The 72,089-nt window shown below is 47.0% G+C and overlaps 1 protein-coding gene across 1 annotated transcript; it reads right to left on the reverse strand.

The window, feature by feature from the left end:
- Positions 1 to 2,528: 2,528 nt before the first annotated feature.
- Positions 2,529 to 25,764, reverse strand: FAM76A (family with sequence similarity 76 member A). Its single transcript, XM_084815741.1, has 10 exons — positions 25,649 to 25,764; positions 23,635 to 23,699; positions 21,969 to 22,023; positions 20,482 to 20,634; positions 18,925 to 19,079; positions 16,690 to 16,776; positions 16,013 to 16,144; positions 9,649 to 9,784; positions 7,527 to 7,628; positions 2,529 to 5,495 (listed from the first exon to the last, which is right to left on the reverse strand). The coding sequence occupies exons 1-10, from the start codon at positions 25,727 to 25,729 to the stop codon at positions 5,409 to 5,411; spliced, it is 1,053 nt and encodes a 350-aa protein (XP_084671867.1). The 5' UTR covers positions 25,730 to 25,764; the 3' UTR covers positions 2,529 to 5,408.
- Between the last annotated feature and the right edge of the window lie 46,325 nt (positions 25,765 to 72,089).

A 72,089-nucleotide genomic window follows, 5' to 3' on the forward strand; every position in this document is an offset into this window, starting at 1 on the left:
CCACCCTGTGCTCTGAGGTCCCACGGCCAGACAACCAAAATTGGCTGTCTAGCCGTGAAAGCAGTGTGGCAGGAGCGTGGAAGAGATCTGCTCCTCACCGCTCCTCCCACCCTGCAGCGGATGGGCGGTTGCCTCCGAGTTTAGAGGTGGCTTTCCCACCCCCCGTAGGATTGCTCTCTAATTCTGTTGGTGCTGAGAAGTGCAGGTTCAAAGCAGGGATGTTCGGATTTCGTGAAATCTGTCCTGTGTGCATTTTGTGGATTGGGCAGTGTCATGTGTTCCAGCATCTGTTCACAGACAAATTTGATTTTGTTTGTTTGTTTTACGGAAAATATGGAAATAATTCCTTAAGAAGGTTCACAACAATTAGGAGAATTGTTGGAGTAGAGTAGTTTCAACAGGTGGAAGCTGAAGAAGGTATAACCCAGGGCAGGAACATCACAATGAGCAATGAAATTTGAACAAGTATTTCCAAACCAGTCCTACGTCTTACATCATGCATGAACTTGGCACTTGACCCAGCCTGAAGCTGGGGCCATGGGCTTCAGTTCTGTAGTTGGCGTCAGGGCAGAGCATTTGGGGTGGGTTAGGGTATTTTAGAAAATGTTTTTACTGTAGAATTTTATCGTTTTAAACTGTTTTATTATATACTTTGTACATCGCCCAGAGTGGCTGGGTGACTAGCCAGATGGGCGATTAATAAATTTAATAAACAAACAAACCATCTATGTAATTTATGTTAGTACGTAACATTTAGCATATTGTGCCCCATTCCATTCAACTTTTCCCCATGTATATTTACCAGTCTGAGCAGAAACGTGCATATTTTCCCACAAATAGATTTGCCTAAATTTTGGGAAAGTAAAAAAAAAGATCTGAAAGTCCATGGACTCCGTGTGGGCTGAGGAGGCCACTCTGCAGCAGATTGCACAGGTCGGATTTTTAGCAGTCCAAAGTCATTTTAGTCCATCTCAAATTACTCCAGCATCCCTAGTTCAAAGGAGCTGTTAAGAGTGTTGGGGCTCAGACCCCACCTCAGCCTTGTACTGTCTTTTGGGCAAGTTACTTGTCTTTTATGGCTAGCTACCCCTCCAATGGCAGCCATTTTGTGGTGGTACTCATGACAGTTTTTCAAATTGCCAAATGTGCCCACAACCCTAAACATGTTGCTTACCCATGCACTGGAATGACCAGCATGTGCTGCTATAAATATACCTCTGCTTCTGAGTGACTAGAGTTTAAGGGTTTGGTAGCAGGGGTGGGAACTTCCCCCATTCCTCACCTGAGATCCTGGAAAGCCACTGCGTACCTAGTGGCTCAAGACAATGGCCATTGTTTAAAAATCATTGGCAAGTCTTAATTGGAGACCAAACATTCCATCTTTATGGACAAACTGTGTGAAATGGGGAACTCCTCCCCAAAAGGCATCCCTTCCGCCCCCAAGCACTCTCAGGCTCAGGGTGAGGTGAATATTAAAGGGGGGGGGGTGGCTGCAGGAATCCAAGGGAAACTAGACCAGACTCCATTCACACAAGAATGAACAGTTGTGCGAACGCCTTCAAAGTAAGTAACAGGTGCAGGCAGTCTGATGTGGATTAAGACCTTTGGTGGGGTAGGGGAGCTTAAGCCCTTTGCTCCTGCTGGGGCCCCAATCCATAACAGCCCCTTTGTACATGTTTGCTTTAATAAAGCCATTCACACAATTGCTGTGTGAACAGCCTAGTGTCCCCTTTGGCCCTCACTCATACTGGTATTTAAGTATTAGAACGTGAGCCTCTGTACACCAGTTGCTGGGGAACATGGATGGGAGGGTGCTGTTGTGCTCATGCCCTGCTTGTGGGTTCCCGGTCGACAGCTGGTTGGCCACTGTGTGAACAGAACACTAGACTAGGTGAACCCTTGGTCTGATCCAGCAGGGCTCTTATGTTTTAATACATTGTTGTTGTTCAGTCGTGTCCAACTCTTCGTGACCCCATGGACCATAGCATGCCAGGCCTTCCTGTCCTCTTGCTCTCTCCCAGTTTTAATACATAAACGTCAATAAAAGGAGATGAAATATCTGTATATAGGTCCACTTGTGATTTTTTTTTAATTTTGTTTTTTTTTTAACTTACAATTAAACACTGATTTAAAAAACTCGTACCAGTGTTTTTTAATTGGGATTTGGAGGTGGGTTAGGTAACTTAAGCAGGGCTGCTTATATTTTGTACACATTTCCATTCTCCTCCCCCACCCCCACCATCTGCAAATTAGCACAGTAGGTACCTTTACCTTTATTCCGACTATCTGTGGTAAACACTGACGCAACTCTGACACATTGCAGTCTACAAATTAGCTCCTATATACATGTATGACTGCAAGTAACACTTTCTAAAAGTATATGTCAACTTTCACATGTGACTTTGGCTGAGAAGGTCAGACGAATTTTGTGAATGGCTGAAGACAGGTTTAGATGACAATCAACATTCACTAGCTTATCTCTGCATTTTCAAACACTCAAAGAAAGTTGGTCTAGGACTGTCAACGTTCACATTTCAGACATTTGCTTTAATGTATATGAGGATCATGTTGGCTGGCTTTACAGAGCTGTTGTAAGGGTTATTCAGATAATGTAGATTAATTACTCTGAAAACAGAAATGCAATATAATTATTTATGGGCTATTGCGAGGAAAAACAAGGCTAAGCAGCACACACTGGGTCCTGAATCACTATACTACATGTTAGATGGAAAGAGTAGCCACACCAGCAACCCATACCTACATCTGCCTGGTAATATACGGCACGGCATGTCATTGAAGAAAACACTGCAAGGGAGAGAACAGTGGGAGCAATGCATTTCTCATAATGTGTAGTTTGGGCCTGATAAAATAGTAAGTGGGGTGTTCCAAGTTAGTGGGAGTCAAGGATATTCCCAGCTTTGTTTTAGTTCATGAGATATTCTCACGTGGGAAAGAAAAGTGCAGTCTTATGCCATTTGTATGCTATTCTGGGAGCCTTTCCAGAAGATCGGGGTGCTGAACTTCTTTCGGTCCGAGGGCCGAATTCTATTTCAGAGACGCTCTTGGGGGCTGCGTTCCATGGTGGGTGGGGCCAAAGACAAAAGGACCAGGGCCAAAATGCAAAAAATCCAGCCTATTTTAACTTAAATCTCTTACTGCCAGTAACTCAGCCTTAGGAGAGGCATGCCAACCTTTTAGATTAGGGGAAAACTGCACAAAACCTGGGAAACCACCAAATAGTTGGTGGTTGGGAGAAAGAGGGTGAGGCCAGGTAAAGGGGCCATGGCTATCTGGGGAATTCTGGAGGGCTGGATTTGGCACTGGATTTAGCCCCTGTGCCTGAGGTGCTGCACCCTGCTTTAGATAGATAGGAGAAAATCCTGAGGGAGTAGATACCGTTTTTAAACAAATAACATAGCTGCAGTGATGTGGCACGACTGAAGCAGGCATATCAAACAAGAAACCTTCATTACAGAAAATACTGTTTAATCCTCTACATACATCAAATTCCACAATAGCACCAAAAGCTCTTTGTGCTTCACGCCAACGGCCTGTGGCTGGATCAGGCCCAAGCCAAGGGAAAAAATGGATTCTTTTTGCTGACTCAACCAAGAAAGGCATAGACAAAATATCAAAACGTGAAACCACTGAAAGATCCCCCCTCCCCCAAACCACATTTTTTTATTTTACATTTCTTTTTGTACAAATCAATGCATCTCTTCAAAATTGCCAATGTTACAAACGTAGGAAAAAAAACACATCACTATAAATCACCCACTTTAATGCATGATCAAATTGTCACAATTTAGGAAAAAAAACAATATTTACAGAAAAATCCTTCTCCTTGACTTTATTTTTTTGTAGACCGAGGAAGCTAACAACCAATCCCAGTTAAATTTCTTTGAATCGGTTGTTCCTAAAAACGTTTTAAGTATAAAAATTAGGTTTCTGCTGTTACACTCCTTCCAGTGCAATGCCAAGCCTTTGTTTTTAAAAGCAAAACAAGATAAAAATAAATAACCCACAGCAGTGTATTTCTTTCAATATTCTTTCTTCCACGTTCAAGGCTTGTAGGTCTTCAAAGTGCTATTGAAGAAAATCATCCCAGATGTCCCTTATCTTATAAAAAGGTGAAGTTCGCATCTCGGATTGCTGTGCTAAGTGTGTTTGTGCAGTAGGGGCTTTCTTCCCTGACCCATCTGTTCAAACTGGGCTCAGTACAAGGCAGTGATTTGGCCAGAGACCTACTTGCAGTGATCTCAGCTGCATCTGAAGGCTTGCTATTTTCCAAGAGATGCCTCTAAGGCAGTGCTCAAACAGTTGCAGAGTTCATCTCATCTCTCCACTAATTAGGATAGGGATTAGGAGTTTAGATTCTCTGTTGACCTTATGGGGCACTCCAAGCAGTCTCATTTTCCTGTAAAGTCAATACCATCATTTCAGGAAATATCCACCCTTCTTTCCCAGCATGCTCCAAACTCCTTTTGTATTGCTGCCAGGTTAACTGGAAAAGTGGTGCCCATTCTCTGCCCAGATCCCTAGAAACCCTGCATAGTTGTGCCTTGCTACCACTGAATTAACTCCACATTTCTTGGCAGTGCTTTCACCCCACCTCTGATCAGAGCAGAATACTTACTTTCTCTCCACCACCCCAAACAGAATGAAAGAAGAGAAGAAAGAGCAGCTAAATCTGGATCAGGGACAGAACCCTCAAGAACCCAACTCAGCACTATTCTCAAAAAAGAAAAAGCAATGCCACGTAAGTTAGCATAATAAAAACAAAGGATAAGTAAAATCCTAATTAGTGAACCATCATTCCTCCAAATTCATGTCCCCAATTATTTTGCCAAGAGACCTTTAAACCTCTAGAATCCAGATAGACAGTTGATGATCTATCCCCACCACCAATTCTGCAGAATGGAACTATTTGGGAAATATTTGAGAAATGGTCTCAAGGTGCTCTGAATACCAGGGCAACACATAAGCAATCTATAAATAAGCAGAGTTCGGTATTTCCCTTTAAAATGCTAGATGCAAATAAAGTATTAAAATTGGCTCCCATCAAAGAAAAAGCAACTCTATGGAGGATCCGATGCCAACACAATCCCTCTTTCGTTACCAATTCAATGATAGTGATAATAAAACCAAATGAGAAACTCTCTACACTGTAAGTGTTTTGTTCATGGGCTTGGAAGGAGGGGAATGGTGGAAGATATGCCACCAACCACCCTCGTTGTTGTATTATGACAGCAGAACAAGTTATTAAAACCCAACACTCAAGCATGCTATTGAATGGTCACACACAGAGGTTTCCATAGCAATAACAATCAAAGTGAGGTTCTGAAAAGGAACCAAATGGGTTTGTAGCTGAAAGAATCGTTAGTGTGGGAAGAGTTCCTGTATTGTATTTACGGGGAAGTTATCGCTCCTGACTTCTCAGGTTTTTTGCCCTTGGATAAAGCTGCAGCTTGTTTTAGGAGCTCTCTGTTCTTGGCCTGTTGGGGGGAAAATAAATAGAGAAAAATGAGTATTTGAATGCGCTGGACTGTAGTTAGAGTAACTGCTGGCAACTACACAGAATCCTGGATCGGAAAAGAAAGAATATAAGCAAGAAAGGCAGTGGACACTTTGCACTAAAATAAAGATAAAATAAAAAATTCTGCACTGAGAAAAACTCCGTTCTGTGACCTGAATAAATTATGCAAACTAATTTATCCTGAAATTGTATTATTCTGCATAATTTATTCTAATTTTGCCACTCAACATGGGGAAAGCACTGAAGCCTTGTCCCTAACCACTGTGGATCTTACCCATGTACCCTTCTGCCTTGGGAAATTTCCAGTAGACATTGCCCACATGTTTTCAACCCTATCTTTGCAGCCAATCAATGAAAGTGGATATTATCAGGAAGCTGAGTTCTATGTCTAGCACCACATCCGGCATGTTTCCTGCACTCCTACAGAACCATGGCATACACAACCCATCTTGCTCCCCACTGCAGCTCCCCGTGCACCCCCACCCCCCAAATCTGGAACACTGGGAGACGCTCTGGAGCAGACCTGGGACATGCACAGGAGAATGCAGGGGGGAGGAAAAGAAGGGGAAGTCCCATCACACAGCAGATTTCCAACCATGCAAGGGTTGGGTCCAACCCAATATGATCCAACACCATGACGTCCCACTGGCAGAACACATGCTTTGCATGCCAAAGGTCTCCCCAGTCTGAAATCCTGGAGACCAACTACTAGTCAATGTTGACAATATTGAGCTAAATGGACCAACGGCCTGACTTGATGCAAGTCAGCTTCCTATGCTCTGAGGTCTGGTGTCACAGTTGCATCAAATGGCAATAGAACACGTTTCAGAAAGATGTGAATACCCTTTCATCGAGTACTGCCTTGTGGGGTTAACAGAACCTACATGTCTACTCAGGAATAAATCCCACTGAGTTAAATGGGACTTAATGCATATTTGTAAACCACCCAGAGAGCTTCGGCTATGGGGTGGCATATAAATGTAAATAATGATGATGAAGAACAGGATTGCGGCCTGAAGGCCCCCCTGCACAGATTATTGTGCCTGGTTGGGAGACCAACATGGGCTGAATGGGATCTGAGAGTGCGCGTGTGTGCACATGTGTATCTCTGCATAAGACTTGAAGAGACTGGATGTGCTGAAAAAGCGCATTAGAAAAAGTGCTGAGTGCAGCTGTGTTGTAACTGGAGGGAAGGAAAGGAGATTAGGTTTACCAAAGACACTAAACAGCAAATTTCAACATTCAGTCACTGCAGGCCTGGACTGGATTCACACCAAGTAGCTTAGGATCAAATGACCTGTTATGTCAAATATGTAAAAATAGCAGCCACAGGGGTGCCAGGGGTGGGGGGAGAGGAGGAATCAGGAAGGAAGGGTTAATCCTTTCTCCCAGTACCACAGTCTTGACAAAAAATCCCCCTCCCCAAAGTTGGTGCCAACAGCAGCTTCCTACCTGCAAAAGAGGGAAATGGTTCACAGTTAACCCTCCTCCTGGCAGTACTGATCCTGCCCCCCAGTGATATTTTTTAAACTCCCAAACACATTACATATGATCACACATTTCACATAACAGGTACTTTGGTCGCTGGAGGTCAATGCATCTATGCATTCTAAAATCTGACAATACAGAAACACTAACAAATAGGTTCCAGGCCTGATGGACCAACTGCGGTAGATGTTTGCATGAAGAAGGTCCAGGTCTGATCCCCAGCATCTCCATGTAGGGCAAGAAAAACTGCCTGAAATCCTGGAGATCAGTGCTGACACTACTGGGCTGGATGGACCAATGGTCTGAATCAGTACAAGGCAGCTTCCTATGTTTATCAGAAAGATAGTATTAGTAGATACAACAATACGAATGCTTGTTAAACTGGCCCAATGCACATAATGTTTCAGCTACTGGGCGGTATAGAAATGAAATGAAATAAATACAATAATGTTCAGTCACTCTTGAGAATAACTCATGGATGGATCTAGTTAAATAAAGTTACCTGCAATTGTTCTGTGACTTCCTTGTGAGTCTTTTCCATTTGGTTCATTTTAACCCTCATTTGGGATTCCTGGTACTGCAGATCAGCCTTCAGTTCAGTTATCTGCAAAACAAAAGAAAATATAGTAGTTTAAATTCCTTTGCACTGAATATATGTCATACAATGGGATACATCCTTGCAGACATCCAGTCTGTTAAGTTTGTCATAGGGCTTCTCCTGGGAATAAGATAAGGTGCTTTATTAATTTAATATACGTTTAGCCTGAAAACTAAAGCAAGAACCTAGCTGACACTGGCCAATTTCCTTCTGGCTTGTCTTCCAGAACCATAGAACACAACTGGTTCCCATTCAACTTTCTACAACCGCAACATCTGAGTACAGCGAACTCAAAAATGAGCAAGAGTTTAGAGAGTATTCCATAACTTGGAATCTTAGCTCAAACAGATTTTTGAGCAAGAAGGAACATTGTACATCATATACAAATTACAGAAGCAATTAGAACTGAACTGCAAAGCCCCCAGGGGGAACCAACACTAAAGCAAGGGGTCATAAGCCAGAATCTAGTACTACTCTTCACCATCCCCTCACTGAAGAGGCCCAGTTCGCAGCTTTGGCCATTGTATATCAGCACTATATGTGCAATCTGCTGTCACTGATCTGGCTACTAGCCCTGATGGCTACGTGCTGCCTCCAGTAGCAGAGGCAGTGAGCCTATGTACACCAGTTGCTGGGGAACATGGGTGGGAGGGTGCTGTTGCACTCCTGTCCTGCTTGTGGGTTTCCTGTGGGCAGCTGGTTGGCCACTGTGTGAACAGAATGCTGGACTAGATGGACCCTTGGTCTGATCCAGCAGGGCTCTTCTTATGTTCTTCTGACTGAGCCAAACTCTGAAAATGACAAGTGATCAAGTAAGGGTAGCACTGAGGTATTTTGGTATATCAGCACTCTGTTATCAACTGTACTTTATTGCTTTTTTATTGTATGCTCACAGTTATGCAATACCTTTATTAGGACCAACCCAAATGCTACAAAAGGGTGTGCAAGCTTTCGAGTTCTCCAGAACTCTTCATCAGGCTAATGGTATAAAAAGCAGGGATGGGGTAGAGCATTAAACAAAACCATATAAAGGCCAAATGTTGTGGCCCTGAGGTCTGCAACTTAGACTCAGTCTTTCAAGTATGGAGACTGCAGACTGAATGAACTAGTCACTGGTCGGTGCTGCAGGTATCTGGCCTTTATGTTTTCGTAAGTGATGGTCAGCAGAGCAGGCTGCGGGATTCTGGGAGTTATAGTCCAACACATCTGGAGGGCACCAGGTTGGGGAAGGCTGAACTAGTTTGATGACAAATTCTGGAGAGCTTGAAAACCTGAACGCTCTTTGTGGCATTTTGGTTGGTCCTAATGGTCTTAACTGTGGATTTTGGATTTTTTTCTAATGGACCAACGCAGCCATCTTCACCTTTTTAAACAGTTGCAAGCAAACTTCCAGGCCTTGTTTTTGAAACACGAGGCAGACATTTCAAACAAACAATACTGCTACCACTTTTTATCTTAAATCAAAGATATAGTGAAACAGTAGTACTATTACTTTTATAAAAAGGTGGTAAGGGGAGGAGAAGACTCAGTGTGATAATGGAAAAAATCAAAGAGCGGATAAAGCAACAAAGGGAATAAGAATAAGAGAAACAAAGACATGAAACAAGGCCTTGGTCATGGGTAAAACTAATGTGCACACCAGCTGATTCTTTACCCTATAAAAAGACACAGTGACAGAAGGTGCAAGGGGTCCACATATCTATTCATGATGGTCATCACAGTGGGCATTCCTTTCCACCAGGTGAGCGTGAAGCTGAGTGCAACAGGGATGCTCCTCTCTGCCTCACTTACCAACATGGAGCTGGTAAGGAGGACATGGGTTCATTCCCACAGTTGTGCTGGGTTTCAGAGATGCCGCAAACCTGGTACAACGTCAGAGACGAGACTCTGACCCACCCTTCTCAGAGGGGAGCAGGGTGGATGGCGAGCAAACATTTCCTGACAACATCAATGCACATATGTCGGTGAGGCCTCTCCAAAACAAACTGGCCCATTGTCCCACAAAGGAGGCTCAAGGGAGCATTACCTTCTTCTCTTTTTCCAGTATCATCTGATCCTTCTGGTGCAACATTTTCTTGAGAGTAGCCACTTCCTCCTTCAGCTGGGCTATGATGACAAAGTGGTCAGTGCCAGGAGAGTCCAAGGCAAGGTCTGGAGAAAAACTACAAGAGACAAGAAGAGGGATCTCGTTATACACCACTGCGCTCCAACTCACAGGCGAGGTAAGCCGTGAACAAGAGAGGTCAGTCCCACAGAATAACAGGCCTGTAAAGCACCCCCCATGGCCATCTAGCTGCCATCATTCATTGAGATTTATTTCTTTAATTCAAACGATGTTTAAACCTCCCTTTATCCCATGATCTCAAGACGGTAAACAACATTTAAAATAGTAATACATGCTACATGCACAACACATTTATTGAAAACAAGTTGCTCCAACCACCAATTTAAATCGTTGCCCAACACATTTCTTTCCTTTATACAGCAACAGCAATGCAGACAATTCTACTCCTTCCTTGGCTATTGACATTGCAAAGTTCTTCCTAATCTTTAGTGTGTTTGCATTCCTGCAACAAAAATCCACACTTTGTGGCAAAGTGAACAACTGCTCAGACTTTGATAATGCAGTCCTATGCACGCTTACTTAAGCATAAGCACTGCTAAACTCCATGAGACTTAATTCCAAGTAAAATTGCATAGATTGGGCTGTATGCATCTAAAATATATCAAGGGATATCCTGGGAAGAAGGGAAAAGGTTATCTACCTTTTTAATCGCATTTTCCCTTTTTGCTGAAAACAAGCAAATAGCCAGCTCTCCTAAACTTCTGTCATCTCTTATTTATTTATGAGTATCTATAAGCTGCTTACATCTAAAGATTTCAAAACAATGTACATAGAAAGAAAAGTAAAGGCCAATACATAGAACGTACCATATCTACATAAGGTGGAATGCTGCACTACACAGGGAAGGTTTACATAAACAGATGGGTCTTCAACATCTGTCTAAAAATAAAGTGTTGGTGCATGTCTAATGTCAGGGGGAAGATTATTCCATATAGTGGGTGCCACTATTCTGAATACCCTGCTTCAAACAACTGCACAGCAAACCTCAGAAGTATGTGGTACCAACAGGAGGACATCACCAGATGACCTCGGGAATCGAATGGGTCTACAGAGGAGAAGGCGGTCTCTCAGATAATCAGACCTCAAGTTGTTTAGGGCTTTTATACACTAGCAAAGCCCTAAATATAGCTTGGGAGAAAATATGGCTTCTTCAGCACAGGTGTAATATGCCGCTGATAGGTTGCCCCACTCAGCGACTTAGATGGAGCATTCTGCACTAGTTGCACTACTAATGTAGACAGGGAAACCCAACTGGCGGCTTGCAGACCACAAAGTACCTTTCTGTGTCTTTACTGAATTTTAACCAAGATGTTGTACAAAATTTTGACCATGGTTTCACTTGTAAAGTAGAGCAGCCATAGGTCTCTGTGTGTACTTGGAGGTGCACTCCTTGCCCATGGAGAAGAGAACAGACAGCACCTTAAACAGTGTTGTGGATCCATTTTACATGTTCCCATTGAAGAATGTGATCAGTGTGTTAGAACACACCACGAGGGTGCTCAATCGCGTAGGGAAAAGCCATTGTGGCTTCTCTCCCCCACGTGTGGTGCATGCACGCCCTCCATTTGCATAATTTCCCATGATGCAGCGCGGGTTGGTATGCCGTCCGAACCCCTCGCGTGTGGCTTTGTACCCACCCTACAACCCCTATCCATTCCTTCTCCCTACATGATCAGCCGAACCCAAACCATGTGTATGGTTCGCACGATCAAAGCAAGCCATGGTGGTTTGTTTACATCAGTGAAGCATGCTGGGCGCCACTAGCCCAATTACTCACCCAGGCGGCTTGTCTGAACCCGGGCACATGGCTTGTTTGAGGGGGAAACAACTCTGAAAGAACAACAGGTCATAGGTTATTTGAGGTTTATTTCCCCCTCAAACAAGACACGCTGCCCGGGTTCAGACAACTTGACAAGCCGAGCTCGGGTGGATGATTAGGCTAATGGAGCCCAGCATCCGCCACCAATTTAAACAAGCCATAGTGGCTCTTTCTGATAGTGCAAACTGGGTTGCTATCTTATGCACATTTTGGAAAGGCAAAGGATTGCTGCCATCCTTGGTGTATATCTATCCTAAGTCACAGGGAGACTGCAGGAGCCAGGGAAGACAATGCGCTGATCGCACAATCACCAGGTGGTTAACAAGCAATAGTGGCTTGTTAAACATGCTGCGCGTGCCAGTCACATGCCGTCCAATTTGCTTCATTATCTTCGCCTGCGCGGCTTAGTGTGTTGTCCAAATCCAACAAGGGTGGGTTGCTGCCGTGGTTAACAAACCACCCCAGAACAGCCCATGCTTGGATCCAGACCAGACTGGGCATGCCTATTCCCACTGAAGGACAATGTGGGGAAAATAGCCCTTAATAACTTCAGTCCCATTAGTTTCAGAAGCAGCTGCAACTAACTTGGTCTGGATTCATTCGAACCTAAGAAGAGTCAGGCTGGATCAAACCAAGGGTCTACCTAGTCTAGCATTCTATTCAGGCAGTGGCCAACCGGCTGCTTGTGGGAATCCCACAAGGAGGACAGGGGTGCCGCTGCACCCTCCCTCCTATGTTCCCCAGCAACTGGCGTACAGAGGCACACCACCTCTAGCACTGAAGGTAGTATATAGCCGTCATGAATAGCAGCCACTGATGGCCTTAGATAACCCATTAAATGCAATGTATGTATCAACACTGGAGATAGAAACAACAGCCCAAGTGACAAAAGGAGAAACCCTATGTTCCATGTGAAAGTTTTCCTTGGGGGAGACAGAAAAAGACTGATTTCAACTCTGTTGACAGCAAATTCAGTTCTGAAACTTTAATTAAGACACAGAACAGAAAAGGAAATAGTATAAAAATGAGGGGGGGGGAGGTTTTTCTGCAATATTGCACACTTTCAAAAACTATGCCAGTTTATCTACTCTCCAGCCTTTTTGTCCACGGGTCAGTTCTGAGCAAGCACTGCCCCTTCTGGGCTACAGGCCATACCTGCAATCACATGTGAGCCAGGCTGCATGAAGATGCAGCGGTAGCCGTTCCCGCAATGACAGAACTATCTGTCTGCTGTTCTCCACGTACAGCCCAGTTCACGCCAAAGCTTCCCCCAAGCCATTGTGGACATGAGCGTGGGTGATGTTGCTCCTGAGCAGGAGAAACTGGCTCAACAGCCCAAGGAGCATTTCCCATCTGCTAATGTCATATTGCTCATTACCAGAAAACTACCAGAGTTTTCAGGGAGAGAGGGGCAGGCAGGACCTAGCAATTGCTTAGCAGGGCATAAACTCCCTTGAACTCTTCCTTTCCTTCTCTCTGCTGCCCAGTCTTCTTGGGGCAGGCAGCACAATGCTGCTGCAGGTTTCCACCTTCCCAATGACTGTGCAGTTATGACCTCTCCTCAGCTTATCGAGGACAGTGCTGAAGGCAGCCCATCAGCTCCACCACCCCTATTTTTCCAGTTCAAAGAAGGCATCAAAACCAGGAGGGATCTGTAACACAATGTTGCAGTCTACAGTGTTCCTGTTCAGGATTTCTGGCACTTTGCTCCATTTCCCTCTTCTGGGTTTTTTCCTGTCAGCAATTAGTAAGCAATCCATGACCACTAGACCCACCCCCACCCTGCAAAGAGGGGTTGTACTTCTGCAAACCTTGGGGGTTATCCTAGTCCTGTGGATAGCTCTCTTTTGCGGGTGGATAGTGCTGTTTTGGCTACATATGCAACAGCACTCATACCTTGAACATGGAAAGAAGGATATTGGGCCTCTGGTAGCCATGACCGACTTGGCAGGTCAGATGTTGTGCAGGTCTGTCGTAAATAGTCACTAAGCTCTAGTTCTCACTAATGAGGTTAACCTGGGTCTGGGCTGTCACATTTCATACTGCAGGTGAGCGTGTGTCGCATGACTGAATGCTCCTTCATACAAAACAATTCCCTGCACATAGAAAGCTAGCATACCAAGAAGAAGGCTAAGCTATAGACCTTCTCTCTGACATCCAGCTTTCTATGTGAAGGGAATCAGTTTGAATAGAGGAGCATTCGGCCACAGACAGACTAGAGACAAGTTAACCTCGGTGAGAATTATGTGGCCCAAAAGCATTACGAATCAGCCACAGAATGTTACTTCCTCTGTCTTTAGAACAAGATGTGCAAGCTTGTGTGCACCATCCTGGGTAGGAATAAAGCTAAATAACATCCATTGTGGAGAGACACGAAGGGTCTTCATTGACTACTCTGTTTATATCAAGCCCTGGATAACTTCAAGGCTCACCTAGGTGCAGATTTAGTGAAGCTTCCTGCTGTGTACCAGCCAGAATACAGCCTGTTACATCTGTGGCACTAGCCCTGCAGACCCAGTTCAAAGACAGCTCTGGTCAACTCCCTCAAAAACCAAAGTTCTTACTGAGCATCAGCCTGGAATTTCCTTGTGCTGGTTTATGCCTGCCCTCCAGTGGAACTGAACAGCCATGGCAAGAGACTGTGCTAATCAACTGAACTCAATTCCAAAGAAACCCTTTCAGAAATTGTGTGTGTGTACGTTCAAGTTGAGTAAGTTTATACAGTGCACAGGATATATAAGGTGACAGACAAACACACAATGGGTTGGATCCAGATTTAAGCTGGATCAAGTGTGCTGGCAGAAGAGGATTTCTCTGCCTCCTCCTTCCTATGGCAGCCCTTCCAGTCCCTTCAAAATGCTACACAGAAAGTCAGGAGACCCTGCTGAATGGAGTGAGCTGTGGTGTGTGTGGTGGGGGGCTCCTCCAAAATTAGGCAGAGGCACCTTCCATGAGCAGAGCCCTTCCTCTTGAGGAAGGCAGATCTTGGATCATATACAGCAATAATACACACACACACACACACACACACACACACACACTCTTAGCTCTAATCATCCTATACTTTGGGAACTTCCTACTTATTGGACCTTGATACAGATCTAGTAATACAACATCACATCACCAAATGATAATGGAAAGGGAAAATCTTGTGTGTGTAGGGAGGGGAAATATTTGTTATGTTGTTAAAAGCTAATCAGGCCTCAGCTACGTTTGAGCTTGGACAAGATATTTCCTCAGAGCTGTTTTTAATTTCCCAAAGGAAGAGGGAAATGTAAGTGCAACAAAGAAATAAAAGCAGAGAAGGGGCAAAGAGAGTTGGATAAGAATCTCAGAGCTGGTTTAGCTACACAGGGGAGCATAAGACAGATTTTTTTAATTAAGCTAAAGTTCTTGAAACAAGAAGCTAATAGGAGAGGAAATATAAACAATCAACCCAACTTGGCAAGGGCTCAAGCAGAACAGTGGCATATTATATGTAACAAAACTGAGTTAATAAATGGCATGGCCACTAGGTGAACACGATAGGGAGGAAGAGAGGTCATGCCAAGTGCCACAACAGCCTCATGGCGAAACCAGGCCATGATAGTGCGAGGGCAGGAAGGAGAGTGGAACGAATAAGAACAGGAATAAGTTCATCGTTTCATACAGAATCTTGCAGTGCTAACGTAGCAGTAGCACACAGGGAAATTTTCTGACTGAATCCAATGAGGAAAACAATCAGCTAAAGACCTTCTCATACTTTTGCCCATGCCACTCAGTAATGTTCTTGAAAAATTGTTTTAGGAAAGGTCCATCTAGTCCAATATTCTGTTTCCAGCAGCAGCACCTATCCAGATGGGTGTTCACAAGTACAGCACAAAAATTATGGTCTTCTCCTCTCATTTGACCCCCTGCATCTGACATTCAGAGGTACAACTGGGACCTGCAGCCAAATGTTGCAGTTCCAGCCAACCAGCCATGCCCTTTTTTAAGATACTCCATTCCACATTCCACAACAGCCAGTCAGCATTCTGTGCCCATTGGACATGCTCAGTCCTCATTAGGTTGCTTTTGGGCTCCTGCCCTCAGCCCCCATGGTTTTCTCTTTTATTTGTACTTTGCCAATTTTGGGCAAGCCTGTTGATGCCTCCCTCTTGTGCATGGATGGTGCCATTTTGGCTATATAAGGATCCACACTCAGAGGACTTCATTACTTGTATACAGGATAATATGGTCTCTGTACATCAACAAAGAAGTGACAGAGAGTTACACAGAAGTTAAACCAGAATGTCAAGCAAGTGATTACCAATTAAGACACACTTGGAAGTCCCAGCCTAAAATGTGGCTCACGCTCCTTGCCCGACGAGTATTAGGAGATAATCCCTCAGCATGGATTGCTTCCACAAATGAGACAATTCCCAGGGTTGGGAAAAAAACAGGGGAGAAAATGATAGGTGATCTCACTTCAGGATGTCAGTGCCTTGAGAAACAGGACAATCATGGGCACCGAGACTCTGTTGGGACGCAGCCCACTGCACCAACACGGACGGGGCACTCTGGATAGGGGGGCAAAGCATCTCGGGAGAGGAAGGAACGCTGAGAATTAGAGAGGAAAGGGAGGAATGAAAATATGCACATCAAGAGTGTCAATTATAACTATTTCCCCCTCATTCTTTCCCGGTAAGCATCAAGGGACCCTATCTTGCTACTTCACTCCTTCTGAAGGGAAAAATCCCAACACGTTTTGCACACAGTAATTGCAGAACAGACATTTCAGCCTTCAGAGATGGCTGAGGCTTTCCTTTTCCCAGAACAAAGGAAGATAAAACGGGGGATTTATTTATGCTCTTGCTTGACAATAGCTCTCTTTTATCTTAGATATATGTTTCTATTCTGAGCTGCCTAAACGAAGACTACAGCCTGGAATACTAGAACTGTATTGTATGGCCATTTAAAAAATACAATCTATCAAAAAGGTTCCTCATAAGGAGAAAGTGGGTCCACAAAATCCCTGCAACTCCAGAAAAGGAACTTTCCTTTTTGCCTCTAAGCACTGAGACTTGTACTCAATTATTATTCTTATGTTTAAGTAAAGACAGATCAGACCTCCCACCTGCACTTCCAAAATTTAACTGGCTCACCTGTCCCCATTGGCTGATATGGCATCAAACTTGGGTTTTTTCTTTGGGATTTCATTCTGAATAGAAGATGTAGATAATGTTTTCTGGCTGCAAAAGGAAACAAACAAAGGCACTGGTAAGAAGCTGGACGCTTGGTAATATAAGTCACGATCCTGGACTGTCATCTTGCTTTCAGTAGCTGCCGCAAAATCCTTGAGACGAGAGCCCTTTCCAGATAAAGCACCATTTCTTAAATAGAAGCAAACGTGAAATAACTGTTAGTGCACCCCCACTAAAAACCTTGCACATGCTCAGTGGCTACACATTTTATAAGAGGCTAACAAGAACGACACTCCACAGCCCAGACATTCCCCAGCTACTTACCCAGTACAGATGAGTATGTAGACTGTTTATCATGTCCAAATAATTGTTTTAGATTCTGCTGATTAGGGCAGAAGTTACTGTGCTTATTATTAACAGCATGGGGTCACATATATGGTTTCCCCCTCTATCTATCTAAAAATATTTCTAGACCGCCTTTAAGGGTGGAACCCTCTCCCCATTTTATAGCCACAACATGCTATGAAGTAGGTTAGGGAGGGAGGGAGGAAGAGAGAATGGGGGGACATGACACTCAGTGAATTTCATGAGGCTGAGTCACTTTGGAGAGCCATCTGGACTGAAAAAAGAAAAGTACAAGACACGTGCTCTTTTGCTCATCACTACTTCTCTATTCTAAATTCCCCACTCCCAAAGTGGCTTGGCAAAAAAGAGTAAGGAAACTATTACGTGTGCTAGCATGTAGTTAGCTCCCCTGAAAACGTAACCCTAGTTCTGTGGCACATGCTTTAATTAATTAATTAATTACATTTTTATACTGCCCAATAGCCGAAGCTCTCTGGGCAGCTCACAACCATTAAAACCATAAAACACAAGACAATGAAATACAGATGATAAAATACAATATAAAAGTTTAAAGGTTTAAAACTACAATACAAAAATAAAAATAACCAAACAGAAGCTGGCAGCAGTGCAAAAACGTAAAATGCAATACAGAAACTAAAAAACCGGGAGAATAAAAAGGTCTTTATGTGGCACTGAAATGAGCACTACGTTGGCACCAGGCAAACCTCTCTGGGAAGCTCATTCCACAAACGGGTGCCACAGCGAAAAAGGCCCTCTTCTTAGTAGCCATCCAGAGGGCCCCCAGTTCCATCCTTGGCATCGCCAATTAAACAAGGACCGGATGGCTGGTAATGTGGAAGAACTCTGCTGGAGACCCTGGGGGGCCACTGCCAGTCAGAGTAGACAACACAAGGCTAGACATACAGTCTGGCCTGGTATAAGACAGCTTCCTATTTCCCTTAACTATGCTAAGAAATTAATGTGCCTTATTTAACAAATCCCATATTGAAAAAGCCCAGTATTTGCAGCATTGAGCAGGGAACGAAGCCCAGACCTTCAACAACATGATTGGGTTCACATGACCACTGCACCTTGTCGCGGCTTAACCCATGACGAGCTGCGGTGCCATCCTGAAAATAAACCAACAGGTGGGTTGTGCAAAGATTAAACAACCCTCGCATCACTCTAAAACAGGGTTTTGGCGGGTTCTGCCACCAAGCCCACTGTGGAAGTGCACACGCCACACTTGCGGCACATGTACCAGGTTCTCCCCAGATCAAGTTCAGGGGAAACCTGCTTTTCCCATTTGTAGCAGACAGCGGCTTTGCTGGCCTTTGTGTCGATCCTAAAGCCATTTCCCCAACTTCTTAGAAAGCCCTTGCCCATTTCCATGTTTATACCAGCCTAACTTATTCAACAGTTAGAGAGCCAGCATGCTGTAGTGGTGAGAGTGCTGGATTGGGTGCAGGGAGATCCGGGTTCTAGTCCCCACTCAGCCATGGGAGCTCACTGGGTGACTTTGGGCCTGTCACAGACTCTCAGCCCAACCTACCTCACAGGGTTGTTGTTGTGAGGATAAAATGGAGAGGAGGAGGAAGATAATGTAAGCCGCCTTGGGTTCCTTGCAAGAGGAAAGAAGGCAGGATATAAATGCAATAAATAAATAAACAAACAAACAGGCCACTGAAGAAGGTATGCGTTATTAGCACAATAATTTGGCCACAAAAACCAATTCCATTTTCTGCTGCAGGTGGGGCTACCCTGTCTTTATACATTACAGGAGCACACAGAATAAAAAGAGCGACCTGCTAGGAAGGAGAGTACGCAGCAATAGCAGTGAGACAGGATTACCTGTTGCAGTGGCTGCTGCTAAGCCGGCCATACTGTTCCTTCTCTGGCAAGCTTGTCCGGGAGGAGGTGCTCAGGTGTTTACGTTGTTCTTTGGTCTTCTGTAACACTCTTTTATAGGACAGCGTACAAAGCCAGCAGAGTAGCTTCCCATCCACCTAAGAGACCAGGACGGGAAGTCCACAAGGCAGACAGGAAGGGAAAAAGCACATCAGCTAAACTGGAATCTAAAAACTAGGGAGGCTCAAGGATTTTGTTTGGTCCACATTTTAAGCAGATCGACCTAATTCATGCAACTCAGACTAATATACAGATCAGAACAGAGTTATCCTTCGGACTGCATACTTCTCAGAATCTTGCAGTGCAGTTCTCAGCTCAAAACTGTGTATGAAGATTCATATTTTAGGGAGAAATGTGTATTTTAGGGAGAAATTAGTCCAATGTGAATTTTTGTGTTTTTTGTAAAGCTGGCTGATGCAGAAATGGGACAGAACTTATGATTAAACACATAGAAAAAATGACACAAACTAGAAATAGACTGCTCCATCCATTCCTATGAAAAACAACTCTTCTGAAACAAAAGTGAGTGTTAAAACGAGACATCCTCTGCTATTTAAGAAAAAAAAGTACAATTGGGAGGTAATATTTTGTAGCTAGCACATATTACTGGTGAGAAAGGCATTGGCCAATTTACACAGCCTTCTCCTGAATTCTGTGAATTAGTGTTTCATTCTTTCTCACGCTGGATGCCCAGCCAGATCTCAAGGAGGCACTGGTCCACCGACATGGGGAAATGGGAGATCACTCAGTATGGACGATACCTCAGAGATGTATGACTCTTGAGTAGACATGCCACTGTAACTATCAGGCCACTCCACACATTACAGGGGACCATTAAACCACAATATTTGCTGACAGGAACCATAGTGCCAGGGGTGTCTTGGTAGCTAGGAGACTGAGCCAGAAGTAAACATTGGCTGGACCAGAACTGATGTGGTGCTTGGACATGGGCCGTCCAAAGCACACAAAGAAGAGACTTAAGCCTTTTCCCCAAAGGTGGAGTGGGGAGAGGAAGGCAGGTACTGAACCAGAAACAACCAGCTAGGTCCAAGGAAGCCATGACCCAGCCAGGCAAGGAGGCATCAGGGCAACAGACACCTGCAACAGGCAGCCAAACCCCCAGTTCCAGGAAAGGAGAAAAACTCCCTGAAGGCACCCCAATGTGAGGAGAGACCAGCCACCTATACAGTGAGCCAATTATGAGGTAGGCCTCTCACTCCCTATCGCTGGGGAAGGAACTTAGGTGCTTGGTAGTTACAGCCAGGCTGGTGCTGTGTTCTCTAAGCCCTCTGTGGCTGAAATCATGACAACACTCGATAGAGAACAACCCGATGAGTGCATCTGTATGACACTTTCAGATGTTTTTCTGGTGCTCAAAATCTCCGCACAACGGACAGCTTTACTTTCCATACTGAAATTATTTTTTTATTTATTGCATTTCTAATCTGCTGAATAACTAATGTTCTCTGGGCGGATATTGAAAGTTATACAGATACTCACTTTTTTCCTGTCATCTTTCCTGTCAAAGGCACACTGTTGCTTACACTGCTCACAGGAATGTGGTGGCCCGTATTTCTTCTCAGAGTTTGTACAACGCTGGCACTTGTTACCAATAAAGGCTGCAATAATGTTGCAGTACTGGCAAGGTTTTGGCTTAAATAATAAAGAGATTAGCAATGCTGATCAAAGAGATTAGCAAACATATTTTAATTATATATGCAGCCCTCTCTATACTCCTAAAATTGCTTTCCTGACTTCTCTCAGCTAAATGAGCTGAAAGAGTTATTTGGGAATGTTAACATGCATTTAACTAACACAAAGCTAGCAATAACACTTTCCTTGATCATTCATGCAATCTTCTTATATGTTAGTACAGGGCTGGGCTGACTACAGTCTTATGTGGCTTTCCTTTTTTAAAAAGCAAGAATATCCGCTTTCCATTAAAGCAGGAGTGGCAGAAGTATGACCAGGTAAATCTATAGATGATTTGCAATAGATTGGAAAGAATTTCTGGCTGCCAATAGTTTAACAATAACAACAACAACAGACTCCCCCTGTAACCTAAATTATACCACTGAAATGAAGAAAACTTGGGGTAACCAGGAGTAGATTTTTATGTGGAAGGATTGTGAGTACCACCCAGTTCTGGCACTCAAATCAAAGTCTTGGTCTCCGAATTCTTTAATTCAAAGTCTTTTGCACGAGGCTCCGGTTAGTGCAAGCCTGAACCCTGCCCACCTCCGCACTAAAGCGTTTTAAATTTAGAAAGCATGGGTGCGTATTTAGTCCCTCTTGGCAATGAAGGCATAATGAGCTTGTGTTAAAGGATCCTGAGTGAGAACAAGGAAGTACGTTGGCTGAATCAGATCAAGGACATTTGCTGCCAGAAGTCCAGTGAGCAGCAGGCACCAGGTGGTCCAACATAAATTGACAAGAAGTCCATTGGTGGATCATGATCTATTTTCAGTCTACCCCTCCGTTAAAACCACGACGGGCGCAATCCTATCAACTGTGCCCTCAAAGACCGGAAACCTCCAAACTTGGAGGCTTCTGATCATCCAATGTAGGGTGGGGAGTAAACCCCACTAAATTTGATTTATTTATTCATTTATTTCATTTCTATACCGCCCAATAGCTGAAGCTCTCTGGGCGGTTCACAAAATCTTCGCCTCCCTGTCCTCCTGCCCTGAATTTTTCACCAGTCTTTTTTTGCCCATCTAGCTCTGGAGGGGGAGGGAAGGACACCGGAAGAGGCTCAAGATAGCTTGTATCCTGGCTTCTCCAGTCTCCTCCCCTCCCTGCTCACCGAAATGCCCCCTTTTCAACCTCGGAGGGCAGCTGGCGCAGTTTTTCCATGCTGGTTGTGAGGGTCCGATCTCTGACTCCTCCTTCCGAGGTTGGAGCGCTGTCTAGGGGACACAGGACTGCTCCTATAAGAATTAAGATAAATTACCAGCACAGAGGGAGAAAAGAACTTTAATACATACCGTCCCGTAAAGTTTCACGTTCTGAGCACACTTCTTGCATATTGTGTTCGTTTTGCTAACAGAACAAGAAAGAGGATTAAATTAAGATAAGGAACTATGATGTGATCTGCATTTATGCATTATATAGCAAACTGAAGAGAATTTTGAATAACTTTTGGTGACTTTTATGAATTATATATAACTTATGCCTTACCCAATCTTATATGGTCATTATGTGACCATTATGTTCTGGGGCCAATTTTCAGAATATTTTAATTGGATAAATTATAGAAAAGGCATAAGATATTACAGAAAAAAACCAAGAAATAAATCCTGCCAGACTACATAGAGACGGAAAGGACAATTTGCTGAATTATCTGCCATTAATAGGAGTTGTTCATGAGTGTTCAATGCCAACAGGACCCGGGCAGAAGGCATTTTACTAGAATTGCATTCTACAAAGCAATCCTACGCATGTCCAATTCAAAAGTAAACCCCATTAGGTTCAATGGGGCTTAGGCTACAATCCTATACCCACTTACCTGGGAGTAAGTCCCACTAAATTCAATGGGACTTACTTCTGAATAGATATGAACAGGATTGTGCTTTTAGTCCCAGGTAAGTGGGTATAAGTTTACATTCTTAATCCTTACCATTACAAATTGTGTTTTTACTAATATTATCTGCTTCTTCTCTGAAGCGACAGCACAGTAATTATTCTAATCTCAGTGGCTGCAGTTTGTGCAGAGTGGTTCAGAATACAGATGTGGTACATTTTAATTCCCTTCTCACTAAGCACTGGGATCCACACCACAATTGCCATTATCTGTATCTAATATGGCATAGCTGCCACCAAAGAACTCCCATCCTTCACCATGGCTGCAGAGGTAACACACGTGGTTAATTCCAACAACAGTGCCATACATCTGTTGGGGCTGCTGGGGCTGGCATTGAATACAACCATGCATTCTGACAATCAATATGATCAGTGCTTCCATAGCCTGGTTTGCACATCACAATTACTCTGAATTTCAAAAAGCTCTGGGTTACTGTGATCACAGCAGCATGCCAATGCATGTTGCCCAATTGCTCCTGCTGCAAGCTGGTGCTGCTAAACAAGCCAGGGAAACTCTGTCCCTGGCTTGTTTCTTGTGATGTGTGAACCAGGAATCCTGGCATCTCTCTCACATGACAAGCCAGAATTGCAACCTAGAGCTGCAGCGGGAACAATCAAGCAGCATGTCCCAGCACACTGGATGTAATTTTGATTTTATTTTTTCCAGCAGCCACGTTGCACTGGTAGCTTATGAACAGAGTCCAAGCCTGTAATCCCAAAGATTCTTCCTTGGAAGCGAGCTCTATCAGTTTCAACAGAACTTCCAAACTGATGTGAGAATTAGTTAGTAAACTAATATTAAGCATGTGTTTCTCTAACTGGGTAGAAACTGAGAAGTCCTGACTGAATCACCCTAGCAAAGCAATGCACAACTCTTATGGTTAAAACAAAAGCTTAAGTGTTTTGGACTGTCAATAAGCACTGAAGGCACACAGAAAGAAGAGAAAGGGCAGAACAAAAGGCCCTTGTTTGGGAAACATAAACAATGAAAAGGCACTGTTTGAGACATATCTTAAAGAAGGCGTTTCTGCTTGTGCCTAACAATCCAGTGTACACAGTCTGAGCACTTACCTCTCTTGCTGGAATTCAGTTCTACAGTAAGTACATTTAACCATGGGGTGTGCAATCCTACACTCCTGAAAAAGAAAGGAGATTTTAAAAGGTCGTAAATATGTATGGACTCCAGTAGAAAAGCAACAATATACAAAACAGGCATTGAGCTATCACTAATATACCCATAAATTCAAGGAAGGAGACACGAAGAGAGACTCCATCACAACAAAGATGAAGATAGCTGCAAAAGCTGTGACTCAAGATACCCAACAGAACTGAAATGCCAAAGTTCCAAATGATACATCTTTTTATTCTGGTCTCACAGACTGGGCTGCCTCTCTAGCAGTAGATGGCCGAAGCAAAAGGAGTCACCTGCAGCTCATCCTTCACATCATTCTGTGGTCTCCCCACCCAAAATTCCTCATTCACACATTCTGTTAGTGGTGGAGACAGCCATGACTCTTTTGAGAAACAACATGGATTCTCTCTAGTGAGCAACTGTTATGTTCACAGTGAAATTCATGGTCCCTTCATGGCTGCTCTTGACCATAATCATTCACTTAGGACATACTACTGATTTCTATAAATATAAATTCCAACACAGGACAGTTAGCTGTAGTTAGATACCACATTGCAGAACAGGCAGCATCTAACTATAAATAAGGGCACAATCCTAAGCATGTTTAGACAGAGAAAAGGCCAAAAAGCACAGCTGGCTGGGGAATGCTGGGAGTTGGAGGCCTTTTCTCTGTCTAAACAAGCATAGGATTGTGCCCTAAGAGTATTAAGCCCAAGCAAGAACTCAATAACACTTTCCAGTGCATGATAATGTTTAGGGTGAGATCTCAACTTTTAAATTTTTCAGGATTTTGCAACAGTTATTCTTCCTCTAATCTTCAAACCTTTTTCTTCACCATCAAATAGCCCTCCTTAATCCCCCCGACTCACACTCTTATAATTACTGTTAGCTGAACACCTCCAATTTAATTTGACTCAGAACAAACAGCTTTATTGCTGGAGTAATTATTACTGATTTTCACAGCTGCATGGTATTTATTGTATCGCTTTTATTACTTAGATTTTATTATTGTATATATGTTATTATAAACCACTCTGGGAGCAGTTTGACTAAAGGCCAATATACAAATATGCTAACTAAATGACAACTAGTACCATACTTTCTTAACAAGCCCCAAATAGAAATTATAACGCCAGTCATATACACCCACACGAATAACAGAGAGAACTAAATCCACCCTGTCTGGGTGAATAAAGGACACATGAAGGGGGAATCACTACTAAACTGTGCTAAGTGGTCTTCAGGTCATACCCACAAACTCAGGAAGCATCTTCCTACCCGGTTTCAAATCATCCCTCTAAGCAGCATCTCCCACAATCTACAGTCCAATTTTAGCCGTGTTTACTCAGAAATAAGTCCCACTGAATTCACTCACAGGAAAATATGCACACAACGGAAGCCTTGGATTCTTGCTACATTTCTATCCCTTTCATCTGCCTCCTCCTCAAAGCACTTTCTGTCCTAATAATAATAATAATAAGCTGCCAGGCCCACAGAACCAGTGTGGCGCAGTGGTTACAGCAGGAGTAGGCAACCGGGCACCCTCCAGATGTTTTGGACTACAACTCCCATCAGCCCCAGGCGGCATGGCCAATAATCAGGGATTGTGGGCACGGTAGTCCAAAGCCAACGGCGGGCACGGGGATGCCTGCCCCTGGGCTAGAGTGCTGGGCTGCCACCATGATGCTCCCTGGGTGGTCTTGGGCCAGCCACGCACTCTCGGCCCAGCCAACCTAGCAGGGCTGCTGCGGGGACAACGTCGGGCACCCTGTCCCCGCCCCCGTTCGCAGAGGGGCGGCGCAGCATCGCCTGAGCCACGCTTAACAGCAACCCTGTGAGGCAGGCCAGCGTCGTCCTCATTCCAGCATGACGTCGGGGGCGGAGCGCGACGCTGGCCCGCCGCTCCCGCTCTTCCCCGCTACGACCCCTCGCCTAGCCGCCCCCGCTCCTGACCTTGCAGAGCTGCTGACCCTGGCTGAGCGCCTCGAAGGGAAAGCGCTGGTGGCACTTGGTACAAGCATAAAGCGCCGCCATCCCGCCGCCCTCACTGACAGGCGCAGCCCTAACCCAACCCGACGGAGCGCCCCCGTCTCCTTCCCGCCTCCTTCCCGCCTCCTCGCAGGGCCATTGGCTCAGGGCGACGCCACTCAGCAGCGCGGAGGCGGGGCCTTCGGCCGCACCTCGAGGCCCATTGATTCACCGGAGGCGTCACTCAGACGTTTAAGGCGGGCGGTCTGGGTGTTATGGGAAGAAGCAGGAGAGGGAAAGGGAGGGGTGACGCTTACGTCACCGGGAGTGCCTCCGTCCGGGGTTGCGCAAGGAGAGCGGCGTCACGTGACCAGCTCGGGTTACCCTAAACCATAGAGATAGAGAAAAAGGGTAGAGCGGCGCACAGTATAAACTTCCGATAAATGACGGGTATATGGAGGGGAAAAACACATTCTTTCCCTTATTATCTCTGTGATGACAATGCAAAGAGCCGCCTTTTGTTAGTAGTCTCATTTTTTTTTTTTTTGGTATTAGTCTCAATAGGCGCGGCGTTGTTCTAAGACGGCGACGGCGTGTGACTCTATCTGTTCTATTTCTATTGATCTTACCTTACTTCCCTCGGTCGTCTTCTGTTCTCGCGAGATCACTGTATTGTTTGTGAGAGGGAGGTGGAAAGGGAGCGCAGCCAAGAGTTATACAGATAGACTCACACGCTGCTCAGACTCCAAAAGGACTCTGAATTATTATTTATTAACTAACTAAATTTATTAATCGCCCAACTGGCTGGTCACCCAGCCACTCTGGGCGATGTACAATAATAAAAACAGTCTAAAAAATAAAATTCTACATTAAAAACATCATAATTCTAAAAATATCCTAACCCACCCCAAATGCCTGCCTGAACACATTTTTAATGTGTGACAGAAGCTCATTAAAGAGGGGCATGGCAGAGTTCCCTAGGGAGGGAGTTCCACAGAGTGGGGGCCACCACAGAGAAGGCCCTCGTCCTCACCAGTCTAGGTGTCCTGGCTGATGGGACAGAGAGAAGGCCATCCGAGGCTGATCTTGTTAAGCGGCCCGTCTGGTGTTGCTGGAGGCGCTCCTTGAGATAGGCTGGGCCGGGACCATATAGGGTTTTAAAGGTCAAATCCAACACATTGAATTTGGCCTGGAAAACAACTAGTAACCAGTGCAACTCCTTCAGCACCGAAGTGATGTGATCACGCCAGCCGTGTTCTGTACCAGCTGCAGCTTCCAAACCGTCTTCAAGGGTAACTGTTTTATGAGGGGACAAAAGCGCTTCTGTGTCCTTAGAAAAAGATTGTCCTCCCTGAGGCATGCTGGGACAAATCGTGCAGCTCTAGAAGATGAAAATATGCAGGGATTTGAATATGGTTGGAGGACTGCTTTCTTAGAACCAGTCTGATGTGAGGTGAAATGTTACGTTCCCAAGATGCTTCTGGCAAGATGTTTTGCATTTGAGGGCAGGAGCCATTCAAGGACACACCTACTTTTCAAGATTTCCCACTGTTGCACAGATCAAAGTACTGTGGATCATAAAGTCTGAGACAGTTATCCCTCCGAGCCTTCATAAAATGCCATAAAATGCACAGCATGAATGCATGGATTTCCAGCCTCAGAGAAGTTAATCAGTGAGCAAGGCCACTCCTACCATTAGGCAGAGTGAGGTGGTCACCTCAGGCGGCAGATGCAGGGAGGTGGCAGCAAGATGTTGGAGGGGAGAGCTGAGTGCCAAGCTGCCTGCCCTGTGCCCCCAAAACTAGCCTGCTTTCAGGTGCAGTGGAGGATGCTTTTCCACTGTCAGTGTTGAAGAAACAGGGCATCTCTACACCAGCCTAAAATCCTGCATTTAAAACGGGGCTTTCTGCTTCCATTTTAAATGTAGGATCACAATGGCTCCCTTTTTCACCCGCTTCCTTTTCCCCTACCCCCTCCTTCTCCCCGTATCTGAGTCTTCCATGATCTTTCATTGATCTCGCTCCTCTTCTTGCCGCTTTTCCTCTTTTCACGGAGGAAACTGAAGCGGAACACAACGGGGTAATTTGATAGCTCATTATCTGCGATCTATTTAGAAACGGAACAAAGGGCATTTCGTGCAGGAGACACCTGGGATGATCACAGCGTCATCTAAAGAGCCCGCAAACTTCCGTGAAGGAGCAATCTCAAATCACAGGCTAAAAGCTCCATGTGAAGAAAGCCACAGGCTTTTGTGGATGGAACACAAGAGGGCGCCAGCTGCTCTTTGCCTCAGGCAGCAAAATGGCTAGGGCCAGCCCTGTCAATGAGACAAACATGAACTAGCTCTGCCCTTTCTTCAAGCATGTTGTAAGCCAGCTGTCCCCAGCCTGGTGCCTACCAGATGTTTTGGACTACAACTCCTAACGTTCCTAACCATTGGCCATGCTGGCTGGGGCTGGTGGGAATTGAAATCCAAGGCTGGAGAAGGCTGTTGTAAGCCATAGAGCTGTCTTGAGGTCCTGCAGCTCATATTATTGCAATTGCTATTGCTCTTACCAGTTTACAGTGCAACCCTTGTACGTGGTGCTTTACAAAGAATTAAGATAGGTCCTTGCCCCAAGGAGTTTACAGTTCTAGAAAACAACACAGGAGAAAAGAGACTAAAGGGAGGGAAGCTTGGTCACAGTAGGCATCTAGGGTATGGTGACTAGAGTGCTGCGCCAAAAAGTTCACAGAGAAGGGTTTCTATCCCACCAAAGCTATTTTTTTCTTTATTGGATCGATTGTATTTATAACCTATGTGAGAAAGAGTCCACAGTCTCACACCTTCCTTGTGAGGTAAAACAGGCTGAGGCCAATGCTTGCCATTCTTAAACCAATTAACCAACTGCCATCGCTTCCATTTATTCTTATACCCAAGCCAGGAAGCACTTAAGAGCTGCAGGAATTAATCTGAAATTAGGGGATATTCTATTCAATCAAGCCCTCTGGTCTCATCTGACAGGGGGCCTGATTCAAATTCCCCCCACCCCATTACTTCTCTGTAAAAGCTTGTAGCATGGACTAATGGTTACAGCAGCCTTCCCTAACTTGGTGCCTTCCAGCATGGCCAATGGTCAGGAATTCTGACAGTTGTCTAAAACATCCAGAGAGCACCAGATTGGGGAACACTGGGCTAAGCCAAGTGAGTCAAACTGATCTGGAACCCAGGCAGAATACTTAGTCAACTCCAGGTTTAATGAGTTTAAATATATTCTGAGTTTAAATATATTTATTAAGGGATTCAGCTAAGTGAGGAGAGAAATAGCAGTTACATAAAAGAAATGAGCCAGTTGTTTATTTCTAGCTCAAGCTCACACTGGTACAAGTGCTAGGATCAGTGAATGTCCATAAATCTCCAGATCCGCTGAATGTGGGAGGTACATGAGACCTGTTCTTGCGATAAGCTTCAGGCAAAGGCAGTGAACAAAGGCAACAAAACACTATCCAAGTTACCTTGCTTCTTATGGTGTGAGAGGCTATGGTGGGCAAGGGAGGCAATGACTTAGCCAAGCATTTCTTGGAAGACAAGTTCCCAGTATTTTCTTAGCAAATTACACAAAACCATAACGTGGTGGAAGGTTCCCACTTCCCTGCACCCTCTCCTACATTTAGGAGAAATGTCTTTATAGGGGCAGGAATGAGGACTCTTTGAACTAAATAGAAAAAAGTACTCCTTTGAGACATTCAAGTGGCAACCTAAAACAGGGGCGCAGAACCTCAGACCTGGGGCTAAATCCTTCCCTCCGGGGTGCGCAAGATGGCCACACATCCTTCCCTCCAACCACCAATTTGGTGGTTTCCCAGCATTTGTGCAGTTTTTCCCCATTTGAGAAGGTTGAAACGCCTCTCCTAAAGCTTACTCACCATAAGAGTTTTAAGCTAAAATATGCTGGTATGTTTGGCCCAGCCCCTTTTGACTTCTGCCCCACCCACCACTGCAATGCAGCTCTCAAGAGCTTCTTCAAAATGGAATTTGGCCCTCAGGATGAAAGAGATTCTGCATCTCTGGCCTACAGGGTCAGAATCTTTGTGAAGGGAGACTACCGGAGACTTTATGGTGTTATGTAACATCTGTTTATTTGTTTAATACACAGGCAAGGTTGAGTAAGGTACATAGAGTCTGGTCAAGGTAAAATGCATTGGGCACAGCAAGCTAGGCAAATGCAGATGCTCTCTTGGCAGCTGCAATCAGGACCACAGATAGCTCAGAGTGAGCTTTGTTGGCTGGGGCTGTCTCCTACTAAAAACATAGGAAGATGTTGTCTCAGCAGGTAGCTAAAGCCAACTAAGGCCTTATGTAAGCTGACAAGAGCTGTATCGTGGTCAGCTCTGTCCTTCCTGGAGGAGCTGACTAGATTGTTAAAGGGCCTTGACTTGATTGTCTAGCCTGTAACTTCTGCAAAGCTGGGGAGATGGTGATTTTGCCAGGGACTTGTCCTCTGAGCTCATGGATGATGGCAGGATGGTGTCCTCTGGCCAAGAGAGCCCTGAATAAGGCATTGTCTGTCCTATCTTCAAGGAGGTAGCCTGTGCCTCAACCTCATCAGAATTCTCTGCTGGACACTGGAAAACCTGAGGGCTGGGGGTCATGACAGTTCCCTTATTGTACTCATTTGTACTTTTTCACAGTATACACAGCCATTAGTGCGGATCATTTGCACAAGTATTCTAGAATGGCCCCCTAAAGGATCCTATATGAGAAATGGATAGATAGAGCCATGTACACTCAGTATTGAGCATTTCCCCAATTTATTCTATAGTTCCAGCAGTTCATCCATTATCAGCTGGGCACACAAAAGGTGACTTACTGGAGCTAGTCAGCAAATGGATGTTGTCATTGCCCAGCCAGAATTCTGATGCTTGGTTCCCAAATCCCCTCTTGTAGGATTCCCAGCCACAATAGAAATCAACCGATCCATCCTATCACCTCTGGAATACCTGGGACGATAAAAGGCCACATTTTCTGCTTTAACTACTAGTCACACGAGCATATTTTGTTATTCTGTAGAATTCCCAACTCCTCCCACAGCTCTGTTTCTGTGCCTAAAATATCTTGCTTGACATGTAAAGATTTAGCAGGCAAAGTTATTTCTGGCATGAAGATGAATTGTTCGGAAAAGCTTCATATGATTAAATTGCTGCATACTAGGCATAGGTATAGGAACTTGCCAGAAAAAAAGATGTCACCCTTAATTGTAAAAATAATACCATAATAGTGTTATGACTGCTGGCCAATCATTCCTTTTTTATGAAGATTGCTGGCTGATATTTCATCAATGGGAGGTAATGGCAGGAGATGGTCTCTTAATAGCTGGTAATCTCTCTCAAGTGTTTTGGAGAGATATACAACGAGAGCCTGAAGAAGGCCTAATTCTTTAGCCAAAGAGAGGGAGCAGTGAGACTGCTTTTTCAGTTTTGCATGGAAAGAGCCAGAACGCCTGTTCATTTGACCAATATTATTAAATATTAATATTATTATTAACATTTCTATACCGCCCTATAGCCCAAGCTCTCTGGGCAGTTTACAAACATTAAAACCATTAAAAAACATTATACAAAGTGTAAAACCATTTACATAAAAACATAGACAGCACACACAGATACAACATATATCTAAAAACAATTTTAAGCAATTAACAGTAAGACAAATCCAGGACCTGATTAAAAACTCATCATATGCTGCCGAACACCTGAGTGAAGAGAAAGGCCTTAACCTGGCGTTGAAAAGATAACAATGTTGGCGCCAGGCAGGCCTCATCGTGGAGATCATTCCATAATTGGGGGGCCACCACTGAGAAGGCCCTCTCCCTTGTTGCTGCCTTCCAAGCCTCCCTCAGAGGAGGCACACGGAGGAGATCCTTAGATGATGAACAGATAATTAAATGCTGTAAGACAAAGTCTAAACTTATCTAACTGTACTGCTGCCTTCATAAGGATCAATAGTTAAGTGCATAGGAGATGGCATCTATTGGGCTGTGATAGGCAGACATATAACTTCCAAGACGGGAAGTACTGTGCCTCTGACTACAACAGGGATAGGGAACATGTGGCCCCTTAGATGTTGGTGGACTGCAACTCATAGAATCATAGAATCATAGAATAGTAGGGTTGGAAGGGGCCTACAAGGCCATCGAGTCCAACCCCCTGCTCAATGCAGGAATCCAAGTCAGAGCATCCCTGACAAATGGCTGTCCAGCCTCGTCTTAAAGGCCTCCAGTGTGGGAGAGCCCACCACCTCCCCAGGTAATTGGTTCCATTGCCGTATTGCTCTGACACTCAGGAAGTTTTTCCTGATGTTCAGCCGGAATCTGGCTTCCTGTTGAAACTCGTGGGACTCGTGGGAGTGGAAACTCCCACGAGTCCTGGCCAGCATAGCCAATGGTGAGCAACGATCGGAGTTGCAGTCCAACAACATCTGGAAGGCAACACAGTCCCCACCCCTGGATCACCACAGGTTAGCCGTAAGAATAGGGGATCAATAGCACCACCAAGCCTAGCTGGGGAACCTTTCCATGGCATCTGGTTGTCCAGCGATAGAAGACAGAAGACCAATTTAATCCTGAGGGGCCCATCATGTATTCTTGCATCCAATATAATGAGATGTGCAATTTTTCTGTTATTTATGTTGAACGTGCATTTAGTGGAACATAGGAAACTGCCTTATACCGAGTCAGACCCTTCTAGCCCAGGACCATTGATACTGACCAGCAGTGGCTCTCCAGGATTTCAGGCAGGAATTTTTCCAGCCCTACCTGGAGATGCCAGGGATTGAACTTGGGACCTTATGCATGCAAAGCATGTGCTCCACCACTGAGCCACGGCCCCTCCAATAGTGCCAGTATTGTTCTAAGGGCTGAACACATATGGAGTCCATCAACTGGGCACCCATAGAAGACTCTTTGGTCCCTCAGGAACAACTACACGACGTGTGGGTGTATCGGCCATATTCTTCCTTTTATATTAAAAGTTAAGTTGAACAGGAGTAGAAAGACTCACCAGCCAGCCTCCTCCATCAGTCTCCATGTTGCAAAAGACAGTCAGTGTTTGCCAGTTGTAGGGAAGATGGTGTACCAGCCACTGAGGGTCTCACCCCGGTCTAGAAGCTCTTGCAGTTGCTGGTTTCAGTCCCTTCTCAAAAGGAAAGGAGAAGATATGTGTCAGAGGGAGAGAGAGAGAGAGAGAGAGGGAGAGAGGCAGGAAAGACCCTTCACTGACTTGTGCTTGCTAATTCCCATGGAAGAGAAGGGAATAGCGACTATGTTTTAACATCAAGGACCAATTGCCAATAACTTGATTGTGTGTATGTGTTGTGTGCACATCAAAAGTTTAAATATAATTACACCTCTGCCATTATCATTATTATTCACATTTTTAACCTGCCCTCTCCAGTGCAAATCATTATTTAACCTTCAAACACATATAATCAGTTCCATAAATAATCAGGCCTAAAGACTTTGAGTGGTGGTGGGAGCCCATAAAAGTGCGAAAGAACTCTGGTTTAAGCAAACTCAACTCGTCTGGCCCTGCCATGAGGCAGAGTGAGGTGGTCATCTCAGGTAGCAGGTGCTGGGTATCCTGAAAGGGCTGCCAATTTGGGGTGCGTTAATTTATTATTGTATTTTTATTGCCAGGGATAGGGAGAGATGCTTGTGGGGTTTTCTGCCTCATGTACCAAAATAATTTGGCTGGCTTTGGGTCCAGTGTACCTTGACTTGCATGGCTGGCACCATTTGCTGCTCTGCCTCAGGCAAACAAACAGCTTGCGCTGGCCCCTGAAGTTCAAATCCATCCCAGCTTCTCGGGCCGCACCAAACTCATCTGCTTCTGCTTCCCCACAACACAAACACACAGCCCTCTCAGCCGAAAGAGAACCCTTCCCTCATTCAAAATACAATTTTAATATTTGCAATACTTTAAAATAGTTTTAACATGAGCAACTGCTAGAATTCTTATTTTTGTTTTCCCCTTGAGGTCATCTATGAGATGCAGTGCCAGCTCCAGGTTTTTGAGGGCCCTTGGACAAGACACCCCCAATGGGCCCCTCCCGCAGTGAGTCTACCTTCTCACCACCGTCGTCACCTGTTGCTCTTGTTCCTCATCCTCTTCCTCATCGTTGCTACCGCTTGCTTGCTTGGCAGGCAGGGAGCCAGTGAGCATGTCGGCAGTGGGATCTCCTGCTCCTCCTTCTCAACACCACCACTGTCTGGGCCAGAGCGAGAGACAGGTGAACAAGCAGGTTGCAATGGTGAGGAGGACAAGCAAGTTCAGGGGGCTCTTGTCAGAGCCCCCTCAGCAGGTGCCCATCCATGCCAACCCCTAATGTTGGCCCTCATGAGATAGATAGTGCTGGTTATCTCATACCAGTGGCTATTAAGGCAACATGGTAAATGAAACAGCTGAAGACCTACATAAAGGACTCATCTCATTATGTGAGCATTCCTGAAAAAGGTACCACTTGCACCCATATAAACTTGCTGGGGCCTTGAAATCAGCCTCAGAGGCTCTGCTTACAGGACCGCCCTTAATATCCATAGCAGGAGTGGGCAACTTGTGGCTGTCTAGATGTTTTGGCCTACAACTCCTATCAGTGCTAGCCAGCAGAGCCAGTGGTAAAGGATGATGGGAGTTGTAGGCCAAAACACCAGGAGGGCTAGAAGTTGCCCACCCCTGATCTATAAGATTTGCAGTCACTAAAGAATGGGCCTTTTTGGTGGTGGCTCCATATCTGTGGAACGCCCTCCCAGGAAGCATAGTCAGTGCTGGCGTTTAAACAGACCTTGGAAACCTATTCATTGGGTTTCGCTTTAAATTAAGACGCTGTACTTTTTAACATTTTATATTACATTAAATGTAAACTGTTGGTTTAAAATTGCTCTAGTTAGCTTTGAAGCATTTTAAGTGTGATTGCATTTTATTGGAATGAAGTTTTATCCCCTTCATGTAAGCTGCCTTGAGAGGGCTTTGATCTAAACGGTGGCCCAGAAATCTTTTAAAATAAATAAATAAATAAATAAATAGGCATTTGGACCCCAGTGTAACTTTTCCCCATATATGTAGTCACTGTTCATGGGATGACATGGAAAACATAATTGCAAAAGTGCAAAATATGTAACTGTTACGTGAAAGGGGCCTGGGGTAAGAAAAACTGGTGAGAAAAGCTGTGGCTATAGGAGAAAAAGATGGTACAGTATGTCACACTGATCATCTCTTACCAAAGGCATCCCAGTATCAGGTGCCTTCTTGGCTCATTGAGCCCTACACAGTTCTAATGTGTAGATAGACCTCCCTATTTTCTTAGTCCTAGAGGAACTTCCTAGCTTTGGAAGCCGACGTCCATGAGCGGGAAGCATCTCTAGCCTAGAGGTTCTCAGAAAGTGGGCAACGTTGTCAGAAAGTGAGCTCCCATTTCCAGACTGCCTACAGAGCAATTAACTCCTGTTCTCTACGGATCTGTGAGCTTAAGTCAGTTAACTCCTGTTCTCTATCCCACGGAATGGGACACACTTCCAAGGACTTCCCTTCCTGACAAGCACTTTTCCATCTTCACGCATGAGTCTGGGAAGCGGCATCCCATTTTGGGAGGAAAGTGTCCGCTGCAGGACGGAGGTCTATACAACACCACCTGGACTTATAAGCCATTTATTCCTGTCAGTCCTTGCAGAGACCACAGCAACTCAGGTCGACATGAGTGGAGTCACCACATGGAAGTGAATGTGCTGGACCAGCTGATGTGGCTGCCTCCCATTGCATCACTGTTTCTTTTGGTTGGTGGAGGCCAAGCAGGAGACAACTTCCAGTGCAACCCTAGGCATGTTTATGTAGGAGTGTCTTATTTTATGGCGATCGCTCATGACCGAGTAAGATTGTCTTCCAAGGGTACAGTCTTAGCAGTGGGTCTGCAGATGGCTGTGAAGACCAATTCTGGACCCACACAGCCTCCCACAGTGAGGACATAGGTTTCCAGGTGGAAGGCAATCACAATGAGGGTTTGTTTGACGTGCCTTCTGCGGAGCTCGTTTCTCCCTTTCGCCTTGTACTCGTGCTTCCTGAAAGTCCATAACGCCTTTAATACAGGCTGACCTCCAGTTGGAACGCTCATGGGTTAGAGCTTCCCAGTTCTCAGTGCTTATGTTACATTTTTTTAGATTAGCTTTGAGAACATCTTTAAATCTCTTTTGCTGTCCACCAATATTCCATTTTCCATTCATAAGTTGGGAATAAAGTAGCTGCTTTGGGAGAAGATCAGGCATTCGAACAACATGGCCGGTCCAGCGAAGTTGATGTTGGAGAATCATTGTTTCAACGCTGGCGGTCTTTGCTTCTTCCAGTACGCTGACATTAGTCCATCTGTCTTCCCAAGTAATTTGCAGAATTTTTCAGCGGCAGCATTGATGGAATCTTTCAAGAAGTTGGAAGTGGCGCTTACAGATGGTCCATTTTGAAACAAATCGTGAAGCAGTTTACAATAGAATAAAAATGAACAAAACACATGCACACGTATCATGAGGCTGGTTTCAAAGACATGTTTTCCATACACACCTAAAACATGCCAATGTTAAGGCCTGACATACCTCAGAGGGGAGATCATTTCACAGCGCAGGTATCACTGCAAGAGAAGGCCTGTCTCCATGACGCTGCCAAACAGAAATCTGTAGGCTGCAGTACGGACAACAGGGCTTCCCCTGAAGATTATAGTGGCCTGGGAGGTTTGTATATGGGGAGACAATTTGATACAGTGCTGTCAGGAACACCCTTGCTGCCTTCTGTAATCCTCAAGTAGTTAGAATTCACACGCAGACAAAAGGGCTCTTTTTCAAGGCTTTATTTCCATTCAACCTAATGACGCTTACAGATGCTAATTGCCTGAGACTAAGTGAAAATACAAAGGAGCAGCCTACCTGGGGTTACTAAGACTTAGGACGGCAGTTGGTCTCCATTTGGAGGAAAAAGAGCGGCAAGCCTCTGAACTTAAGGAGTAGGAGGGGAGAGTCCCCCCTTTCCCGTGGGGCATCAGGGCGCAGCTGTTGTCGTCACGCCAAGCGGGCTGAGTGCCTCCTCTCTGTGCCCGCAACCTCCCGCTTGTCTCTGCGCCTGCGCCCCATGTCTAGAAGCTCAAGTTGTCCCTCCCTCTCCCTGCCAGGATCACTGTCACTCTCAGGAATGTGAGCAGGGGAGGGGCTCTCCCTCCAGCTGCGCCTCTGAAAAACAAGCAGGTTTCTCTCCCACGGATTATATTTCTTCCTCAGAATCAGGACTGCTTTGGGACTCTATGGGCTCAGATCCAACCCTGATAGCGTCAGAGCAGTCTAGCTAGCACAGTCTTCCCCAACCTGTTGCTTTCAGCTCTGGAAGGAAGACAAAAAAAAAATATGCAGGGATTTTAATATAGCTGTAGCTCAACAGCTTTCCTGGCACCGGGCTGTGGTTTGGTGGTTTCCCAGTTTTTGTGTAGTTTTTCCCCATTCAAAAAGGCTGAAATGCCTCCACTAAGGCTGTGTTACTGGCAGTAAGCTACAATATGCTGGTATTTTTTGTGTTTCGGCTCTACCCCCTTTGCCTTCAGCCCTGCCCACCACTGGAAGGTGGCCCCCAAGAGCTTCTCCAAAATTGAATTCAGCCCTGAGGCTGGAAGAGGTCCCCTACCCCCGCCCTAAATCCTAGGGTGCTTCAAGATGGGTTTTTTATTGTGCAATTGCCCTGCCCCATTCACAGAATTTTATGGGGAGTCTGGATGACATCATCTTCTGTTTGTAACCCTCTCATGTTTTCCCTCTGCTTCTTCCATCTTTCTGTTCTTTTTTTACCATAATAAAATCATTAAGGAGAGAAAGACAGGATAGCCACACAATGCCTTTTGACTGGGAGTGATAGCAGCCATCCATTTGGAAGCATCCCTCATTCAACAATTTCAACAATTTCCCCAAATGATATGACCTGGACACCTGTTGAAGCTTTCAGAAAGACCGCTGCCAAAATCAATGAAGAAACCGACTTAATACTGATCTCTTTATTTAAAACAGGGGTGGATAACACGCGGTCCACAGGTTGCATGCAGGCTGCAGTGCAGCAAAAATAGTAATGTTTTTAAATAGCTGCATTAGCACTATGGAGCCACATTTAGTTTGTTCTGAAGTTAAATTTGGCCCGTTTAGCATTCTGTAGTGCTAACATATAAGGGCCGCGGTGGCTTAGTGGTTAAGACGCTGAACTGCAGACTGGAAGGTCGTCAGGACAGCAGTTCGAGACCCGAGTGCTGCGTGACGGAGTGAGCTCCCGTCTTCAGTCCCCGCTCCTGCCAACCTAGCAGTTCGAAAGCAAGAAATTGCAAGTAGATAAATAGGTACCGCCTCGGCGGGAAAGGTAACAGCGTTCCATGCACCTCGGTGTTCAGTCACGCCGGCCACATGACCACGGAAGCGTCTTCGGACAGCGCTGGCTCTTAGAAATGGAGATGAGCACCACACCCTAGAGTCGGACACGACTGGTTGGGGACACCTTTACCTTTACAGTGCTAACATGGCCATCTTCTGTGTAAAAAATATGGCTTTTTTCTGGTGCCCCATGGCACCCCGCAGGAGCCTGTGTGTGTGTGTGGGGGGGGAGGTGGTCCAGGGAAGCAAAAGTGGCCCCAGAGCCTCTGCAGTTGCCCACCCCAATTTTTTAAAAAAGACTAAACAAAAAACTCGCTTTGGGAACCAGCTCTTTCTGATACATGCTGACTTTGGCATTAGGGATGCACAGTTAACAACCCAAAAGGGCCAGATCAAAGCTGGTGCTGAGCATTTGCCATTGCCAAACATAACTTTTGCCCCATCTTCCAATTCACACTCACGTGCACAGCAACTAGTTTCTGTCTCCTCCGCGAAGCCATTCTCTAAAGACAAAACAAAGATGATCACTTGAGTCAAGAAAAGACTCGTCCAGGTTGCCATCTTGTCTTTCTGCAGTCCCCAGTGCTCCTCTAACTACCTCTTTGAGCTAGAAATAAGTTGGCCCTTAAATGCTTTCTGTTATGCAAATGGCAGAAACAAGGCGGGGGATGCTAGACTCTTCTAGGTTGCACAATAATCCTAGAGTCTTCCTAGGTCACCATGGAAAAACTCAGTGTAAGCTGGCAAGCTCACACCACCAGAGGACCCCTCTCCAAAGCCTTTCTTGGAGCTTTAAAAACACTTCACAGGTGCAACATTCTCTTATCAGTAAAATTCTCATAGGAAACTTGGTTTTGTGCTTTCTTTTAACAACAGTCTTGCTCTTCTGATCTACTGAAAGGGCATTTCAACATTTTTTGTAGGGAAGTCAAGAAGGGGACTTGCCCAGTAGTCTGTGCAGTTGTCTGAAAAAGAGCCAGAGAGTGGGGAAGTCTGTGCAGCTGCAGTGGAACCCAAAAGGAGCAAAAGGACTCAGGAATCCTGCAGGTCAGAAAAGTAAATTGTGAGTAAGCAGGGAACTAAAGCTAATCTCAAGGGTTTTAATTCCCTGCGCATGCAAATCTCACTGCCAAATCAGCCACAGCCCACCCCCTGCCATCTGCAATATAACTACAGTGGACTATATTGCAAGGTTGTTGCATGCTGCTCTCTGTCTGACTGGCACACACACACACCACCCCAACTTGCAACATGGGAATAACAGCGCCGTGGACAACACTGTAGGGCTAATATAGGGTACTATCTCAGCCTCACTCCAGGGTCCCATCTACACGAGCCATTTACTCTGGGGTGGCTGTGATTCGAGGTCCTTTGGGACATATGACGCAGTTGCCACTTCGCAGCTAACCGTGGTTTTCACCCGGAAAATGCGGATTTCCAAAGAGGCGTTTTGCTGCGATGTTTTTCCCGCAGTTGTGAGCTGTCTCTCCCTTTCCTGAACCGACTTCGTATTTTGTGGTAGGCGCGTGATAGGCGTGCCTAGTGCTTGTGTCACTCTGTGATGTCCCTTCACTCCTCCCCATTCCTTCATTGTGCAGTTAGAGGCATGGCGTAGCGTGCTCATTTATTCAAACACACTTTCGCACACCTTCGTATCTTCTCAATTGCTGCTTTAGAGTCAGTACCCAAGGGCTGGAGGGTCTCAGGGGAGCAGAAGGTCCAGGACCAACTTTGCTCCAGCCACTATTTTGGAATGATGGGTAGACACATACCTCTCATGGGCGCACACCTTGGCATGCGTGAACCATCACAAGAGTCTCAGGCTGGAGAGCTGCCAAACAGTTGGCATGGTAACAAAGGAGCAGACCACCCACATTTTACCTAATGAGGAATGGAAAGACACAAAAGAACCCCTAAAATACAAAACAGCCACTAAAACCCAAAGTGTTGCACCCCCACCCTCACTTGCCTGCACAGCTACGTATTTAAATATAATGGTAAAAAAGGGGAGAGCGCAGCAGATTTTCCCATTGGAGAAGTCCACAGTAAATCATGCGCGTACAGCAGCAGAAGCTAATTCACAGCTGCAATGCTGCGCAGTTATGATGGAGTGAAGGTTGAAAGCGCTGCCATGTAGATGGCCCCAGATTGTCAACCTACAACACAGAAGTATAACATCACTGGAGTACACTGCAGAATTGTGGTCTCAGCGTTAGTTTGATTCCCAGCCTGCAATATTTCAAGTGAAATACACAGCAGTGTTATAAGGTACTTTCTTTCTTTTTTAGTTACTGCAGTATGGAGATAATGAATTGCATTTGCACAGATACCAAATCACACCTACAGTAAAATCTTGGGGCTTTGCTTTTAGAAGGGGCGTGTGTGTGTGTGTATAATGGTTTTACGTATGGATATTTAAGCATGTTTGCATTTTACAACGCTTAGAAAACAATTATATGGTCCCTGGGAGAGTGTCGCAGGGACGATAGGATTGCTTGGAAAAAGCCCTCCAAGGACGGAGACAGCACTCCAACCTCAGAAGGGGGAGCTGGAGATCCGACCCCAGACTCCACCCCCTCTCAGCCAGCACAGAGGGAACTGCGCTGGCTGCCTTTCCAAGGTCAGAAAAGCAACCTTGGAGGACAGGGGGCAGGGAGGAGACTGGAGAGGCCAGGATATATCCCAAGCCTTCCCCAGGCTCCTTTCCTCCCCCTCTGAAGTGCCCTTGCTAGACAGGCTGAGTGAAAGCCCATCTAGTGAAAATCAAACATGGAGGATGAGGAGGCAAAGATCGCCTCTGCTGCTCCTCCTGCCCTACCAGCTTCAGACCTTTAAGGCACAGGAATCTTGGAAGCCTCTGCGTTTGGAAGCTTCCGAGCAGCCAGGGTGCAATCAATAGTAATTCGGCCTAGTTCCTATGTTATCTTTTTCCTCTTTTTTTTTAGTTTGTGTTCACAACTCATACAGCTTCTGCAAATTCCAAGCACATTTTCCCCCCTCCTTTCTGAAAGGGGAAAAAATATTTCCAAAAAAGTCTATTTTCAATGGAGTTGGATTATATGCTGGGAATAGGAGTAGACTAGAGAGAGGACAAAGGGAAAAGGGGGAGAAGCTTTTATGAATTTATGTAATAAATAGAAAAAGTGTACTGCAGTTGGGAAATCTTTAAGGAAGTCATACTGATAAGTTCGATAGTTTCTTCCGCCACTCCCCGTTTCTTTAGCTCACCACTTCTTCAAAGTCTAAAGGCTGCAATCCAAAATATCAAAACATACTTACGAGGTTGTAAATCTCACATTGAACTGCTGGGTGAGACTTACTTTTGAGTAAACATGCATATATTTACTCACATATTATAAGCAATGAGACCCTACTCATGAGGAGTCCTTTACTCACAAGGAGCCATTCCTTTACAAATGGGGACTCCTCCTCACAGGGTTTGTTCTGGCTTACTTCCCGAGATGCCAACGCTCTCGGGGCCTGTCTTAGCGGCAGAGTTCCCCTCCGCCCACGGAAATGAACCTGCAGCTGTTTCCCCCGAAAGCCCAGGCGTCTTCTGGTCTTTTGGCATGGACTGCTCTGTGATGCTGTTTGTCTCTGGGAGCTTTAGCTGCTCTGTAATGCAGCGGCTTGTCTTCCGTCAACGCAGGGTTGGCCATTGCTGCCAACCTTTGTGTCACAAAACAACACACAGACATTCCATAAACGACTTTGCTTGCACACACTCGCCGTGCTGTACAGCAGCCAGGCTTACTTTATGCACTGGGGTAAAAATGTGGAACAGCTTAAGCGTGTGTTGTAAAATGTTTGGAAGCAAAGCATCTGAATCACTTGTGCACTGCAAATGCGATGATGAAAGAAAGAGCAATATCTGAATAGAAGAACACAGGAAGCTGCCTTACTCTGAGTCAGACCCTGGGTCCATCTAGCCCAGTACTGTTGACCCTGACTGGCAGCGGCTCTCCAGGGTTTCAGGCAGGATCCTTTCCTAGCTAGCCCCACCTGGAGTTGTCAGGAACTGAACTTGGGACTGTCTGCATGAAAAGCGTGTGCCCTACCACTGAGCTACGGCTCCTCCCCTGGTTCCCTCTCACGATTAAACTAGACGGTACTTTCAATGTGAAGCAGCTAAAGTGTCTTCACCTTACATATAGCTACCCATCCCCTCCTTTCATAGAATCATAGAACAGTAGGGTTGGAAGGGGCCTACAAGGCCGTCGAGTCCAACCCCCTGCTCAATGCAGGAATCCAAGTCAGAGCATCCCTGACAGGTGGCTGTCCGGCCTCGTCTTGAAGGCCTCCAGTGTGGGAGAGCCCACAACAAAGCACATTTCCTGTGCTTTGCTTCACCCCTTTGATTGTGCAGTTCTGTGCTTCAGCTACTGTTCCGTAATTATCATCAGGATAAACAATCAGAGCATCCACCATACTACACTTCCATTTTAATTTCAGCATTTCCTCTCCCCCCGCCCCAACTTTTCACCACTAGGGTGTGGTGTAACTCAGTCACTGCTACAAAAATATACTGGTATTTCTGTCACCTCTCCATGTTCGCCCTACTAGGACATCTAGGTGATAAGCAGATGTGGCTGTCAATATCACACGCCTCTAAACGTGTGGAGTGGGGATGGGCTACCTAGATGAGCATTTTAGCGTGACCAAGGGGTAGGGAAAATGGTCCCTTTCCATGCTCAGTGAAGTGCAATGGACAAGAATGAGTTACTTCTGAGTAGGCACGTTTAGCAAACACCTCCTGTCGCATCCATCCTTTCTCAGGGGAAGGCAGGGTAATCTGGGGGGATCAGTTTCTTGAATCAAAGTTCTGCAGACATGGGTTCCTTTGTATGAGCGCACATTCAAAACCACAGGCTTGCTCCCTGCAGCTCTCCTCACTCCCATGCTCAGTGAAAGACTCTGCCCTCTACCAACCAGGTGGGAGGAGGTCAGAGTGAGAGAAAGGAGAGCACCAGCAATTCTGCAGGCCTCGTGAGGCTGCTTCTTCTTCTTTTCTTTTTTAATCATGTTGGCTGTCCAGAGTGCACGGAAAAACGGGTGAAACTGCCACCTGCTCCCATTCGGTTATTTATTTATTATTCAGCAGCAGTGTGAGGAGGAGGAAGAGAAGGCGGGCAACAGCAACGCTGCAAGCTAGCCCCCCCTCCAAGGTTCCTGGCGGGCTTCAGTGTCATGCAGCGAGGCTGCCTCACACTACACACCCACCTCCTTTCCTCGCAGAAAGGGGTTTTACTGCCGCACTGCGTCACTTCCCAAACTGCTTCCTAGACTTGGAAGCCGCCTGCCACCAAGGCGAGCTGGAGGCAGTGATGGAGGAGAAAAGAGACGGATGCGCTTGCTGCTGGTGGCACTGTCCCGCTTCACCCCCACACACATACGCACACCAGTACCTTGGCGCAGTGAAAGAGAGACAAACCTCGCCATCCGGTTGAACCCAAAGGCAAACATGGCTGCTGGCAAGAGAGACTGACTGAGGTGGTGATTCCCCCCTCCCTGCTCTGTATTGGCACCGAATGTGGCTGGCCCATATTCCTCAGTTTGGGGATTGGGATTGGGCTTCCCGTGCTCAGTGAAATCCAATAGGAGGCAAGGAGTTACTTCCAAGTAGGCATGTTTAGCAAACACCTCCCCTCATGTCTATCCTCTCTCAGGGGAAGCCAGGGTCATTTGGGGTGATCACTTTTTGAATCAAAGTTCTGCGGACATGCGTTCCTTTGTATGAATACACATAGAATCATAGAATCGTAGGGTTGGAAGGGGCCTATAAGACCAGTGAGCCCAACCCCCTGCTCAATGCAGGAATCCAAGTCAGGGCATCCCTGACAGATGGCTGTCTAGCCTCATCTTTGAATGCCTCCAGTGTGGGAGAGCCCACTACCTCCCTAGGCAATTGGTTCCATTGGTCTGGAAGTTTTTCCTGATGTTCAACCGGAATCTGGCTTCCTGTAACTTCAGCCCTTTATTCTGTTTCCTGCACTCTGGGATGATCGAGAAGAGATCCTGGCCTTCCTCTCTGTGACAACCTTTCAAGTACTTGAAGAGCACTATCATATCTCCTCTCAGTCTTCTCTTCTCAAGGCTAAACATGCCCAGTTCTTTCAGTCTCTCCTCAATGGCTGTTTCCAGTCCCCTGATCATCTTTGTTGCCCTCCTCTGAACCCTCTCCAGCTTGTCTGCATCCTTCTTAAAGTGCGGTGCCCAGTACTGGACACAGTACTCCAGATGAGGCCTAACCAGTGCTGAGTAGAGGGGAACTAGTACTTCCTGGGATTTGGAAGCTATGCTTCTATTAAAGCTATGCCCCAAATAGCATTTGCCTTTTTTGCAGCCACATCACATTGTTAGCTCATATTCAGCTTGTGATCTACAACAATTCCAAGATCCTTCTCGCTTGTAGTATTGTTGAGCCAAGTATCCCCCATCTTGTAACTGTGCATTTGGTTTCTTTTTCCTAGGTGCAGAACTTGGCATTTATCCCTATTAAATTTCATTCTGTTGTTTTCTGCCCAGCGCTCCAGCCTATCAAGATCACTTTGAATTTTGTTTCTGTCTTCCAAGGTATTAGCTATCCCACCCAATTCTGTGTCATCTGCAAATCTGATCAGCATTCCCTGCACATTCAAAACCACAGGCTTGCTCCCCAGCAGTCTCCTCACTCCTGTGCTCAGTGAAATTCAATAGAAGACAAGGAGTTCCTTCCAAGTAGGCATGTTTAGCCAACTCTTCCCTTGAGTCCACGCTTTCATGATGCAACTTCCCCTTCTGCCTATCAGCGCTGCACCCCCCAGCCCATGCCAAAGCCTCTTGAAGTTACACAGATTCCCAAACTGCACTGAAGCTACCATGACCGGAAAATCTGTCACAAAACAACTTTGCAAAAATGCAGGTTTTCCAGAAGCACTTGCTACGGAGAGGGGCATGCATCATGTGCTACGATCGCCTGGGAGGCACTGTAGAATTGGAGTAAATGCCCCATGTAGATGGGGCCCCTGTCAGTCAGTAGTGATGGGTGTGTGTGTGTATACACACACACACACACACTCACTCACTCACTCACAAATAATCAAATAGGGGAGTGCTTTGCTGGATATATACATCTTCATAATGCTTCTTCAGACTCCATATAGCTACTACTTTATTATTAAAACTTGATGAAATGCGCCCATGTGTTGAAGATAAAAAAGTTGATTGCTCAGTGCAAGTAACTGCAGTTCAGTGCAGTTCATGTAATGCGTGAAGAGGTTGGAGGAGTCCAAAATAAAAGGAGTTAGAGATTAATACCCTAAAGCCTGCTACATACCCTGTTATGCTCACCAAGTCATCCTGATGATACATTAAGCAGTGTCTGAAGTCACCAAAGGTAGAAAAAAATTAATTCTGGTTTATCTGATTCCCCGTTTTCTTTTCTACTTCTCCAAAGAGGTCAGTAGTCCTCGCACAGTGAATGTAGTGTAGGAACACAGAGAGGATTTCATAAAATGTTTTAATTACATTGAAAATTCAGATGTCTTAGAAAACAATGCTGTTTGTGAAACTGGAAGCTTAAGAAGATTGCTGGAACTTGATAAGGAATTCCTTTTTTTCTTGATTTCATTTTTCATGAACTAATGCCTCATGTTGACAATACTATACAATCACCTACAAAAGTGAGATTTGGATTTTGCATATGCAGAACAGATCATTTCTCAATTCACAGACTGCGTAAATGAAGTACAGACTGCCATAAAGGGTCTGTTCATTGAAGTTCCCAGTGGTGTCATCTTGCCAAGGAATGTTAATACAGAAACACTGGAGTGAGTGGCATATAGAATATGTGACATTGTCATTGTATGCTCTAGGTACAATGTATTTCCTGAGCAACAATCTACAGGACATATTTATAGAGGCAATAAAACTCTTGACACCTAATACAAACAAATCCAGTCTTGAAAACTTTTTTCTTAGTTGTTTTCAACTACACACCAACACCTGCTTGACAACCATTCAAAAGAAGAATGGCCCTAGAGGATCTCCACACGCAAATGGATATTGTCATAAAGCCTGCTAACAAAAGTGATGCTGTCATAGCTGTGAACACTGCAGATTACATAGCAGAAAGCCAAAGACAACTGAAGGATGAAAAAACTTGTAAACTCCTGGACAAGAACATAATCACAGAACACAATGAACACAATGATGGAGGCAGTGGGGGGAGTGTTGGGGGCCAGAACATACCGAGGCTGGGCGGCAGGCGCTGGCGGAGTGCTAGGGGCAGGCCATGCCAAGTAAGGGGAACAAGGGAGAGATGTGTAGTATCTGTCCCCTGCTCCGGGCCTGTCCAGAGCCAAAGGATGGCTGGGGGAGGCGTGACCCCATCTTCTGGCCTTCGTTTGCTGCTCTGCAATGCCAGGTCTGTTACCCAGAAAACCTCCCTCATCCATGACATGATCCTGGATGAGGGTGCAGACCTGGCATGTATTACGGAGACCTGGCTGGCCGAGGCTGCTGCTCCAACCCTTGCAGCCATGTATCCAGCTGGATTTTCGTATGCACAGCAGCCGAGGGCTGGGGATCGGGGAGGGGGAGTGGCTGTTATCTACCGAGAGTCCTTGGTCTTCACCAGACCCCCTCTCCGGGAGACCAAGGTTGTTGAGTGCATGTACTGGAGGTTGGGCCCGAAGGGCAGTCTGGGGATTCTGCTCGTGTACCGTCCACCCCGCTGCACGATTGACTCCCTGGCCGAGGTGCTTGAGGTGGTCTCTGATGTGCGTGTACAGTCCCCTAACTTACTGGTGTTGGGGGACTTCAACGTACATTCGGAGGCCATCCTCACAGGAGCACCTCGGGACTTCATGGAGACCATGGCCTCCTGGGAGCTGCACCATATTCTAACTGGGCCCACCCATGTAGCCGGTCATGCACTAGACCTTGTGTTTGTTTCTGGAGAAGCGGGGAGTGATCTGGAAGTCGGGGGTATATCCACCACCCCCTTGTCATGGTCAGATCACTATCTGGTGATGTTGGACTTCTCGGTTCCACAACCCCTCCGCAGGGGTGGAGGACCCATTAAAATGGTCCGCCCCAGGCGTCTTATGGATCCAAATGGATTCCTGAACGCGCTTGGGGATTCTCTGGGGCATGCCAACGGCCACTCGGTCGAGACCCTGGTGGGTGGCTGGAATGCCGCAATCACTGGGGCATTAGATCGGGTGGCTCCGAAACGCCCTCTCCCCCTGAACAGGGCTCGGACTGCACCATGGTTCAATCCGCAGTTACGAGCTCTGAAACAGGAGGTGAGACGGCTAGAGCGCCGGTGGCGGAAGTCTCGCTCCAAAGACGATCAGACACGGGCTAGAGCTATATCTTCAGCCTATCACATGGCGGTCAAGGCAGCAAAAAAGGAATATTATGCTGCCTCCATTGCGTCTGCAGAGTGCTGCCCCAGGAGGCTGTTCCAAGTGGTCTGCAGCCTGGTCGGTCCTGTGGCTCCGGAACCACTGGAGCATTCTAAGGCCTCCTGTGAGGCTTTGGCAAGGCACTTTGCAGATAAAATTGATCAGATTAGGTGTGTTACTCTGCACACTGTGGATACAGTTAGTGAGCAAGAGGCGGCCTGTGGCAAACCGGTTTTGTGGGATCGGTTCCAGCTTCTTCCTCCTGATGAAGTGGACAAGGTGCTTTCATCTGTAAGGCCGACCACCTGCTTACTTGATCCTTGCCCATCTTGGCTCATTATGAGCTGCAGAGAGAGACTGGGTGAGGGGATCAAGGCGGTGGTGAACGCCTCCCTTGAGGAGGGAGTGATGCCATCAGCCTTCAAGGAGGCAGTGATAAGACCGCTCTTAAAGAAGCCCTCCTTGGATCCTCAAGTTCTGAACAACTTTCGCCCAGTCTCAAATCTGCCATTTTTGGGCAAGGTGATTGAGCGGGTGGTGGCGGTGCAGTTGAAGGCACACTTGGAAGAAACTGATTATCTAGACCCATTTCAGTCGGGCTTCAGGCCTGGGCATGGGACAGAAACGGCCTTGGTCGCCTTGGTGGATGATATGAGGAGGGCTCTGGATAGGGGTGAATGCTCCTTCCTTGTTCTCCTCGACCTCTCAGCGGCTTTTGATACCGTTGACCACGGTATCCTCCTGGACCGCCTGGAGGGGTTGGGCATTGGAAACACTGTATTGCGGTGGTTCCAGTCCTTCCTCTCCGGCAGGTACCAGAGGGTAGCACTGGGAGAGGAGGTTTCGGACCCGTGGCCACTTACTTGTGGGGTGCCACAGGGTTCCATCCTCTCCCCGATGCTATTTAACATCTATGTGAAGCCACTGGGGGCTATCATCAGGAGGTTTGGGGTGCAGTGTCATCAATATGCAGATGACACTCAGCTCTACCTCTCATTCAAATCTTCACCAAGGTTGGCCGTAGAATCCCTGTCCAAATGTCTGGAGACGGTGAGTGGCTGGATGGGGAGGAATAAGCTGAAGCTCAACCCTGACAAGACCGAGGTACTTTTGGTGGGAGACAAGAGGAGGCTGGGGGATGTTGACCTGGTGTTGAATGGGGTACAGCTACCCTTGAAAGACCAGGTCCGCAGCCTGGGGGTCATTTTGGACTCCCAGCTGTCCATGGAGGCTCAGGTGTCAGCTGTGAGCCGGACAGCGCTGTATCAACTCCATCTGATACGGCGGCTGCGCCCCTACCTTCCCGACCATCTGCTCCCATCGGTAGTACATGCCCTGGTCTCCTCTCGTTTAGACTACTGTAATGCGCTCTACGTGGGGTTACCCTTGAAGACGGTTCGGAAACTGCAGCTGGTACAGAACGCGGCGGCTCGCCTGACTAAAGGCAGCCGCCGGCGAGATCACATCACTCCAGTGCTGAAGGAGTTGCACTGGTTACCAGTTGTTTTCCGGGCCAAATTCAAGGTGTTGGTTTTGACCTTTAAAACCCTATATGGTTCCGGCCCAGCCTATCTTAAGGAGCGCCTCCAGCAACACCAGACAGGCCGCTTAACAAGATCAGCCTCGGATGGCCTTCTCTCTGTCCCATCAGCCAGGACAGCTAGACTGGTGGGGACGAGGGAGAGGGCCTTCTCTGTGGTGGCCCCCACTCTGTGGAACTCCCTCGCTAGGGAACTCCGTCATGCCCCCTCTTTAATGAGCTTCCATCGTGCATTAAAAACGTGGTTGTTCAGGCAGGCATTTGGGGTGGGTTAGGGTATTTTTTTTAAAAAAAAATTATGGTAAAATTTTATTGTTTTAAATTGTTTATGGTGGGTTGTACATCGCCCAGAGTGGCTGGGTGACCAGTCAGATGGGCGATTAATAAATTTAATAAATAAATAAATAAATAAAAATGAAAACCATACACAACTGTATAAACGTGAAACTACTTAAAACAAGACCTATGATTTCCTTGTCAATCTAAATCCCACTCCTGTATGGTTTTACATGTTACCAAAAAGCCAACAACCTAGGACACCTTATTGTCTCACAACCACTAGGAAGACAGCTCTTGATATAAACTTACAAAATATGGTGAAAAACACACACACCCTTCCATCATGTTAGATAAAAAGTCCTTGCTTTCGGTTTAGAAGAAAAGAATGCCAGGCAGGCAGCAGTGGATCCAACACTATTTTATTGAACGTTTTGCAAAACGGGTGCAGAGCAGTCTGGACCCCGAGACACGTGTGCAAAAGCCTTTTATATCATATCGCTTCTATTGTTCTCACCAGTAACCAATGAAACAGTTAGTACATCGGCTCACTAAGTTAATATCCAATAAACAGTCACTATCAGCTTACCAAGCCGTTAGTCATGAGTGCGTCAGTATGATTCCCTTTTTGCTCCGCCTATATTTTCCCGCCACTCGGGCTCTTACGTAACTTGAGACGCCAATGGTTATGGAGTCTCCTTTTTCTAACAATTCCCTCCTTTAAGTCTTTATTCACGTCTTAAAGCATTTAAAACGGAGTTTCTTTATCAGCACAATAAAGCAAGAGCATCTGTTTTGACAGAGCGGTTTCAATTAACCGCTGGGATAAGCCTCTAGCGCAGGGGATAATGCAACAACCAAATAACACTAAAACTCCTATCATCACTACAAGCGAAATAAGGATTGAGGCTGCTAGGTGTTTCCATTTTCCAAACCATCTCTCCAACCAGTCAGTCACGGGGTTGTTAATCCCTGAATTCTCGGCTAATTCTTCAGACAAGGCGGTGAGACCCTGCAAAGCCCTTGTTACCGTGCCATCTGGGGCAGTGTTGTTAGGGATGAAGGTGCAACACCGTCCACCTAGCATGACACAAACCCCTCCTTTTTCTGCTAACATCATATCAAGAACACGCCGATTTTCCCAAGCCATTTGGCTGGTGGCATCTAGCTGCTCAGCCAATCCTTTTACAGCATCTCGAGTATAGTTTATAAACCTCTGCTGATTATAATAAACGTAATTGATCCAATCTACATTTTTGTTAATGGTCACCCACCAAAACAGGGTAGATTCAAATCCTGCAGAAATTTGATTTCTTCCTTTGAACTCATCTGGCACTCCCCTTGGTACTCCTATGGAGTCAATATATATTTGATCATCAAAAGGGGTTACTGATCGTTTCTGCCGGGGTTGGCCAGTCTTCTCTGCTGGATGGTATGCAATTGAAAAGGGGACTGCCAACTGAACTAACCCACAAGCTCCGGACCAATTGGAGGGCAATACCTCATACAACTCTAGGCCACCACAATACCACCAGAGATCAGCTCGTGGGATTGAAAGGGAATTATTCCTAAAGCGGGTAGAATTAACACATCTTACTTTACTCGTCAGGTTCCCTATACGCCCCTCTGTGTCTGCAAGGTTTCGGTGTATGCATCCGGTATGGTTTCTTCTTTGCAGGAAGACTGTGGAAGGTCTGACACGATCCTTTGATTTGAGTGGGGGGTATAATTTATTGAGGGTTTGGCATTCCTCCTCTCCCCATGCATCAGGGTGTTGGAACAAACGGATCACGCAGGTGAGGAGGGAAGGAGTGTCCCATCCCAGTGGAAAGGGCAGCACCTTTGCCACAGATCTCCCTGTGGCACAAACAAAACAGTCAGACTTATTTAAAGACTTGGCTGTATACTTTATCCACTCTAACCACACATTATCAGTTTCCTCTGTTATTGGGATCCCTAACCTGGTTCTCCAGGGACGCCTCTCTTTCTCAGGGATCTGTACCAGAAGTGGTCTGAGGGGTGTTGGTGTGACATTTCGGGGTTTTATCTTAAAGCTGTCAAGCCCAAGTCCTTGAGGTATCACCATCCACGTTAATATTTCTTTAACCAACATTACCAACACCACCCACAATACTTGCTTCATATTACAAGTTTTTTGTAATTCGAACCTGAGCTTTTCCCAGATGTTGTGACTTGTATATTACAGGCGATTGTGGCTCCTGGATGGCTTCTTCGCCTGTGTCCTTGGCAGCTTCCAGAGGGGTGCCAGGGAGCAAAGGACCGTTGCCTGTGTCCTCCTGTTCTTTCCAAGTGACAGAAGGAAGCGAGGGTCGCTTAAATGGCTTTATCCGGCTGCAATGTGTCCATTTACTAGAACCCACAAGCTTTACACACGAGTGGCTGGTTGGTCCCACCAAATAAGGCCCCTCCCACCCTTCCTTTAAAGCTTCTTTATTCCACTTTTTCAGCAACACCTCGTCTCCCGTCTGGAAGAGATGGATAGGTGCATCTAACGGCAGTCTCTGAAACGGAACGGAATAAGCTCGTAGCTGTGAAAGAACAGACTGTAGAGAAGTCAACTGATCCCTTAGCATCTGATCACCCACCTCCCACTTGACTTCCTCCCTCCTTCCGCAGTGTACCCGAGGCGGGAACCCAAACATCAGTTCAAAGGGGGACAATTTTATGTCCTTTCTTGGCATCCTTCGAAGCTTCGTTAAAGCTATTGGCAGAGCCTCAACCCAAGTGAGCTTCACCCCTCGTTGGAGTTTGGTTAAAGTCTCCTTGAGGCTCCGATTGATTCTTTCAACCTGTCCACTTGCCTGGGGCCTCCAGGGGCAATGTAAATGCCACTCTATTCCCAGAGCTTGTGCCAGCCCCCGTGTAATAACTGAGGTGAAATGTGAGCCCTGATCGGACTCTATAACTTCGGGCAGGGAGAACCGGGGCACCACCTCCTGTAACAATTTAGCAACAACAGTTTTAGCTTGGCAGTTCCTACATGGAAACGCCTCTACCCACCCTGTCATTTGACATACTATTACAAGCAAATACCTGTAACCCCTACATGGTGGCATCTCAGCAAAATCAATCTGCGCCCTCTGGAAAGGATAGTAGGCCCATGGTCGCCCTCCTTTTGGAGGAGGGGGTGCCCTGGGAGGGTTGGTTTTCTGGCAAACTTCACAGGTTGCGGCTAGTCGGTGGGCGCATACAGTTAAGCCAGGGGAGACAAACAGCCTCTTGCAATAGTCGATCATGGCTGATGCTCCAGGGTGTCCAAGAGAATGGTGAACTTGCTCTAGAACAACCCTCTGCAGGGTCTGTGGAAGAAGCAGTCTTCCATCTGTCATCTGGATCCATCCGTCATCACAGGGACTTATTCCGTGTTCTTGTGCCATTCGTAACTCAGCAGGGGAGTATGTGGGGCGCTCTTTTCTTTTGGGTAGAATGAGGAATGTTCCTTGGATTCCCTCTCTGGCTGCTCTTTTTGCGGCCTCATCTGCCTTCTGATTTCCCTGTCTCCATTTTTCCTCTTTTTCTTTCCCATGGGCTCGGACGTGGACAACAGCTACTTGTGAGGGTAGCTGGAGGGCATCCAGAAGATCCACTATTAGGCCGCCATTAGCCACTGGAGATCCGTTTGCTGTAAGGAATCCCCTCTCTTTCCACAGTTGCCCATGAGCATGCACAACGGCGAAGGCATTTTTGCTATCGGTATAAATATTTACTCGCTTTCCCTTGCTGGCTTGCAGGGCTCTTGTCAGGGCTACCAGTTCAGCGGATTGGGCGGAGAAATGAGGAGGCAGCCTTTCCTCACGCACACTCTCCTCTAGAGTAACGACAGCCGCGCCTGTGTAGCGCCTTCCATCCAGCATATAGCTAGATCCATCTACAAACAGATCTCTGGCTCCCTCTATTGGTTCATCCTCAAGGTCCGGTCGGCCTTTGGTGTCCAGGTCTAATACTTCAAGGCAGTCATGATCTGGGAGTCCTGATCCGTTTGTGCCCAGTAATGTTGGCAGCAGTGTGGCGATATTAAAGCTGGAGCAAGCCTTAAAAGTGAGGTTTTCGTTTGTTAGTAAACCTATTTCATATCGGGAATGCCGGGCTGGGTTGAGAAATTTGCTTCCTCCTCCTGATCCCAAAATTTGTGGCACTCCATGCGGCACCCAAATTTCAATGGGTCCTCCCATTGTCAATTTCTCCGCTTCAGCGCAAACCAGAGCCGTTGCCGCTACTGCCCTCAGGCAACTTGGCCATCCTCGCGCTACGACATCTAGGACCTTGGAGTAATATCCCACTGGTCTCCAAGAGGGCCCTTTTCGCTGGCAAAGCACTCCCGAAGCTATGCCCTTATTTTCATGCACATAAAGTCTAAATGGCCGGCTGGGATTTGGTATGGCTAGAGCAGGTGGTGACACAAGAGCAGCTTTAAGACTGAGAAAAGACTTATTCATTTCCTTAGTCCATTTCCATTTATCCAGTCTATCTTTCTGCAGCGCCTCATACAGCGGCCGCGCTGTCTCCCCATAGTTTGCTATCCATAGTCGGCAGAATCCGGTCAACCCCAGGTAGGCCCTCAATTCGCGGGGGGACTTAGGGACAGGAGTGTCACGGATGACTTCAACTCTTTCTTGCCCTAGGCTCCGAGTCCCCTTAGTTATGTGGTAGCCTAGGAATTTTACAGTTGGTTGGGCCAACTGTACTTTTTCTTTTGACACTTTATACCGCCCCCCGCTAGATAGTTGAGGAGGGAAACCGTCCCACTCAGGCACGCATTCTTGGCCTTGGCTGAAATCAGGAGGTCGTCACAGTACTGGAGGAGATGCACCTCTGAGTGCTGCTGGACCCAGGGTTCGAGATCCTTTTGGAGCTGCTGGCCAAAGACCACCGGTGAGAGATTCAGCCCCTGAGGGATGACTGTCCATGCTAATTGAACTTTTGACCCCCCCCTGGGCTTTCCCATTCAAAGGCGAACAAAGGCCTTGAATCAGGGTGGAGGGGGATGCTGAAAAAGGCGTCTTTTAGGTCTATGACAGTGAACCAGGCGTGCTCTTCCGGAATTCCTACAAGGAGGGTGTGTGGGTTGGGGACCACAGGATGGGGGGCCTCGATCTGCTGATTAATGAGCCGGAGGTCTTGCACTAAGCGGTAGCCCTTGCCCCCCCCTCCCCTTTTTGGCACAGCGATGATGGGCGTGTTATAGGGAGACATTATCTGAATGAGCCGGCCTTCTTCTCGGAGCTTTGTTATTACTGGTTGTAGGCCCTCCTTTCCTTGGCGGGAAAGGGGATACTGTTTCACATGAACAGGCCTTGCTCCCTCCTTGAGGGGAATTTTGTATGGTGCTGCCGACTTGGCACGAGAGGCCCCTCCAATCCCGGCCCAAGCTAGAGGGTTGACTCTGTTTTCTATTAAGCTCCAGTCCTCGGTGGCCTCTGGGATGGATTCTTCTGCAACCTTCAAAAGGGCCATTTGGTAGTTACTACTCTGCTGTTTAGGGAGCCGTATCTCCATCCTTCCGTCAGGAGTAAAAGCAATCTCAATTTGGAGTTTAGTCAATAAGTCCCTCCCTAGCAATGCCACCGGACAGGAGGGGGTACAGACAAATGCATGTTCTAGGTGTGTTTTCCCAACCTTGGTGAACAGGGGACGAGAGAGGGGCACTTGAGTTGCCCTTCCCTCGACCCCCATTATGGTGGTGAACCCCCCACCTCCCGTTGGGGGCTCACTGAGGGGGAGGACGGACAGGGCGGCCCCTGTGTCCACAAGGGCTTTGTAGGAGTGGCCCCCAACCTTTATTTTGACCATGGGGTCCCGTCTTGCCTCAGAGACGGCTAAGAGGGGGCCGGGCCCCGGTCTGTCCTAATCTCTTTCCTGTTCATACAGAACTCTCTGCGCTTCTCCCGTATTTTCCCCTCTCTCTTTCTGCTTCAAAGCCTCACAGTCACGCTTCCAGTGCCCCATTTTCTTACAAAAGGCACATTGATCTTTCCCCAGGGGAGATCCTTTCCTTCCCCCGTTCCTCCCCTTCCTAGCTCCCTCCTTGTCAGGTTTAAGAACCGCAGCAAGGAGCTTGGCCTGCCTCTTGTCTTTTTCCTTTCCTTCTTCTTCTTCTCGCCTCTCATAAACCTTTTGAGCTACTTCAACTAAAACTCCTAAGTCAGCTGCCAACCCTCCTTCAACTTTTTGCAACTTCTTTCTGATGTCCTGGCAGCTATTTCCCACGAACTGAGTCGTGAGGATCCTTAAATTATTTGGATCATTCAAGTCAATGTCAGTATATTTAGCGAAGGCTTCCCTCAGCCTTTGGAGGAACACAGCAGGAGGTTCGTTTTTGTCTTGCTTTAGAGTCAGGACTTTTTGCAAATTGGGGGCCCTTCTCGCGGCTTGCTTCATGCCTGCTAAAATGAGTCGAAAATAGTCAGCATGTAAGCGTCTATGTGCCGCTGTGGCCACCCCCCAATTGGGTCGCCCTGTGGGCAGAACCTCCACCGTCTCCTCCTCAGTTGCTTGGGGATTTTCCTCCCTATACTTGGCTCGTGCCCCTGCAAGGATGGTTGGCTTTTGGCTGAGAAAACAGGTGTTCAATAGCATTTGTGTATCGTCCCATGTGGGGTTGTGAGTAAGCCTCACATTCTCCATCAGAGACAGGAGTGGCCCGGGATCCTCTTCAAAGGAGGGGTTAAATTGTTTCCAATTATACAAATCAGATGTTGTGAATGGGACATAAACAAACATCGTCCCTTAAGGATGTTGGGCGGTAGGGTCGGGGACTTCTCTGATGGGGAAGGTGAACTTCACCGGTGGTTGGGGGTCCTTTCGCAGGTTGTAGTTAGGTCCCCCTTTTGCCTCTCTCTGTAGGACCTCCAATTTTTCCTCTAGGGAATATAGACGATCTTGGAGAGTGTCCTGGCGTTCAACTAGAGGGGTGGGGTCCTCCGGTACTATTTCATGAGAGGGGTCCTTCTCGGGGGCATCTAACCGCTGGGCGGGCCCCTCAGGAGAGGGTGGTGGTTGCAACGAGCGCCCTGCGACGGCTGTCCCGTAGGGAGGAGGAAGCAGTAGGTCCTCCGGTGCCGTGGCCACGACCCTGGGTGGTCCTTCTTTTGGTGGTTTCCTTTTGACCACCATGGGAAGGGCAAGGGACATGCATTTAACAACCCACGGAGCAGGCCTGCCGCCAAGGGGCACACAAGTTGCCCACGAATCAATATAAGGGAACTGGTCCCAACTTCCCCTCTGTGCTACTATTGTTCGCACATCAGATACCAAGGTTGGGTCAAAAGACCCCTCGGGTGGCCATTTGGGTTCTAATATTGGCCATTCCCAGGTGCAAAAAAAGACAAGACGATCCTTTGTCATCTTAGTTCCATAATCCTGCTTAAAATGTGACCAATTGCGCAAACAACACTCCAAGGGCGTATGGGACTTCTTCGCAGACTTAGATTGGGACCCGCCCATGACGGTGGGAATTTCAGTCAGCAATTCTTGCGCTTCGCCCTCCTCTGACCTAGCCCGTCTCCGGGGTAAGGAAATGCAGATCGGGGCTCCTCACTTGCTTCGCCCGTAGGCGTCTCACACAATCACAAACACACCACCGTCCCGCGTTTATCCCCTGATGTAAGCTGTTTCACTTACCCCAAAAGCCTCTTCTGTCCCGCCCGCAGCTGCGTCCAGCTGCTTTATTGATCCACTGCCGGTGCCTAAAAGGAGTGATCACGTCTCCCTCTTCCTCTGGCGTTGGTCCCCAGGCACTTCTGCCGCCACCGTCGTGAGGAGAAGGCAGTATAAAACAACCGCCTGTGGCCACTTCTCCTCCGCGGCCCCTCGGCTCAGCGCGAAGGGGACGCGCCCCGAAGCAGGATCCGAGTCACGGCACCAAATTGTTAGATAAAAAGTCCTTGCTTTCGGTTTAGAAGAAAAGAATGCCAGGCAGGCAGCAGTGGATCCAACACTATTTTATTGAACGTTTTGCAAAACGGGTGCAGAGCAGTCTGGACCCCGAGACACGTGTGCAAAAGCCTTTTATATCATATCGCTTCTATTGTTCTCACCAGTAACCAATGAAACAGTTAGTACATCGGCTCACTAAGTTAATATCCAATAAACAGTCACTATCAGCTTACCAAGCCGTTAGTCATGAGTGCGTCAGTATGATTCCCTTTTTGCTCCGCCTATATTTTCCCGCCACTCGGGCTCTTACGTAACTTGAGACGCCAATGGTTATGGAGTCTCCTTTTTCTAACAATCATATATCAAAGATGTCAAAGAGTTCTTAATCAGAATCCAGTCTTTGAACAAACTTTATCAATTTGACAAGATGTATTGGATTTGGTTTAGGAAGAATGGCGAGGAGTCAGGTGTGAACTTACACAGCGTCCTATATGCTGTTTGAGTGCATAGAGACATGTATAGCTTAGTATAATGGGCAGTTTTTAGTTAATTAAGTAGGCCTCTCACACAAGGCAATTTACAGCTTCACATGTCAACAATCCTGCATCTGCCTGGCTTTTGCCTAGTTACCTCATCCCGCCATGTAAGAATGTTTTGCCCTGTCTCACTGAAAAGCTGAGAAACTGTCCCTCTCATGCTGGAATGTTGGAGCCCTTTCTCCTAGGAAGAGGGGGACGTATCTCCCAGCCTGGATACTTCCAGCACCTTCTGGAAAGTGGGAGGGAGCTATATAAGCTTACACCAAGAGCGAACCAATTTGGCCTTGCTCCAAGGGGAAATGTGCACAGCCAGCTTCAAGAAATTTGGTCTGTGGGGTGATGTCTTGTGTGCTGTGGGGACCCGGGCACACCCAACAGTGACGGAGACCAGCTTCAGTCAGCTGAAGCAACCTGTGAGTTATCTTTGCATTTCTTTCTGCATCCATTTATCACCTGTATGTAATCAATAAACTGTTAATCTGATGCATCTGTGGCTTCATTTCATTTTGTCAGTCCTCGAATCTGGTTTGACTGGGACCTAAGTAAATCAGGATCCCAGAATCAATACAGATGGATACTATGTCTGTTACATTGGATGTCACATCTTTTTACACCAACATATTTTATTCTTCTCTTCTATGCTTTCTACCCCTTAAAGTTATGGAGAAGAGATGTCCCCCTGATTATTGTTTTTTGGCTTCCCTGCTCCATTTCCCCTTCTCCCCACCTTCATCCACTTTGCTGGTTTAGCAAAAAGGAACCTTGTGATTCTCCAGTCTGTGAGATCGGCTACTCACATATTGTCCTGCAGACGCCACTCTGATCTGTGTAATGCTGATATCAGCTTCATTCATGTTGGGCACAGAGAGAGGCAGGGTAAGAGGTCTGTGGGGTCAGGGGTCAATGATGAGCTGTTGGTCAAACACAGAACAACCAAAAATTGTGGATTTTAAGTGTATAACTTTAATATTTAATTTGATCAATGCAGTAATCACAACATTTCAGTTGCAAACAATATACCTTCCTAGATGAGACTCATAAAAAAACAGATTCCCCACTCCTATTCTACAATGTCTCTCAGTTGTACTCTATCAATATTGCCTCTTTCCTCTCCTGCCATTCCATCCTGCAGCTCGTATAAAACAACCCACCCATCATATATCAAAGACGCCAATGACTTCTTAATTAGAATCTAGTGTTTGAACAAATAGTATCAGTTTGACAAGGAAAGGGCCATCTTCCAACAATTGCCCTATGGGAAGAATTCCAAGAGAGAGAAGGAGAGAAACAAGCAAAGACCTTGGGGTCTGCTCCAGCGGGACTCCTAACCGCCCCCCCCCCCCGCACACACAGGGCCATCTACCATCAACTGCCCTGTGAGAAGAATTCTAGGAGACAGAGTTAGAAGAGGAAAACACCAGACACCTGCCCCTGTTCTAGCTGGACTCTCTGCCCCTGGGGCCATTTTCCAGGAACTACCCTGCAGGAAGGATCCTGATTATTTTTCAATGTTTTTTTTAAACATTTGTTAATATTGTTTACTATGATGTTATTATTTTAAGTTACTTGTAAACCGCCTTGGTAGGATCTGTATCCTGAAAGGGGGGGAGGATAAATAATCATAACAAATAAATAAACTATGATGGGATTTGATCTGTAAATGAATTCCTTAACACCGAAATTTCTAATGATAGAGGGTACTACCACTGAAACAACACTAGTTTTCACTTGTAATAACTCTACATACAATGGAGAACACTATCTACCATGACTTGGTAAAGCAATGGTTACTCGCATTCCTCTTTCCTACGCAAATTCGTTTATGGGAAAACTTGAACATAACATCCTGAAAGAGCCCAGTGACAGACAGCCTATATGGTGGTTATCCTTATTATTGATGATATCTTTATGGTCTGGATGAAGGGCAAGAAAAGCTCAGAACAATTTAAATATCACATCAACCGTATTCAGCTTACAATCAAGTTTAAATTTAGCAACACCACTGAAAATCCACATATCCCTTTCCTTGTTGTCTCCTCACAACTGAGAACAACAAATTGGCCATTGATCTGTTTAACAAGCCCATTGATATGCACCCCTACTTGGACTGGAAATCCTGCCATCCCAAACATAACATTATCTACAGCTTGGCTGTCCGAATCAGATGTAAGTGTAACAACCATCCGAATACGAACCAATAAACTTAAAAACAAACAAACCACCTCCATCACAGAGGACGATGGCAAAAGTAAAGAGCCCAACAGCCACAAGGTTTTCCCCCCAAGTAATGTCAAACAATATGATGAGGGAGGCCTTGACTAAGACATTGCCTAGCAACAAAGAGCGCAGCAGGTAATTGCCCTTCCTGCAGATGGGCTCAGTCATGGTGGCATATTTCTTCTCCTTGGCCGTGCCACAGTTCTGCACAATGCACAGTTCCATGGGATCCAGAGACATCAGGCCCACGTTGAGGCTGCTAAACATGCCCGACAGCCCAAGGAGGAGAAAAATGAAGATGATCTAGAGCCAGAAAGGCAGGTCCAATGTTTTCCCCTCAACCACTCGGAGGAACAAGTTGGGGGCATTGAGCCGGTGCCGCGGCTGCCCAGAACCATCCTCGAGGCACATCATGTAGTTCTTGTACAGATTAAGAATTATAATTAGTGAATTCCTTTGTTTCTTTAGTGGCCTTGATTTATTATCATGTGTGTTCTTCTTTTTGTAGCCTTTATTTTCTTAACTTTATTTCAAAATAAAATAAAATTTCGTGGAGAAAAAAAAGAACACTATGACTGACATCACCTGCCGGTTCTGTAATATAATGTATATAATCGAACATAAACATCTGTCCGGGTGGAAACTGAGCCGATAGAACCCCAGAGCAGTTCTGATTCCGAGGAGGATCAGCAATCCATGGGAGAGGAGCCAGCTCATCCCTCACAGGCACAGCAGCTGGCAGAGATTCCTCCTGCCAGCATTCCTGAGATAGATAGTGACCTGGGCAGTGAGAGAGTGCGGGAGGGGGGCTTGCTAGACACTCGACGAAGAGCGACGAGCGATGAAGGGTGAGGAAAGGAGGTGTAGCACCCGTTTGGCGCGCAAGCAACGGCTGCGTCCTGTGGACCCAAGGGAAAGAGGGAGGATCTCTCCCTAGCCCATAAGTTCAGGGTCTTCAAATGACTCTCCTTCTAACGGGGACCAACTGCCTACCTGGAGCATAGGCTACTCCGCTATTCATTGCTTAGTCGCTGGTGATAGCATCTGAAAGAGTCATTAAGTTGTAAAAGGATTAAAGCCTTGAAAAGAATCCTTTCATCTGTGTCTTGAGTTGGCTATTGGAATGTACTGAAAGAGGCCGCTATGGTGCTCCTGACAACATCCAGAATATCTTATTCCATACATAGTTGAAACAACAACTGACCTACACACACATTTCCTCAGCACTGTTGTAGGGCAAGAGACTGACTTCCTGGACCAGCTTTTTAACCTGGACCAATTCAGCCAAGGATTCTCTGCTATGTTAAGAGGAAGAGCACTTTGCTCCCCACAAAGTGGTGAATGATCAGAGCTCAGTGCACGGGGCATGACTGTGTGCACACCTCTTTGCCTGGCCCTGCTTTCCATTCCTCCTCATTCACCATCTGCTGTGGTATGCTGTACATATTCATCATTTTGGATTGTGAAAGTTGTGTTAGAAAAGCCATATACCTGCAGCCCTCTACGTGGAGCTGAAGGCTATTGGCAGCATATGAAATGCCTGGATTGATGGGTAGAGCAAGGAGCCCTAGAGGTCCTTTCTGCTGCATGTAGCTTGACTATGTGTCCTCCTTTACAGAGGACCGTCTTTGACATGAAGGCATCCTCTGTTTGGTGGACTTCCCCGTCCACGTCTGGTTTAAAGAAGTTAAAGAGCCATATTAAGGAGAGCAGAGCAGGGGCCTCTCTCCTCCACCCAGGCTCCAATTTGGATCAAGACCCTACACCTGCTGTTTCATCTTATAAAAACCAAGCATCCCATTTGCAAAATTCCTGATTGCATGAATGATGTCCTGCATACTTTGGGCCCAGGTCTCTGGTGTTGCTGTGACCTGCCTGCCAAGGCCACATATGGCAGATAGAAGTAGAACCTTGATAAACCTCCTTCTGCGAAATGCCCATCAGGGATTAAGAAAGTGTACATAATGTCTAGTCACTTATGAACTTCTTTCCCTTTGGGCTATGCAGCTGTTTAAGTACCACAACGGGGTACGCCCATGCTTTGAAAAAGCTGCCGTTTTATTCCGATGATTGCACCACAAATAACTGCTCGTGTGAAGGGTTGACATTGAAAGCATTTTGGCGCTTTGAGAAGCCCATATCGTAAGTGATGCCTGGAGAATAGGGGGGAGAGGCAGGGAGACTGTACTTCCCAAACCGTCTTCCAAAGTATGAAAGCGTGCAGAGATTCCTTTGGTGAGTAATCATTGCTTGGGATTGGGGCCCACTTGTGAGTCTAGTCTTAAATCATGAATAAGCAAGTGCAGCAACCCTAATGGACCTTTAGCATGCATTTTATGTTACTGCCCCTATAACACTCAATTCTGGTGGTTTAGACCAGTGGCAGGAATTTCTCTTCCAGAAGGAAAGGTGGCCTGGAATACACAGTCCCGCAGCTTGCTCTGCACTGATGCTCCTGCCTGGAAGATCTAACCAGGAGTATTATTACTTCTGCACCAGCCCTGGTCAGCCCCTGTGGCTATGTGCACCTGGAAAGGGCTGAGATTCTATGATTCTATGAGATGATTCCTCTGAAAACATTTGGAGAAGGGCATACACTTTGTTATGTTGTCGGAAAGAATGCAGAAGCCTCCCCTCCAACACGAGAGCTGTGGTAACGTCTAGCAGCTGGTGAGGGGTTTGTTGCAAGTGAAAAACTGCTTGGCTTCCCAAAGAACCATCTCTGTAATGTAAGACACCTGAATTATGCCAGTGGCACTCTTAAGTGTGATCAAGACCGCAAAGAAGATGGATGTCATCCCAGACCTGATGGACTTGATGGAACAAGTCACCCCAAAGGCCATTGGGAAGATGGCGAAGGACTTCACTATGTCAAGCTCACTTGTCAAGATGGAACCCAGGCTCCCTGGCTTGGTTTCACATTCTGAGTCATGGGGCCGATCTACACTGCGCCCGCCACCGCACTGAAGTCAGGGCCATGTCGGGTTATACGCACTCGCATTATTACATGATTATCCTCACTCACCCATTTTCCCCGCTTCACTCCCTCCTTGAACGCGGGAGCTTGGTTCACACTCCGGCACCTCGCAGTTCCCCAGCTCCAAAGCAGGGCATCCCTGCTTGGAGAAGCATGCCTTCCTGGCATGGCCTTGTCCTGGGGACACCGCTCCTGGAGCGGGGCCCAGCCCCTGAAGCCCCACGGACAGAGGAATTTGGGTGGGGGAACAGCCAGCTGTCCGGGAGCAGCCCATTGCCGCACTCCAAGGAAATGAGCGGAAAAGGTGAACGGGTGCCTGGCCCGCCGCAGGGCGAGCCTGCCGTCACATGGGCAGCCTTACGCTGTCTCCCCGCTCTGCTCACATGCCAAATTATGCCAAGAGCAACCCACTGGCATTGTATCACGCCCTCTGTGGGCGTCCCATCACTAAGTCGCACTAATGCCACTTCCCCTTCCGCCACCACAGGTGCGGCCGTGCCGGGGATGGTGGGGCAGCCTGCCCCAGGCTCAGCAGGGGCTGCTGTCTCAGAGCCCAGCGGAGCATCTTCGGGGCAGGTGGGGACAACCACCACCGTCCTCGGAGCCATCATCTGCCTGGAGGGCTCCGTGAAGAAGACCAGTGAGTATCTCAGGCTGGCAGCTTCCGTGTTTGGGCAGTACGCTGACTGTTCTTCGTGGAAGCCCTGATTGGGATCTCTCCCTTTTTTCAGTGGGCAAGGTGGAGAAGTGGCTGTCCTGCCTGGAGAGGGAAGTGCGGGAAGGAAAGAAGAGCTGTTGGGAGGAGGCTCAGGGGAGGGGGGTAAGTGTTAAGCTGGGGTTGTTGGCACCGGGGGGGTGGGGTGGGCACTTTTCATCTGTAAATAGCACTTATAAAGAACACAAGCACTTAAATAATTTTTTTTCATAAACCCGCCTTTGTGGTGCCGCACTGCTTTCATCACGTCACACAACTTGTTGGAGAGACATGTTTTCTTTCTAGAGAACTTTACTGTTGGGATGATGGGGAACACACAGGGGAGATACTTGAGCAGGGACCTGCACAGCAGTGCGGGGGACTTCTCTTTGGGCCTCTCTCCAGCGCACAGCCTATCCCGCCATCCAAGATGCAATTCTAGCCAGCTCCAGACAGGTTCTGTCCCGGCATCCCCCTGAACCACAAAGAAAACATAATCACAACATGGGGGCGAAACATAGCCTGGGGCAAACACTGGGAGACAGTACCATGGCTCACCAGCTGTGGCAATCACGTGTGAAAATTGGAGGGTTCCCTGAACAGACGGGGGAAGCTGGGAACTTTCCCGGGGAGTCTTTCATGGGGACAGTTGTCTGGGGTGCTTGTGCAGCTGCACAGGCCTTATCCAAGCACCCACAACATGCCTTGGTGTGGATGTTCAGGAGGAAGGAACTTCTGCGTGATCCCGGAAGGAGGTTCCTGTGGTGGCCACCCCTGGGCTCACTGGGCTCCTGTCACGTTCTTGGGAGTCAGGGTGTCCCTGAGTGTGCAATCGTGGGGCTGGGCCCAGATGTTCTGGGGTATGTCTACGCTGCACCCCCTCCTCCCCCAGGGGCAAAGTTTCCCACCATGGCCCGGAGAAAGTCCGCATGGGCATCTACAGAGGTGATGAGTGCCCTCCTATCCCTGCTCGCCACCTCCTCGTCCAGAGCGGATCTTCTCAAATGTTCCCTAAACACATCCACATCCCCTTCCATGACTGCAAGGACACGATCATTCTCCTCGGTAGCGTGACACATGATGTGTTCAGCAATCTCATTGGCCACTCTACAGCTCTATTTCTAATCAGTGACAGGCGCGTAGCAGGGGATAATGTGGCCTGCCTGTTGGTTACTAGATGCTCTGTTAGAGAGAGTTGAAAGGGTTTAGGCATGCAGTACAGTACAGCCCCTGGGGGCCGGCATAGAGCGATAGCTGCGCACAGGAGCTGCGTGTGAAAAGCTTCTCACCCGAACCCACAGTTGTCCCCCACTAACGGCCATCCCCGCCCCAGGTAAAGCCCAGGTATGTGAGAGGTGTTGCGGGTGGTGCTGCAGTAGAATTTCTGGGCGGAGACCAAGGTGAAGAATTCCTGTGCTTCGGAACCCAGGCAGGTATAGATCCTTGCAACTACCACCATTACGGCTAGCTTCCCTCCCAACCTGGCGGTGAAGGAACATCGCAATCGGCCCCCAGCATTGTCCATGAGGGCGTGTCAGGGGGGTCGGGACATGGAGGTCTTGCTGATGCTGATTTGTGACCACCAGCGGTAGACCTTTGCCAGGGCTCAGCCCTATGGGCGAATCGGCTTGTTGGTCAGGGGGGGAATTGCCATGGAGGGGCAGTCTGAGGGGGCCCAGGCAGCGCACACGTTGCACGCATGCTCTCAGATCTCCTTCACGGGGACCCAACATGTTGGAGTATGCTAATCCCCTTGGCTACATGTGTCTTCCAGCTCCTCTGGAGCGCTCCCACTTCCCCTGTGAGTACGTGCGCTCTGCCTCGCACCTGGAAAAGCATGGTGGATGTCAGCCAAGCAAAAGCAAAATGCACTTTCTTGAAACCCACCCCGGCCGCCTGTCATCCAAGATCTGCCCAGAAATTTATTTATTTTTGAATATATTTTTATTTATTTTATCTTTATAAATGAAATAAACACTACCAAAATTACCAACAACCTCATCAATACTACAGTTTCCCAACAATACAATATTCTGATGAGGACACCACAATAACAAAGAGAGAAGGAAAAAAGAAAAAGAAAAAAAAGGAAAAGGAAAAGGAAAAGGGAGGAGAAAAGGAAGTAAAGAAAAAAATTCTTTCCCCTTCCCTCTCCCTCTCCAGAATTAAGATTAAACTCCAATACCCCCGGCCTCCGATGCCATTCTATTTTAAAAACTATATCTATAACCTTAACAATCTTACAGTTTAATAAACAACCTTACATTTCAATATCATATCATCAATCTTGTGTCAAAGAAACAGGTCTACAATTCATTCCCAGAACCCTATATTAAATATATATATATATATATATATATATATATAGTGTTATATAATAATAAAACTTAATATAAACCTTCAACAGTCAGTAATGTATTTTATATTAGATATATTATCTATTTTGAAATAAAAATATAAAGAAAAGCAAGAAAAAACAAAAAATGAAAGAGAGTAAACTAATATATGTATAATCATTTATCTTCTGACCTAGCCTGGATCATGTAGACTAAACACAAACAGTTAACAAAGCTTGTTTAAAGATTCCAGTTCATGGGGTTGTAACAGAATTCTCACGCATTTTTACGTTCAGCCACGCCTCTGCCATTTCATGATTTTGAAACTTCTTCATCTGACATAATACAAAGTGTTGCAGGATATTTTAAGTAATATTGTAAGTTCATTTGTTTTGCCATATTTTTTGCTTTGATAAATTGCCTTCTTTTATTCGCCACCTCTTTGATGTGGTCTGGAAATAACATAACTTTATCTTGTTTCCAGGAAAGGCTTCCACCCTCTCTTGCCAAACACAGGATATAATTCTTCGTGGAGACTTTTGCAAATTGAGCTATGATCATGTAATCAGTCCCTTTAGCATTTGGCACACGAAATGCCTGCTCAATATCAAGTAAATAATCAGATGGGATAGGGAGTATCTCATGCAAAAGTTTATCCACAAAAATAGGCAATTTTACATCATTAGACAGATTTTTAATCCCAATAATACGTACATTGGATCTTCTCGTGAAAGCCTCCAGTTGAGAAATTCTATCAGAGGCATTTTTAAAACAAATTTGTGTCGTAGTTTCATTTCCTGCCACTTGGTCTTCTAGCTCATTAATTTTCGTCTCCATTTTTTGCCATGACGCATTAATTAAATCTACAGCTCCTTGCAAGGTGGTGATGGAATTTTGGATTAAATCCAACCTTTTGGCTTGCTCCGTAAATTGCAAATATAAGTCTTTATCAGAGTAAATAATTCTCCTATATCTTCTGTTCTCGAAACTTTTGACACAAGGGGTGTGGGAGGAGTTGATGCCAGCTCCTTTCTTCTCCTCGGCGCAGACATGTTTCTCTCAAACAGATCTTACAGGTCCTCAGATGTTCTCAAATATTGTTAACATTTCTTAAATCAGACCTCAGAAGTTGTTGATATTTCTAAAATCATATATTATTATGGAACATGTCAACCCTGTTTTCTCCTATGAAATAGGAGTCTCAGTACAGCTTTTTGCATGGGTAAAGCTCTGAGGAGATAATCCTGGAATCCAGCACCCCCACTATCTTGTGGGGGATACTTTTCTCCAAAATGGTATCCAGAGCTGCCTTGCCCCCCCTTTAATTCCAGGGGGGAGATGAAAAGGTTTTTCAACCTTTTAAAAAGCTGTTTGAGAAAGCTCCCATGGAGAACCCGTGGGGAAGCTGCCAGAGCGACATCGGTTCCAACTGGACCAAGATCTGCCCAGAAATTCTGGAGCAACCCATCAAGGTCCCCGAGCTGGCTAGGCACATCATGTGGCGAGGTGCTTCAATGTAGCACCGTTCGCTGCAGTGGGCGGGCTCCCTGCTAACTCCGTGGGAACCACTCGAGGTGCTGGAGCAGTGGAGAGTGGCCACCTCTCCCTCCCCCCACAGTGACCAGCTGGTGCACGGAAGGCTTGGGTGTGCCCCCCCAACTCACCGCTCCCCCCAGGGTGGCAGGCATCCTCTTCCTGGGAGGGCCCTTCTCTTTTCTGCTCCAGGCTGACCAGCCCTGTGAAAAGTGTGTCTCGTGTTTGCCGCGGTGTCCTTGGGCATGTACTTGTTTAAGGAACCAGAGACCCCCTCCTTCTTGTTCCCAGACCGCTCCCCATATGCCCCCTGACATTTCCCCAACCCGCAACCAGGCAGTAATGTCAAGTATGTGGATGGGTCCGGTCCTGGGTGGCCGATGGTGCAGCCTATGGTCATTACAGAAAGTTCTGAAGCAACCCATCAAGGTCCCCAAGCTGGCTAGGCATGTCACACGGCGAGGTGCTTCAACGTAGCACCGTTCGCTGCGGTGGGCGGGCTCCCTGCTAACTCTGTGGGAACCACTCGAGGTGCTGGAGCAATGGAGAGTGGCCACCTCTCCCTCCCCCCACAGTGACCAGCTGGTGCACGGAAGGCTTGGGTGTGCCCCCCCAACTCACCGCTCCCCCCAGGGTGGCAGGCATCCTCTTCCTGGGAGGGCCCTTCTCCTTCCTGCTCCAGGCTGACCAGCCCTGTGAAAAGTGTGTCTCGTGTTTGCCGCAGTGTCCTTGGGCATGTACTTGTTTAAGAAACCAGAAATCCCCTCCTTCTTGTTCCCGGACCGCTCCCCATATGCCCCCCGACATCTCCCCAACCCGCAACCAGGCAGTAATGTCAAGTATGTGGATGGGTCCGGTCCTGTGTGGCCGATGGTGCAGCCTATGGTAGATGGCAGGGCTACATGTGTGGGGCTACCCTGGGACCATGCAGAGCGGAGTATGTGGCCATGCCCCCAGAGGACAGCCAATGCACCACACACACCACCCCAGACACCAAACCGGGCTCCAGCACCTACCCACGTCACGTGTCTCCAAGGGAAGGCAATCCCCCTCTTCCTGCAATCCCTCGGACGTCTCTGACAGTGATCCTTCCTGAGGGTTTGTCTCTGGGGTCTCCGCGCGCACGGCGCCACAAGCAATCTGCAAACTTCCAGCCACACGTTTAGGGCGAATGGTGGCATCCCCCCGGAGAATGCTGTGGAGCTTCGCGTAATACGGACAGGTGGTAGTGTTGTTCCCTGACCTGGAGTCATGGTTAACCACCCTCCTGTACTCCTGGTGGATGGACTTGGTCTTTCCTCTGCACTCAATGGCGCTACGGTAGTGGCCCCACTCAGTCATCTGCCTGGAGATCTCCTCGGAGAAGTCCAGGTTCCTGTAGCTGTTATGAAGCTGCTCCTGGATCTTCTGCTCCCCGCAAATGTCCAGCAAGTCCACTATCTCCGCACGCCTCCACGACACCCCTCTTCCCTTGCTAGTCGACGCCATCCTCTGTTGATGTGGATGGTGGAAAGAAGGGGGACCTGATGCAGCAGATCTTTCTGAGAATGACACGGGTCGGGATTGCGAGCAGCGGCAGTGGGATCTCCCTGCTGTCGAGGGTCACCCGGTAGTCCGCATCGTAAGAGCCTAAGAAAGGAACACACGGAAGTAAATATCAGAGCGGGGACTGGCCCACATAGTCATCACAGTCCGGGGGGGGGCACCAGAGGGCAGCCGCATGTCATGGGCCGGATTTGGAGTACCGTCCGCACAGGGCGCACTCCCCCATGTTACCAGCTGGAGGCTCTCATGGTGGCCCACGAAAGTGAGACAGAGCACGGCGCCAAGGCAGGGAAAAAATGACAGAGGAGCAGGTGGGCTTTGCAGGCTTTTCTGGGGGAGGAGAAGCGGGGGAAGCTGTCCTGACTCACGCGCCAGAGCAAATGCCATCCCCCGGTGCCGTGTGCCCAGACACGTTATGTGTCCCCCGCAGCCTGATCAGCCATTCAGCGCACAATCCCCGTAATGCCAGTCCAGCTGGCTCAGCCCGCGTTGTTTTCAAAACAATGGGCGTGCCTCGACAGTCATGTGGAGGGAAATAACAACCAGAAAACTCTGGGGAAGGTGGGGATGGGGAGATGGGGCCACCTCGTACAGTACACGGGGGCACTCTTGGAGAAGCAACGGCATTCGCGGTGACAAGAGCAGCACGGCAGTCTCCCCAAGAAAACCTTATCTGCGCTGCCGTGGAGGGAGCTGCTTGAGGTGCCGCGATACACATCCAGCGGGGGGGGGGAAGCCCAGCGAGGAAGAGAGTGGTGTCCAGACAAAGGGGGGGAGGGCACGGTGGATGCCGAGTGATGGCGCCATGGGGGGGAGAACAGAGTGGGAGAGCAGGAATACACAGGGCGGAATGCAACGCAAGATGAAAGGTGGGGAGCAGTGTTTAGGTGCCAACTGTACGATCCCGGGAAACGGGGAGGCTGCAGTGGCACCTCCAAGCCCCAAACTTTGATTCTTTGAAGATTCGAAGATGTTCCCCTTGTTTTTTTTTTCAAAAAGCCATGGGCAGGGGCGCAGCGGGGCTACCTGTTTGCTCACGGATGCCGGCTGCTCAGGAAGAGACATGATCGATACCGGAAGAAGACCTGGGGAGTGGCGGCAATACACAGGGCGGAATGCAGCGCGGACACGAAAGGTGGGGAGTGTTCTTTAAGCACTTACCGTAAGATCCCAGCAGACAGGGAGGCTGCAGCGATACCTCCAAGCCCCAAACTACGATTCTTTGAAGATTCAAAGATATTCACCTTGTTTAAAAAAAAAAAGCCACCGGCAGGGGCGCAGCGGGGCTACCTGTTTGCTCACGGACGCCGACTGCTTAGGAAGAGACGCGATCGATAGCCAGAAGATGACTTGGGGGAGTGGTGCGCTCTGATTGGCCAGCAGGGAAATACAAACACTACCGTATATGGGCGTGCATGGGAGGGGACAACGACCATATGCCATAGCGAAGGTGGAAAACTGGAGCACATTAGGGGGAAATACCGGGATAACAGGGTGTTGAAAGTGGGAGCACAGACCCCGGAAACTCTGGGTCTAATTCGAGGCGGGTACTGTGAAAGGCGGGTGGTGAAAACTCATTGGAAACGAAAAAAGGTGGTAAGTGTAGATCGGCCCAGATTCAGAGGCACAGCTAGAAGAAGCCCAGTTGAGACAGAGAATGCGGGGGGGGGGGGAATTCCCCAAGACACTCCGGGAGTCAGGGATGAATCTTCCCAGGAACTTATTGAACAGGAGGCCCAGTTTCAGACACACACACACACACACACACACACACACCCCAGTGGGAACTCAGCCCTTGTCAGAGGGGGAGAGAGAACTAGAATTGACAGATCCCACAGTCCGCTGCAGGGTTAAGCAGGTGGAGTTGAGAGGAGGTGGTCCGCCAGATTGGCTGCATGTAAGAAGTTGGGTCAAAAGGACCCTCCTTGAAGGAGGAGTCCAGTAAAAGCCTGTCTGCATGGCAGGAAACCAACTATTCAGTTGATGGGCAACTACTTTGCTTTGCTTAGCTAATTAGGCCTAGAGGACAGCTCCTAGCCTTCACAGATGCTACAGGTGTGAAGATGTGTTTTAACTGAAAAAAGACTTTGTGGGTTGCACAGCGAGTCTGTTGCCTCACTATTCAGTGGGAGGGCTTGAAACCCTGACAATTTGTGACTCAGCGTTCTTGGGTGTGGGGCCCATCCTATTCATTGTCCGAGGGACACTGTAGGACTGTGTGTATGTTCTGAATTCTCAGGATTTTCTATTTATTTATTTTTAACAGATGCCTGCTGTCCAGGAGGACTTGGGAGAAGTAAAAACAAAAACAAAACTACTCTCCCTGCAAACATTCTACCAAAAAAGCAAATAGAGGAATGCAGCAGACAGCTATAAATATTAGTCACTGATGCTGCAACTGAAAGTAACGCAGCCAACTTGTTGAGAGAACTGTGTTCAGAACAGAATAGATTTAAATTTGAAGAGCCTGCAGTTTTTAACCTTATGTGTCAGTCTATCCATTAAGTCTATGGTACTGCTTTTGCCCTTGGCCCTGGCTGGGGAACTTGCAGAAGACTCATATCACGTGACTGGACTTCTGGAAGGTTCAGTTCAGCATGGGCTGTTCAAGAGGCAACATCCCTCAGAGATGCTTCCTATAATGAGAATGGGAGCCAATCTATGTAGAAACAGGTTCTGAGTCGGTTCCGTTTAAATATGGATTTTCATGAAATCAGATTGGCTCCTCCCAGGGCAAACGGTAGCCAGTCATGCAGTGTATACATTTAAAAAATCCATTTGCACAGGGCAAAGAGTAGAACTGAATGCCATCAAATGGGTAGGTGTGGGGAAGAGAGGCTTGCTCTCCGCCTCCTTTCCTGCCCCCTGAGGGCTCCTTCACACGGGGCTTTTATCCTGCAATTGAGATTGCTCCTTCATGGAAGTCTGCGGGCTCTTTACATGACGCTGTGATCATTCAAGGCGTCTCCCGCACTAAATGCCCTTTGTTCCGTTTTTAAATAGATCGCAAGTAATGAGCTATCAAATCTACCCTGTTGTGTTCCGCTTCAGTTTCCTCCGTGAAAAGAGTA

This window comes from Heloderma suspectum, chromosome 10, assembly GCF_057233095.1.
Source record: "Heloderma suspectum isolate Gila_16-S chromosome 10, 16-S_ref, whole genome shotgun sequence".
Taxonomy (NCBI): Eukaryota; Metazoa; Chordata; class Lepidosauria; order Squamata; family Helodermatidae; genus Heloderma; species Heloderma suspectum.

Bases quoted from the DNA above. Each gene is read 5' to 3' on its own strand.
- FAM76A (XM_084815741.1), bottom strand. From the start codon at position 25,729: ATGGCGGCGCTTTATGCTTGTACCAAGTGCCACCAGCGCTTTCCCTTC. The intron at 16,777-18,924 runs GTAATCCTGTCT...TTCCTTTTGCAG, and splicing joins AGCAGCAGCCACTGCAACAG to CCAGAAAACATTATCTACAT. The intron at 9,785-16,012 runs GTGAGATCACCT...TGTCTCTTGTAG, and splicing joins CAAGGCACTGACATCCTGAA to TTTTTCTCCAGACCTTGCCT.